Here is a 72,089-nt window from a genome sequence, read left to right on the forward strand (position 1 = left end):
TCAGGACCCTGTGGCCTGAAGTTAATGAATAAGATTGAATCGAACTGAGCTGAACTGAATATGCCTGGACTGGTTTGATGATTTGTGGTTTGGTGTTTTATATTCCATGTTTTTTCCTCTGTTTTTGCTGTTTGTGAGTTTTTTTTTGTGCATTGGGGGTTTGATGTTTTTCTTTGGTTTTCTTTGTTTTGTGGCTGTCTGTGGGAAGATGTTTCACAGGGTTGTATACTGCATATGTACTTTAGTGATAAATGCACTTTGAACCTTGAATCTTTGAATATTTGAAAGCATTCAAATATCTGAATCGTCAATTATGTAATAACAATCTTAGTTCCATTAAAATTCATCAAAGGATCATTTCTCTTTGTGGTTGAACATAAAGAAGTGAAGTTTTAAAAATGCTAAATGTTTCTATAATGCATCTAAAGCCTTCTCCACTGCCTGAAGATTTAGTACAATTCTCACATGTTCACGACCAATGAGATATAATGACATCTTTAATCTCACTGGTATCTCTCTGCTTCAGCAGCTCAGGCATCCATGTTTATTCCATTGTGTGATCTCAGCTGAATCCCATACCTTGCTGTCACTCTACACTGATGCACAGTACACGGTGGCAGAGATTAGACCAGGCAGTCAGTATTCTGTACAAGCATAATATTGAAGTATCATATCCTCATCAACCACTGTTTCTGACACCATGTGACACTATCTTTCTCAATCCTAATTTAAAATATCAGTAAACTAAACTCCAGCTTAGTTGTCTCTGTCACTGAATATCTGTAATATGTTTATAACTTTTATGTTTCATGATTTTGGTTTTGTTTGTGGTTAAGATTTCAGTAAAACATTTTGCTTTCTTTATCAAATGAACAAAATGCTTATGGAGTTCTTAACTTCATTACTTTTACAGTCACAGAAGAGCATGTATTATACAATACTGTCATCAAACAGCAGAGATAAGAGTAATTGGAATTAAAAGAAATGGCTTTAAAATCTGTGCCTGGGGACAATATTTTCCATCAGTTCTTTTTACCATTTTGGTGCATAATCGTAACATTACAAGCAGCAAAATCATCATCTGGAACACCCATAAGTGTAACATTATATATGTTTAACTTCCCAAATCTTCACAGTGGTTGTAAAACATTGAACTAACATAAGTTTTTCTACTAATACTCTTGCTCAGGTGTTTCCAACCTGGACTCCATGGACTCTGTGGCTAATGGTAAGGGTACATGGCATAAAAGAGGTTGGGAATCCCTACTCTAGCTGGTTAGATTGTGAATACTAACATAACTAGGTGACTGTTGAATATAATTTTTTATTGCTAAAGTGCACTTACGCATTCACCTTGGTAATTCTAAAATAGCTGCCCGTGCCTTTAAGAGAAAATGATGATGTCATTTTTCACATGTGGAGTAGAACAAAGAGTTGCCATGTTCTAGAGAGAATGACGTTCGAGTGCTTTTCCCAGGTTTGGTCAGGAAAAGTGAATAATACTTGGTAATATCCATGTAAATTCATTTATACTTGTTTGTAAATCTGGACATGTTTTACACGTGGATCCTTTAGATTTTTGTGAGCAAATTGATCAGCGCTGGATTAGCGCGGTTGTGTGAATTTCCTTATCGGCCTAGTAGGTTAGTTTTTAATAATTTAAACTCCAAGGCCATATATTGTAAAGGTTTATTTTTGTCTTACTTTATTGTTTGATGACTGAATGTGAATGTGATGGAGTAATGTGAATATGTTAATCTCCGTTTACGTAGCATGAGTGAGGAGGGTCTAGCCTATGTGTTTGGAAGTTAAGCATGTGTGTGCCAACGTGAGTATCTCTCTTAAATAAGGTGAGATGTATTTATTCATATTTTTGATGTTGTGTACGAGGTACAGGGTTGGTGGAATTCTAATGTTTGTATTGAATTTTTTTTAAGAATTGCCACTACCATATTGGTTTTGTATATTTTAGTTATCTTTATACTGAATACATAACAAGGATGTGGTCTGAAATTAAGCTGAGATTGTAACAGCAGGAACTGTGCTTTTTTAAAAAATTTATTTTGTCCTTGTTTATTTTGAAACCCTCTTTCTGCATTAAAATATTTAAAATAGATAAAGGAATTAAAGACCCGAAAAAATATTTGTCGTCCTGCGTGTGTATTTTTCCCCAGGCGACAAAACATAAATCTATTAGAATTATAGAATGTACAATCCAGAGGACTAGAGTGCAAAATGGTTGTTGGTGGAGACTTAGCCTTTTCTATATATTCCCTGAGTTTTCTTTTCATTGTTGTCAAAACTCAGGTATGGTTGATTGTTTGGAGCCCAGTCTATGCCCTGCCAAAATGCATTTTCATTCTTTAATTGCTTACAATCATGGAGTTGAAGAATGATAAAGCAAAGAAGGCAATTGAAAACATCACACATATTAACGCTTTGAAACAATTGTCCAAATCGTTTCACAAAAGAAGCAGAGTCTTCCTTGTTTTTTTTTTGTTATATGCACAGGGATTGAAGTTGACCAGGCCATTGTACATACATCTGAAGAGAGTGAACAAGAGCAGAATAATGATGAGAGAAATTTATTGAAGGGTAGTTTATTGATATTCTAACAAAGGAAAGCCTGACAAATGCAATATAAGCATATGAAGAACTCTGCAGTAACCAGAGGGTGCACTTAATGTAACAGAATGATTTGAATAAAAAAGATTTGTCAAAGAACTGGTGTTACAATATTCATGCCATATCTCCAATCCTATTCACTTTCTGTTTCCTATTAAAATTGTAGGATAAATAGAATTAATTAGCAAGGAAAGAAAAATGCAAATTAATTCTCTCAGTAACTGATTTGGCTCATCAGAAGTGAATCAATATTTTCATGGGGAAAGTTATGCTGCAGGGTAAGGTTTAAGCTAATTTGGCAAGGACATCGCTACACAAAAACGGCGCTGAAGCAAAGAGGAGAAAAAATATGCCAAAAATATTGGAAAAAATAGTTTGCACCAAAATAAAACAAAAACTAACCTAAGAGAGAGTGAATGAGAGACAGAAAGACAGACAGGGAAGGAGGGAGGGAGACAGATGGACAGGGATAAAAGGTATAAGGTAGCCTTAGAGTGCATGTGTATAAATGAGGTTCATGAGTTCAGGCATAATGAATCTCTTCCAAGGATTGCAATGTCATTATATTACCCAGAGGACTGGGTAAAAAGGTGGGGAGGATTAGGCTCTAAATATTGCTAGATACAAGATTACTTACACATAAGCAGCAGAAAAAGTTCGTGAGGTTGTGCGAGGGCTTGAGGAACTAAGTTATCGGGAGATGTTGGACAGACTGGGACTTTATTCCTTGGAGTGTAGGAGACTGAGGGGAGATCTTATGGAGATGTATCAAATTATGATAGGGTGAATACATGCAGCCTTCTTCCCAATGTTGCAGAATCAGGAACTAGAGAGTGTACTTTTAAGGCAAAGGAGGGAAAGTAATAGAAAGCTAAAAAGCAACTTTTCCATGGAGAGGGTAGTGTATGGAATAGCCGCTAGATAAAATAATTAAGGCAAGTACAATAACATTTAAAAGATATTTGGACAGATACATGGACAGAAAAGATTTGAAGGAATGTGCAATGATAGTAGTCAAATAGGACCAGCCTAGAAGAGCACCTTGGTGAACATGGATGATTTGGCCTGAAGGGTTGTATGAACTATTACTCAAGGTTTAGAGAGAAAATTGAAAATAAAGGCAAAGCGAGAACAAGAAAACAGTCAGGCAACAAATAAAAGGGGGCCGAGTAATATTGCCTGGGCAAGTGTAAAGGAAAAATGTTTGCAAAGAAGTGGATGATCAGAGAACAAAATTGAATTCCACTTGAGGATGTAGGGGGCACAGCTGAAGTACTCATTGAGTACTTATCCAGGAAGAAGATGCTGCTGGAAATTCAGCTAAGGAAGATACAGTACGGTTGTTAATTTATGGGCTAAAAACTGAAAATGGCAAGGTGCAAAAAGATTAGTTGTACTTGAAGCAGATAAATTACTTGGTCCAGGTGGAATGTATTTTCAATTGTAGAGGGAATTAAAGAAAGAAATTGCCAAAATCCTATCCATAGACTTTTGAACATCTTTAAATTCAAGGGTGGTACCTCAGGACAGGAAAATTGTAGATGGTACTCACTTATTCAAAACAGGTGTAGGGGTAAACCCACTAAACTGATCGGTCAGTTTGGACTCATTGGTGAAGAAGGTTCTAGAGCAATAATCAGAGATAGAATTGACAGTTAAACAAGTATACATTGGTTAGAGAAAATGAGCATGGATTTGTTAATGGAAAATGAACTTCCAGACGTTTCATAAGGTGAGAGGATTGCTATCAAGATTGAAGCCTTCCAAATGAATGGCAATGCAGGATCAAGGAGAGGAATTCTGGTGAGGAACCAAAATCAAATCAAGTTTAGTTATCATTCAAACCATATATAGATACAGCTGAATGAGACAGTATTCCTCTGAGGTCAAAGTGCAAAACGTTCAAAATAGCAAACATTCAAAAATAATAACATAATTCAAAATAATGAGCAAAGAAGCGTATTCACTCACAAAAAAAAAAATCACAATATGGTCCAAGACCTTGAGTGGCAATGTCCAGCAATCGATGGTACAGTCTCGTGGCAGCATACAGTCGCACGCAATCCAGCCTGTCATTTCACCACTTGAACAGCACTGATGTGAGACCCCAGGCCCCAGATGAGCTCAGACATGGCTGTAAATTCTTCCATGTCTCTCAGCTGGTCTGCAGCAGCAGGCAAGCCTGAGGCTTGAGGCCTACTCCTCACTACAACTGAGACTACACAGCTCCCACGTCATCTGTCCCTCCACCAGACAAGAGTAACAGGCCTGTGGCAACTTACATTATCATAGACCAACAGAGTCCTGTGATTGCAAATGAAATGTCCAAGACTGTCTCCCATGGTTATCTTACACTAAATCCGATGTTTCTGAGTAGCGGGGAGCAACACGATCTGCAGCCAGTTCAGCTCCTCTGAACCCAAACCAGCTCCTGCAATATCCTGACCAGCCCCTCCAGTATCCTGGCCAACTCCTTCGACCATCCCAGCTGTCCCCTTCAACACCTTGGCTGGCTCCACTGTCGACACCAGTCCAACTACTTCGGTCAACAAGCAGCTCACTGATGGAGTAGCCCTGCAGTACCCAATGTCCTTGGAGTAGAATTGTAGAATTGTCTTTGGATCGAAAAAAACTTTTGCCAAAAAAAAACCTTTGGTTGGCCAGTGAGAGAGCACTGTATTCGCTTGTGCCAGCATCTTACTGAAGGCAGACAGTTGTGGAGAAAGGCTGTACTTTGGTTAGGAGAGAAGTTTGCAGAGGACTTCCCAACAGTCAATATGTGGACCACTACTTTATCAACATAATAGGATAATTTATTACTATTTCTAAATCTTTCCAAAAACATAGAAACATAGAGAGTGATTACAGCTGTTGGCAGTGGGTCAGTGGAATAGGCTAAGAAACATCAAATATGATATTGTTTAAGTACATGAGAAGTGATAAAAGCCAAGGTGCAATATTGTAATGTTACATGCTCAAGGAGATCTGTTTTTTTTAAGTGAGAATGATGTACTGGTCTTTTGGAGGTCACCTGATGTGATTTTCCCACCAATGTGAGGTCACGTGATGATATGTGCCCCGTGACTACATAAAGGTCAACTCAGGTGATGCAGTAGGGTTTTTAAGTTTGTAGATTTTCAGGTAGAACGTGCTGTGCCTCCGTTTCTGTTGCGTTTGTTTTTGTGACGCAGTCTCATTTTTAAAACAGTTGTGTGTTCTGTTGAAAGATTCCATATTACTTGGACTGGAAATTTGTGGCTGGATGTGCCAATTTACTCAATTCCAACAGTTGAAGGGAGAGTGAAGAATTCATCGAAGGATCGAGAGAAGTCGGCATCGTTTGTCAGTTTAATAAAGGATCGACCTTATTGAGTCTTTGTTGGAGGAGTACCTGCATCGAGATAACTCTTGCCAGAAAGAGCAAGGAGTTCATGCAAAATGGTGCTCTCTCTCTCTAAAGGAACTTAAGGTCAGTTGATTTAAACTGTTTATTTTCGGCATCGTGAATCCTGTGGACAGAACTAGCAGTAAAGGTGCGTCTGTGAAGAAATCCTTCTCCAGAGAAGTCTCTCCCAATTGAATGTGTAAAACTGTTGGACTTTCGAAGTTATCGCTTTAAGAACTGTTTTTGCATTTAACACTTTAAGAACCAGAGCTGAGTGGCGAGTTGGTGAACGGCTGCAGATCTATTAACTTCCGGTTAAAGTTTTAGAAACATACATACATAGAAAATAGGTGCAGGAGTAGGCCATTCGGCCCTTCGAGCCTGCACCGCCATTTATTATGATCATGGTTGATCATCCAACTCAGAACCCCGCCCCAGCCTTCCCTCCATACCCCCTGACCCCCGTAGCCACAAGGGCCATATCTAACTCCCTCTTAAATATAGCCAATGAACTGGCCTCAACTGTTTCCTGTGGCAGAGAATTCCACAGATTCACCACTCTCTGTGTGAAGAAGTTTTTCCTCATCTCGGTCCTAAAAGGCTTCCCCTCTATCCTCAAACTGTGGCCCCTCGTTCTGGACTTCCCCAACATCGGGAACAATCTTCCTGCATCTAGCCTGTCCAATCCCTTTAGGATCTTATACGTTTCAATCAGATCCCCCCTCAATCTTCTAAATTCCAATGAGTACAAGCCCAGTTCATCCAGTCTTTCTTCATATGAAAGTCTAGCCATCCCAGGAATCAATCTGGTGAACCTTCTTTGTACTCCCTCTATGGCAAGGATGTCTTTCCTCAGATTAGGGGACCAAAACTGCACACAATACTCCAGGTGTGGTCTCACCAAGGCCTTGTACAACTTCAGTAGTATCTCCCTGCTCCTGTACTCGAATCCTCTCGCTATAAATGCCAGCATACCATTCGCCTTTTTCACCGCCTGCTGTACCTGCGTGCCCACTTTCAATGACTGGTGTATAATGACACCCAGGTCTCGTTGCACCTCCCCTTTTCCTAATCGGCCACCATTCAGATAATAATCTGTTTTCCTATTTTTGCCACCAAAGTGGATAACTTCACATTTATCCACATTAAATTGCATCTGCCATGAATTTGCCCACTCACCCAACCTATCCAAGTCACCCTGCATCCTCTTAGCATCCTCCTCACAGCTAACACTGCCACCCAGCTTCATGTCATCCGCAAACTTGGAGATGCTGCATTTAATTCCCTCATCCAAGTCATTAATATATATTGTAAACAACTGAGGTCCCAGCACTGAGCCTTGCGGTACCCCACTAGTCACCGCCTGCCATTCTGAAAAGGTCCCGTTTATTCCCACTCTTTGCTTCCTGTCTGCTAACCAATTCTCCACCCACACCAATACCTTACCCCCAATACCGTGTGCTTTAAGTTTGCACACTAATCTCCTGTGTGGGACCTTGTCAAAAGCTTTCTGAAAATCCAAATATACCACATCCATCGGTTCTCCCCTATCCACTGTACTAGTTACATCCTCAAAAAATTCTATGAGATTCGTCAGACATGATTTTCCTTTCACAAATCCATGCTGACTTTGTCCGATCATTTCACCGCTTTCCAAATGTGCTGTTATCACATCCTTGATAACTGACTCCAGCAGTTTCCCCACCACCGACGTTAGGCTAACCGGTCTATAATTCCCCGGTTTCTCTCTCCCTCCTTTTTTAAAAAGTGGAGTTACATTAGTCACCCTCCAATCCTCAGGAACTAGTCCAGAATCTAACGAGTTTTGAAAAATTATCACTAATGCATCCACTATTTCTTGGGCTACTTCCTTAAGCACCCTGGGATGCAGACCATCTGGCCCTGGGGATTTATCTGCCTTCAATCCCTTCAATTTACCTAACACCACTTCCCTACTAACATGTATTTCGCTCAGTTCCTCCATCTCACTGGACCCTCTGTTCCCTACTATTTCTGGAAGATTATTTATGTCCTCCTTAGTGAAGACAGAACCAAAGTAATTATTCAATTGGTCTGCCATGTCCTTGCTCCCCATAATCAATTCACCTGTTTCTGTCTGCAGGGGACCTACATTTGTCTTTACCAGTCTTTTCCTTTTCACATATCTATAAAAGCTTTTACAGTCCATTTTTATGTTTCCTGCCAGTTTTCTCTCATAATCTTTTTTCCCCCTTCCTAATTAAGCCCTTTGTCCTCCTCTGCTGAACTCTGAATTTCTCCCAGTCCTCAGGTGATCCACTTTCTCTGGCTAATTTGTATGCTTCTTCTTTGGAATTGATACTATCCCTAATTTCTCTTGTCAGCCACGGGTGCACTACCTTCCTTGATTTATTCCTTTGCCAAACTGGGATGAACAATTGTAGTTCATCCATGCAACCTTTAAATGCTTGCTATTGCATTTTCTTTTATTTTGTTTTTCCCTTATTGTTTATACGTGTTTAATAAATGTTTGGTTGTTTTTATATAACCTGTCTCGATTGATATTCATTGTTGCCATTTACATAACAGTAAAAGAGTGCAAGAATATAAAAATATCTGGTAGTACAGGATTGAAATAGCTTATTGAATATGGTTATAAAATAGATATATAGGACCCTGGACACTAATTACTAAAGCTAATGAAACTTTGTCAGACACTGTTGGGCCATAGTTAGAATATGTTTGGTCTGTGCACCACATCTTTAGAAAAGATGTGAAGGCTTTAGACAAGATCCAGAAAAGGTTTACAAATATGGTTGAAGGATAATGGGTTTCTGTTATGTGCATTGATGAGAAAACTGTGGTAGTTCTCATGGAACAGAAGAGGCTCCAGATGATCTCTTAAGAGTACTTAAATTTATGAAGGGTACAGAGTAGTGAAGGAGAAACTGCCAATGGTATAAGGGTCACGAACCAAGGAAGGTAAAAGGAAAGAGCATAAATGACCATGGATAACCAGTCTTGCATATGGACAGTTAGGGCCTGGAATACACCAGCAAGGGTTATAGGGATGCCAAATGAACTGCAGCAGTTTGAAGGAACTGGGTTAATGTCCAAAAGGGGACAATTTGCAGAGCTATATTCAAAGTAAGTTTATTATCAAAATACATACGTATATGTTACCATATACTATCATGGTATTCATTGTTTGCAGGCATTTACAGGAAAAAAGAATACAATTTTATAAAAATACTATACATAAACAGACCAAGACTGACAAAGAAAACAACCTATGCAAATAAAAATAATACCAAGAACATGAGTTATAAAGAGTCCTTGGAAGTGAGTCTATAGGTCAGGGAATCAGTTCAGAGTAGTGGTGAAGCAAGTTATCCACACCAATTTGGGAGCCTGATGCTTGCAGGGTATCTGATACTGAACCTGAGTAACATGGGACCTAAGGCTCCTGTACCTCCTGCCTGATGGTAGTAGCAAGAAAAGAGCACGGCCTGGATGGTGAGGACCTTTGATGATGGATGCTGCTTTCTTGTCACAGCGTTCCATGTGAATGTACCCAATGGTGGAGAAAGCTTCATGTGTAATGAACTAGGCTGTATCCACCACCTTCTGTAACCTTTTCCATTTCTAGGCATTGGTGTTTCCATAGTACCAATAAGGGACTGGGTCTAGCTGGACTCTATTTCCTTTCGATCAGCACAAAGATGTCAGGACAAGGAGCCTCCATGCATATTGTGACCTTTCTGTGATTTTATGATTCCAGTCAATTCTCATAATTAAAAAGACCCATTTATCCTCATGGACCTGCTTGTTTACTCAGTAGTATTGACATGGCTTACTTTAGTTAAGCACTTCAGCAATAAATTGACTGACCCTTTTGCTGCATGTGGATCCTACGTGAGGAAAGATTGTGCTGTTATGAGTGTTAAGCACCTTGTTCCCATTTAGATAAATTGATGAAAATGTCATTAGTTTAATTAAAGAACAAACTGCACTCTGACAGATGATGCTGATATCCTATAGCACAGCTTGGAAAAAAGGCCAATTTAAAGTCATTCAAGTCTACAGCGACCTTAATTAGGACTAACATCACTGTGCTAACTGTGTCAACTGGCTACAGGTCTCTTAGTAAAATCAAATCTAACTATCACAGTAAGACATAACCTATCCTTTCCATTCATGCTTTATGAACAGTAGGTTTCTAGGTTTATAAACTCCGTTGAGTGATAAAGTCAAATATTCTAATGCCGTTGGAGTCCAGAACATTTCTCAGCAATAATAGTGTTTGGAAAGTATATACAGTAAAACCACAGTTTCCATAGAACCACACAGGAGGTTCATAAAAAAATTGCTGAAAGAGACTGCCTTTCAATCTTTGCCACACACTGCCCTTGTGTGGTATCAGGAACCGATAATAGAAATGTAAATAGAGGCAAGAATTATGACAGTGTCCCAAACATTCAATGTTCCAACTAGATCAAGGTCTTCTTTTAAAATAAGAACAGGTGTGAATTCAGAATTCAGAGCTATATCAATACTACTAGCCACAAAATGCTGTGTTCTAGTTATTTGCACCAAAGCACATGCCCACGTCACCCTGCCCCAGCAACACACCCACTCCAATTATTTCCAACCTGTATATGTCACGACGTGTGCTGACAATGTCAGACCCCAAGGGCAGAGGAAAGACAGACTCCAATGTGCAGGCAGCGACCGGAGTTTATTCCAACAGAACATCAGTGGCTCGGCCAAGCGACACTGCGAGATGTGACAGTCTCAAAACTAGGACACTGTGATTAGCACTAATCAGGCATCCACTTAGATAATACAAGTAACACAGAATTCATGCGTCTATCAACGTAAACTTAACAAATTTTAACAGAAAATATCAGGAGACTGCATTTCAAAGAGCAAGTCGCTTGAGAAAAGACAAGGAACTGTAAATGATTAACAGCTTTCATTAAACAACAATTAACCAATTCAGGTGCTCTAAAAACCTCCGAGCCCAATGCTGTCCAGTTCCTGCACAAGCCTAAGGAGATCATTACAGTATAATTGCAAATACAATTGGTAACTTCATAGTATCTAAGGCATTCATGAACAATACATATTATGACTGAGTGAGTGCTACCAATTTAACCTAATCATTGCTCTCAGGAAGAAGAAAGGAAGAACTGGTGTAAGAATAAACAGATGAGAAGTTATTTTAAATTGCCATGGTAAGAGCTCAGCGTCTGCATATTGACTTACATAATTGACTATCCAAACTATATAAAAGCATCACACAATATGATGCAACTATACCAGTTGTATGATTGCTTACTATTGCCTTGCAATGCAAGATTGAACTCCTGTCAAATCTGAGCAAGATTGAGCAAAGATAAATTGATTTACCTTCTGCAGAGCAAAGACAAGCAAGCAACATTCCTTCACACAAAATCTTAGGGTGAACACTTGTTCAGATAGTCATATCTTCCCCCAAGAAGAGGTGAAGCCACCAAGGACCAGGAAGTGATTCAGAACCCAATGGCTGGGTATGGAGATTGCAATGATGCTAATCAGGTGTGTGTACTAACAGAATCACTTCATCATTGTTTAATCAGTCCCCTGAAAGATCAGCTGATTTGTATGTTCAGAACATTGATATTTTCACTTACAACTTACTTCCCACTGCATATTCTCTGGAAACATGTGCATCCACGGTCCAAGTAATCAATGTTGGACTTTTTCTTTAATTGGTACTTGGCAGCAGTCTGAGCCGGCTATCTAACACCACCAAGGTCACTGTGGAAAGGATCATCCTCCTAGCAACCAAATACAGAAAGATGTTAATGGCCCAGACGAGATTTTTGTTATAGAGCACCACTACTGTGAGGTACAGATACAATGAAAAACTTCCTTGCAGCAGCATCATAGGCACAGAGGTTCATGCAACACATTGAACATAAGTTATCCATACATTATACTGCTTTCGACCGGACGCAGTATATCACCCCAGCCGACTCACAGGTGAAGTGTCGCCTCACCTGGAAGGACTGTCTGGGGCCCTGAATGGTAGTGAGGGAGGAAGTATAAGGGCATGTGTAGCACTTGTTCTGCTTACAAGGGTAAGTGCTGGGAGGGAGATCAGTGGGGAGATCGGTGCTCCTGATGCGCCTTCTATATATTGGCGAGACCCGACGCAGACTGGGAGACCGTTGCGCTGAACACTTATGCTCTGTCTGCCAGAGAAAGCAGGATCTCCCAGTGGCCACAAATTTTAATTCCACGTCCCATTCCCATTCTGATATGTCTACCCACGGCCTCCTCTACTGTAAAGATGAAGCCACACCCAGGTTGGAGGAACAACACCTTATACTCCATCTGGGTAGCCTCCAACTTAATGGCATGAACATTGACTTTTCTAACTTCCATTAATGCCCCACCTCCCCCTCGTACCCCATCCGTTATTGCCCATTCTCTGAGCTTCCCCCCCTTTCTTTCTCCCAAGGCCTCCCGTCCCATGATCCTCTCATATCCCTTTTGCCAATCACCTGTCCAGCTCTTGGCTCCATCCCTCCCCCTCCTGTCTTCTCCTATCATTTTGGATCTCCCCCTCCCCCTCCCACTTTCAAATCTCTTACTAACTCTTCTTTCAGTTAGTCCTGATGAACGGTCTCGGCCTGAAACGTCGACTGTACCTCTTCCTGTAGATACTACCTGGCCTGCTGCGTTCACTAGCAACTTTTATGTGTGTTGCTTGAAATCCTAGCATCTGCAGACTTCCTCGTGTTTGCGTATTCCTGAATCTGGTGGTATGAGACTTCAGGCTTCTCTCCCTCCTACTTCAGATATTCTCATTCAGGTCTACTACAGCTGAAATCCACAGTAACAGCCATGGGTACTTCAGTAAGCAATGTTTATTAAGATATTTAAAAATTCTATTGATACTCAAAATCAGTGGATCCCGGTATACAGACTCAGGCTGTGTGTTCATTTCCCCTTAAGAAAACAGATACATGGAAGATGAATCAGTCTGCAGGTATGATTGAAACAAACAGCCCTAGGGCCCCAGCTACCAACTACACTCAGATCTCGCATAACACTACCACGCATAGCATTGATTCGTTACAATGTGGTTATTCAATTCTTTATTGAAAATAAATGACAATAATTCATCTAAACAACACATAAAACTTCTCAAGAGTGGTCGTCATTAGAGTAAACATTCAATCAGCCAATGAGAGCTCTTTACATACGCTCCGAGCCACTCACAACCAATCACGTATTAGTTCACGCTCTGCCTCCCCGTGTGTGTAAATGTTCTTGCTCCCTTGCCAATTTATTTCATATTTTTCACTTATTATGTCTGGAAAATGGCCTGCAACTTCCAGTGAGGGTAGTACAACTGAGATGTCTAGGAAAAGATGATATGGATGTGAAACTGCAAGTGGTACAGAGTTTGGAAGCTGGTGAGCATCGGGTTGATGTTAGTGCCTCTTTGAAGTTGGCTACATCGATAATCAGAACAATTATTAAAAAATGCAGACAGGATAAAAGCTTCTGCAATGACTACCTCAAAGTTATCATCAATGAAAGTGACTCATTCAAGGAGCCATTTGCTTAAAAAAATGGAAAATAGACTAAATATATGGGTGGTTGACCAAACACAACAAAACATACCCCTAAATGAGCTAATAATGGAAAAGGCAAGGAACATCTTCAATCATATTTAAGAAGAAGAAGAAGATTCATTGGTAACATTCACAGCCAGCAGAGGTTGGTTTGATAGATTTAAAGAGTGCCGTAACCTCCATAGCATTCGTATCTCTGGTGAAGTAGCTAGTGCAGACAGCAAGAGCCTTAATAACAAAGATCTTCGAGAATTGGTAGAGCAATGCATCCCAGGTGAATCTGAGGAGACGGATGTAAAGAAGAAACAACAGTAAGGAACCTCACCACAAAACTCCTCAGCAGTAGCATCATCACAATCACACAAATCATGGACCAATTCATCGATAATGACCCTGACTGGGAGCAAAGCAATGAGGCAAAGAGAGGTGTTCCCGACATGATTTCCTACTACTGAGAACTGCTTCATGAGAGGAAACTTAAGGCAGTCAAATCTTGACGCCTACTTGAAGGAGAAGCCAGGGTTAGAGGAAGACCCCTAGCCTTGTCCCTCCTCTTAGAGGTAACCACCACCCGCTTCCCTCCACTGCTGCTGCGATGTGTTGCTGCTCCACTGATGTACAAGTCAGGCCTATTTGCATGTTTTTTTAGCCACAAATTACTGTGTACATATAAAATAATATATCTCGGATTTGATTTCTTTTTATCAGGCACATGTGTCCATTTATGTAGTGCTATAATGACCCTGCATAGCACTGATTTACTCTGAGGAACACATCTCAGCATTAAGTGGGTCTGTGTGTACCTTGCTGGTGAATGGAAAATAAAATTGAAGACCTCGGAGTAAGGTTGCAGTACCAGACGTAATACAAGGACTGCTGTGTATTTTGCTTCATGGAAACATGCTCACCTCTGCCATTTCAGGCACAGTGCTTCAGCCTGATGGCTTTACCATTCAACGCAACGACAGGACAACTTCGTCTTTAAAGGTAGAGGAGATGGAGTATGGTTCTGTCTCAATCCTGCTCACCCAGCATCTAAGATCTAGTGGCTAAGTACCATCCATTTTATCTGCCAAGAGTTTTCTGCCGTCGGTCTGGTAGTGATGTACATTCCACCTCAGACCAATGTAGGTAGGCACTGGAGGAGCTGAGCACCGTGCTCAGCGGTCACAGAACTGTGCACCCAGATGCCTTCTCTTTCATTGTGGAGGATTTAAACTAGACCATCTTGTAGAAGTCTCTGAACAACTACCACCAACATATCATTGGTGCAATCAGAGGAGCCAACACACTTGACCAGTGTTAATTACCGGCAAGAATGCATACTGTGCTATCCCGCACCCATACTTTGGAAAATCTGATCACCTGGCCGTACTTCTTCCCAGAGTATTGCTAGAGACTAACGACCGCAGCACTAGTGGTGAGGACCAAGAAGGTATGATCAAGGGAGGTGAAAGAGTGCCCATAGGACTGCTTGAGTCAATGGAGTGGAGAATATTCAGGGATTCATCTTAGAATCTGAATGAATACACCACAGTTGTCATCGATTTCATCAAGATCTGCGTGCATGAGTGTGTGCCTTTGAGAACATACTGAACATACCCAAACCAAAAGCCGTGGATAAACCAGGAGATTCATGGTCTGCCAAGGGCTAGACCTGTGGCATTCAAGATGGGTGATCCAGAATACACAAGAAAGCCAGCTGAGATCAACAGAAGGCTATTTTAAGAGCAAGACAACAATCCCAATTAAAGTTAGAGATAGAATTGGATGCATGCCAGCTCTGGCAGGGTCTGCAGGCTATTAATTCCTACAAGGCAAAACCTAACGTTATGAATGGTAGTGATGCTTCACTCCCAGATGAGCTCAACACCTTTTGAAAGGAAAATAAAGTTACACCTGTCCAAAACATTGCATCATCTAATGACCTTGTAATCTCTGTCTCAGAGGTCAACATCAGAAAACTTTCATGAGAGTGAACCCTTGCAAGGTATCAGGCACTGCTGATGTATCTGGTAGGGCACTGAAAACCAACCATCTGGCAGGAATATTCAAGGACATCTTCAGTCTCTCACTGCTTTAGTTGAGTTTCTCACCTGTTTCAAAAGGACCACAATCATACCAGTGCCAAAGAAGATCAGGGGGAGCTGCCTCAATATCTATCGCCCAGCTGCACTCACACCTACTGTGGTGAAGTGCTTTGAGAGGTTGGTCATGGCCAGAATCAACTCCTGCCTCAGCAAGGACTTGGATTTGCTGAGATTTGTCTATCACTACAGTAGATGTAATTTCAATGGCTCTCCACACAGCTTTGGATGACCTGGACAATAGTCATATCTTCATCAGGCTGCCGTTTATTGATTACAGCTCAACATTCAACACAATCACTCCATCAATTCAAGTCAACAAGCTCCAAAACCTGGGCCTCCATACCTCCCTCTGCAACTAGATCCTTGACTTCATCACGGAGAGACCACAATCATGGTCTCTCAAAGACGCTTGTAAATTTCTACCGATGTTCCACGAAGAGCCTTCTAACCAGTTGCACCACCGTGGTATGGAGGGACGTAATCGGAAAATGGTGCAGAAATTTGTAAACTTAGCCAGCTCCATCATGGGCATGAAACCCCCAACAATGAAGACACCTTCAAAAAGTGATGCCTCAAGAAGGCAACATATATCATGAAGGACCCCCATTACCCAGGACGTGCCCGCTTCTCATTGATACCATCAAGGATGAGGTACAGGAGCCTGAAGACACGTTCAAAGTTCTTCCCCTCACCATCAGAATTCTGAAGGGACAGTAAATTCATGAACACTGCATCACTATTTTTTAACTCTCCTTTGCACTAATTTAATTTAATTGCTCTGGTGGCTCTGATCTTGCACTGCCCATGATGGGCCAGGCTACGTTCACTACACTTTGCAGCCTCTTGTGCTCGTGTGCATTGGAACTGCTGCAACAGACCATATTGCGACCTGCCGGGATACTTTCAACAGAGCCTCTGTTGAAGTTTGTTAGAGTATTTGTTGATATGCCTCTTTAAGCTTATCAGAAAGTAGATCTTCATGGTTTCTTCTTTCTGCTGGACCCAGGATAAGTCTTCCAAGACCTTAACATGCAGGAATTTGAAGCTGCTTACTCCCCTCACCTCCAGCTCATCAGCTGGAACTGCTTTGTGGTCTCTGGACTTCCTGTAGACCACGTTTAGCTGCTTGGCACACCACATTGAGCTTGAGATGGCACACCACTCAACCTGATGTTCTGTCTCCCTCCTATATACTGACTCATCACCACTCAGTGTTAGGTTGTCAAGTGGGAAGGATATTAGGCTATACTACCTGAGAGAAGACTGTTAGGATTTTCAATCTGTCTATTTTTTTGACTTGGTGAAGATGGCACTGGTGAAGCACAGCGACGACTTGAGGGTAGCAAACAAAACAAAAAATTACTGTATTAATCATACTTTTACTCAGATATGAACACTGCAATCAGTAGTCTGTAGGAGCTGAGCTGTTGAAACAGCCATCTGACCTGGCATTTTTATGCTGTGAATTGAAGTCTCGAGGGTGCAGGAGGGTTGTGATGTGGCATGTATAGATCGAGTCGAGGCAGCTTGGCCCAGGCACTGGAGCGGGTAATGAGCCAATATTTTGCCATTGCTGGAGTGGACTTGGAGGTGATTCAATGCGGCAAAGCGAGCAGAGGCAATGCAGAATCAAGGTGGTGAGGCCTAGGCCCAGGCCCAACAGCGAGAAAAGACTGAGGTTGATTGATTTAAGTGCTGAGTCAAATTGGAAAGGACAGATAAGGGCTGAGTTGAGGTAGATGGGCCCAAGAGTATATTGTCCCAGCAGAGCCTGTGTGCGAGAACGAGGAGCGACCCAAGGTTTGGACAATATACGCACAAGGCCTGATTGAAAAGGTCAAGTTGTTGGGCCCAGAGGCGAGGTTCAGCTCGCTGCTCTGCGAGGTTTACTCGACTCTCCGCCTAGCGAAGGCTGTGGCCTGCAACTAATGGTTTCCTGAATCAACTGCAGTGATGACTGGTTTCGTGACTGTGGATTCACTTTCATGTACGTCAGTACTAAACATTATTTGCTTACTTTTATCGTTTGCATGATTTGTTTTTGCTCTGCATACTGGGTGCATGACAATCTTTTTTAATGGGTTCTACTGGGTTTCTTTCTTTTGTAGCTGCCTGTAAGGAGACAAATCTCAAGGTTGTATATTGTATACATACTTTGATAATGAATGTACTTTGAATGTCCAAATATGTTTTTTATTTTACGACAAATAACACGTATCATTGCAGAGACAATGCACCTGATGTGGTAGCTGTTTGTATTGCTGAGATGCCTTATCAAGAAAGCTCACTATTGTCATACTTCTATGTCAACATGCTTGATGAAAGTATTGATTGCCTTCTAAATATTGATTGATACCTTCACATTAAAAATAATAGCTTCGCTGCAGCAGAACATATAATTTTGAAATCGTGCCATGGCTGCTATCTTATTTGATAATTGTTGTGTAGCCTCCAGACTAAAGTCAATTACTGTCTCGGGGATTTTTCTGCTTTCTCTTTGTGCAATGTTTACCATAGCAACCTCTGAGGTGAATTCTTCGAGGAGACAAAATATGAGCAAGGTCTCACGGTGAACTGAAACATCTGCTCAATGTTGCCCTTTCTCTGGGAGCCTTCACAGCAGGAGGAAAAAGTGAAGAAATGTTAATGAAAAGAGATTGCTTATGCAGGATAGCATGTCACAACCAATATCTAGACCTGTTAGGAAGAATGCTTAAACAAAGGGATAGTCATCAGTAAATGCAGAGATGTTTCGGAGATTCATTCACTGATGTGCTTGGATCAATGCAGGAGTACCATCACACGAGACTTGAGAGAACTTTATGGGCCACTTAACTTTTCCCAGCAGATTATTAGTAAATTCTGTCAGTACTCAGGGTTGTGCCGTGAGGAGTCCATTTGGTTTGCTCCAGTGGCTATGATTGTGCAGACTTTTCTCGATGAAAAACCACAGAATAGAGGGTAACTATGGGAATGAAATTAGTTGGTTTCAGACCAGCGCTGCAGTCCCAGGAGTGAACAAAGACAGATTATACTACAAATAAGTGGGCTAATTTTTCAATAAGTCTCTGAAAGTAGAATGAGAACTGACATGATTGATGCACATCATGCTAAGCGCACAATTGTGACATACACTGGGAAATGTCCAGACAAGTTTTTGGAGTCATGTGAAATAACCCAGAAATTGCTATTATCGTGCCTCACTCCAAGCCAAATGTGTTTTCAATCAAATGGAACTGTGCAGTTAATTATGTAGGCCATCCATTTTAAAATTGGAAATGGACCATTTTGAATACTGTTTAACAATAATAAATTGCAGGAAAAAGACATTGAAGTTTTCTGTTTCTAAAGCAGAGATAATTTTATCCTAATTAGAACATAAGACCATAAGATATAGGAGCAGAATTAGACCATTTGACCCATCAAGTCTGCTCTGCCATTTCACCATGGCTGATCCATTTCCCTCTCAACCCCAATCTCCTGCTTTCTCCCTTTACCCCTTCATGTGGTAACTAGGTACATGAAGCCTATAAAAATAGAAGACTAAGGGTAACCCTGGGTAATTTCTAAGTTAAGGACATGTTCGGCACAGCTTTGTGGGCCAAAGGGGTTGTATTATGCTGTAGGTTTTCTATGTTTCTATGTAACTAATCAAGAATCATTCAACCTCTGCCTTAATTATACCCAACAAATTGACCTCTGCAGCTGCCTGTGGCAATAATTTCCACAGATTCAACACTCTCTGGCTGAAGAAATTCCTCCTCATCTCCAACCTAAAAGCACATCCTTCTACACTGAGGCTGCACCCCCTGGTCTTAGACTCCCCCACAATGGGAAGCATCCTTTCCACATCCACTCTATCAAAGGCTTTCAACATTCGATAGGTTTCAATGAGGTCACCCCTTATTCTTTTGAATTGCAGTGAGTACAGGCCCAGAACAATCACTCTTCATATGACAAGCCTTTCAATCCCAGAATCATTTTTGTGAACCTCATTTGAATCTTTTTCAATGTCAGCATATCCTTTCTTAGATAAGAGGCCCAAAACTCATGATACTCCAAGTGATGCCTCACCAGTGCTTTATAAAGCCTCAACATTACATCCTTGCTTTTATATTCTAGTCCTTTTGAAATGAATGCTAACATCACATTTGCCTTTCTCACCACGGACTCAGCCTGTAAATTAACCTTTAGGTAATCCTGCACAAGGACTCTTAGCACCTCAGATTTTTGAAATTTCTCTCCATTCAGAAAATAGTTTACTCTTTTATTCCTTCTACTGAAGTACAAGACCATACACTTCCCCGCGCTGTATTCCATCTACCACTTCTTTGACCAGTCTCTGAATCTGTCCAAGTCCTTCTGTAGCCTCTCTACTTCCTCAAAAATACTGGCCCTTCCACCTATCCTTGTACTGTCTGCAAACTTTGCCACAATGCCACCAATTCCATCATCCATGTCATTAGCAAAAAACATTAAAAGCAGTGGTCCCAACACAGATCCCCATGGAACAACACTAGCCACTGGCAGCCAACAAGAAAAGGCTCCTTTTATTCCCTCTCTTTGCCTCCTGCCCATCAGCCACTGCTTTATCCATGCTAGTATCTTTCCTGTAATGCCATGGGCTCTTAACTTGTTAAGCAGCCTCATGTGTGGCACCTTGTCAGAGGACTTCTGAAAATCCAAGTACACAATATCTGCCAATTCTCCTTTGTCTATCCTGCTTGCTATTTTTTCCAAGAATTCCAACAGATTTGTCAGGCAAGATTTTCCCTTCAGGAAACCACACTGATTCTGACCTATTTTATCACGTGTCTCCAAATACCTTGAAACCGCATCCTTAACAATCGACTCTAACATCTTCCTAACCACTGAGGCCAGACTAACTGGTGGATAGTTTCCTTTCTTCTGCCTCTCTCCCTTCTTGGAGTGAGTTTTGCAGCTTTTCATTTCTCTGGAACCATGATTCTTGAAAGATCATTACTAATGCCTTCACAAACTCTTCAGCTACCTCTTTCAGAACCCTGGGGTGCATACCATCTGGCCCTAGTGACTAATGTACCTTTAGACCTTTCAGTTTCCAAGAACCTTCTCCCTAGTAATGGCAACTTCACACACTTCTGCACCCTAACACTCTCGAACTTCCAGTATACTGTTAATGTCTTCCACAGTGAAGCCTGTTAAAGAAAGTACCTATTCAGTTCATCCACCATTTCCTTGACCCCCATTCCTACCTCTGCAGCATCATTTTCCAGCTGTCTCATATCTATTCTCATCTCTCTTTTACACTTTATGTACCTGAAGAATCTTTTGGTATCTCCTGTAATATTTTTGGCTAGCTTACCTTCGTATTCCATCTTTTCCTAATTAATAACTTTTTAGTTGCCTTCTGTTGGTTTTTTAAAGCTTACCAATCTTCAATCTTCCCACTAATTTTTGCTCTATTATATGACCTCTCTTTGGATTTTATGTTGACATTGACTTCTCTTGTTAGCTATATTTGTGTCATCTTGCCTTTAGAATACTTCTTCCTCTTTGTGCCGTATATATCCTGTGCTTCCAAATTGCTTCCAGAAATTCCAGCCATTGCATCCCTGCCAGTGTTCTTTTCCAATCAACTTCGACCAGCTCCTCTCTCATGCCTCTGCAATTCTCTTCACTCCACTGTAATACTGACACATCTGACTTTAGCTTCTCCTTCTCAAATTGCAGGGTGACTTCGATCATATTATGATCACTTGCTTCGAAGGGTTTCTTTACTTTAAGCTCTCTAATCAATTCCAATTCATTGTACAACACTCAATTCAGAATAACTGATCCCTTAGTGGGCTCAACCATGAACTGCTCTAAAATGCTGTTCATAGGCATTCTAGAAATTCCCCCTCTGGGGATCCAGCACCAACCTGATCTTCCCAATCTATCTGCATATTGAAATCCCTCATGACATTGCCCTTTTGACATGCACTTTTTTTTATCTTCCATTGTAATTTGTTGACCACATCTTTACTATTGTTTGGGGGTCTGGATATAACTCTCATTAAGGTATTTTTAACCTTGCAGTTGCTTAACTCTATCCACAACGATTCAACCCCTTCACTCCGTATGTCACCTTTTCCTAATGATTTGATTCCTTCTTTTACCTACAGAGCCAAGCCACCCCCTCTGCCTACCTATTTCGATACAAATGTACCCTTAGATGTTAAGCTGCCAGCTATAATCTTCTTTCAGCCATGATTCAGTGATGACTACAACATCATACCTGCCAATCTGCAACTGGGCTACAAGTTCATCTACCTTATTCTGTATATTGCTCTCTTTTAAACATAACACTTTCTGTCCTGTATTCACGCTTTTTGACTTCAGTCGGCCTTTTATATCGCAACTCATCCTGCTGACTGCAATCAGCCTCTCCTTGTTAGCAGTGTCAATAAACACTGCCTCTGTTTGTAAACCAACTACCTCACTCTCAGCACTATCACTCCGGTTCCTGTCCCCCTGTCAAATTAGCTTAAACCCTCCTGAACAGCTCTAGCAAATCTGCTCGCTAGGATATTGATCCCCCTCGAGTTCAGGTGTAACCCATCCTTTTTGTACAGGTCATACCTTCCCCAGAACAGCTCCCAATGATCCATAAATCTGAACCCTTGTTCCTTGCCCCAGTTCCTCAACCATGCATTCACCTGCCAAATCATTCTTTTCTTACCCTCACTGTCATGTGGCATATGCAGCAATCCAGTTTACTTGTATGTCCTGTTTGTCAACTTTCTACCTACATCCCTAAAATCTCCCTTCAGGCCCTCCTCACCTTTTCTATGTATGTCATTGGTGCCAATATGTACCAAGACTTCTAGCTGCTCACCGTTCCCCTTTAGAATGCCGTGGACCCGATCCGAGATATCCCTGACCATGACACCTGGAAGACAACATACCATCCGTGCGTCTCTATCGTGCCCACAGAATCTCGTCTCTGTTCCTCTGACCATGGAATATTCTATCACCGCTGCAGTCCACTTCACTTCCCTTCTGAGGTACTTGTTCCAAGGGGATGCGATGGTTAACTATGTCAGTTGTGATACATTAACTTGTTGATTTTATGAATACCTCCATTATATATGTTGTTGATCTGTCCACTTATTAATGGGAGACTCCCTGTCCTCTGCCTTTTGATATCATCAACCCGAGTAAGTTCACAGAAGAACTGCTGAAGAATTATTTCCGTGTGCTTTCTCAACCCATCTGCTGATACCCTTTATAACAGAGAAATAATAACATGTTTTATAAGCTTCTGTAAGGATCAAAGTATTCACACTCTCTGTTGTGATTAGAAATCTACACATCGAAATACTATTCTGAAATCCCTTAAGCATTTAATCTGTGTTGCTCCTCAGGCCATCTGCTCTGCCTTGTACCAAACCTCTACTTAGTTTAAAGGACTTGATACCACAATAATCCATCTGTATTTCAGATCTTAACCTTTGCACGGGCCTTATGGGAACTTTCTTTCGACAAATAGATTGAGAAACTCAGCCCTGAGAAGGGTAATTGAGCCCTGGGGGTTTACAGAATAGCTAAAACGTGCAAAAATGACTGTAATAATTTAGGAATATTATGTAGTATTATATATATATAGACAAAACAGAAGATGAGCTTCATAAACATCTGCTCATTAATTGATAATACATTCAAACTATTGGACAGTACATCAGTGCCGCAATATTGTAAAGCTGATACAGCAAAATACCGCTTCATGGAAAGGAAATGTGCTGGCTGATGAAAGCTCTGGCTAGAGTTTAAAAACTACTGACAGAACATAAGGAGAATCAAGCATGTGTGCAGCTTACAACTCACTGGACTGTGACTCTCCCAATTCTCTATTCACATTTCATTCTGTTCTCTTACGTCCTATGGGCATCAGATGAATTTATATCAGGTATTGAAAAACTAGAACTATCAGCACTAGAGAGGAAATGATTAGAACTCATATTCTACATTATCACTTTGACCTGTTAGTGTATACCAATCTATCTAATGAACTTCAGGAAGATGCAGACTAAATTATCACTTTGTGGTTAAAGAACAAGAAACGACTCATGAATATCCCGATATACAATTCAGAATTAAAAGAGTATAACAGTGCCAGAATATAATATTTTATTCGCATTATCTTTATGGACAGATAACGTGGTAGAAATATATTGTAGATGTCAGTAATGGAACAGAATTTTACTTATTAATTTCAGAGCATATTGTTTTCAAATAAGAGCTTAGAATTTGTGATTAATGTTTAACATTTGCCCTTAGTTTCAGTGCAATGTGAAACAAAAGCAACAATTTATTTGTACGCGCTCAGAGCTCTGTTGTGCTGGGCTTTTCTATATTTAAACTATGCTTTTGATGTAACAGATGCTCTGAAAACATGCAAGTCTAAAAAGTTAGCTTTAATTTGATTTGCACTTTAACAGTAAGTGATATAGAACAACCTCTTCCAAGGCAATGTTTCAAATTATTGCTAACTTTATTGAAGTTACATTAGGATTTTTTCATCTTTGTACCTATAATGTAGGAAGGGAAATGTCCAGTGATATCACAGATTAACATAGGGATTGGAGCACTACCTTCAGATCAAGGACAGGACGACTGTAAGCTCAGCAGAGCCGTGCTCTACCATGCCATCAGGAAAGGAAAGTACTCATAGAAAATTCACAGACATCTTTGTGACACCAGGGACACATGACGCATGTGGCAAGGTATACAAGCCATAAAAGGTTACAAGTTCACCATGTGTTTCAGTGAGAGCGCCGCTTCCTTTCCTGATAGGCTGAATGCCTTTTATGCCCAATGAATGATGTGACATCGAGGAACGCCCCCACTCACCCCGAGGAACAAGCACCCTGACTGTCCGCAGCCAAGGTGAGGAGGATCCTAGCCAGGGTAAACCTGTGTAAAGCTGCAGGAATGGTTAACGTACCTGGTCTGGGATTGTGTGGGCCAGCAAACAGTGGTCGTAACAAACATGTTTAATATTTCTTTGCAGCAGCCCTCTGTCCCTGCAGACTTCAAGGCAGACACAATCATTCTGATGCTCAAGAGAGTGATGCTAGCTGGCTTAAACAATTACCGCCCAGTGGCATTAACTTCAACAATCATGAAGTGCTTTGTGTGGCTGGTAATAGATAGTGTAAAATCCCACCTTCCAGCTGCATTGGACCATCTCCAGTTTCCCTACTACTCAAACCTGTCCACAGATGATGACAGAGCCTTGGCACCCCAAGTAGAAAATAATGCCTCATACACCAAGATGTTATTCATCAACTTCAGCTCAGCATTTAGCGTGATTCTTCCTCAGAGGCTAGTGGGTAAATTGTCCTCGATGGGGCTCGACACTCCTCTCTGTAACTGGATCTTGGATTACTTGACGGAAAGACCCCAGACAGTCTGAGTTGGCAGCAATATCTCAAGCTCCATCACGCTGAGCACTGGTGCCCCCTAAAGCTGTGTGCTCAGTCAATGCAGACACTTGACTGCACTGCCAGACCTAGCTCAAACCGTATCATCAAGTTCACTGACGATACAACAGTGGTTGGCCTCATCAGCAACAATGAGAAGTCAGCATACGGAGAAGAGGTAGAGGGGTTTGTCAAATGGCATCAGAGCAACAACCTGAGTCTCAATGTGGACAAGACAAAAGAGATGATCGTGGTCTTCAGGAAGGCGCAGGTCGACTGCTCCCTATTGCACGTCAATGGCTCACACGTGGAGAGAGTGAAAAGCACAAAGCTCATGGTCTGCACATGATGGATAATCTAACCAGGACCCAAAACACCTTCCCATTAGTCAAGAAGGGTCAACAGCATCTATACTTTCTGAGAAGACTGAGACATGCAAGTTCTTACCCCAATTCTCACACCTTTCTATAGGAGCACCATTGAGAGTGTCCTGTCAGGCTGCATCATTGTGTGATATGAAAGCTGCAAGGCATTGGACTGCAAGACCCTGCAGAGGAAAGAAAAAACAACCGTGAGTATCACTGCAGTCTCACTCCCTCCCCCATTTGTGACATTTACCAGGAGCATTGTAGATGAAAGGTCTGAAACATAGTTGGGGATCCCTGCCGCCCATACCACAATCACTTTGACACACTGCTTTCAAGAAGAAGGTACAGGATCATCAGAATTAGGACTGCAAGACTGGGTAACAGCTTCTTCCCTCAGGCTGGGAAACTAACAACTATCCTGCCACCTCCAAGGTCTTATCACTAGGACAGCGAACTGCTTGCTGTTTACTGTATTGTTTACTGTTTACTGTTTAAGTGTGCTGCACACAACATGCATTTTGAATTATATTTTATTGACTTATTTATGGTAATATTCTGGTTTATCTGCTGTGTGTGATATATGTTTGTGGGTGCACTGTGATTTGGAGGAACATAGTTTCATTTGGTTGTCATTATGTACAGTCAGATGACAATAAACCTGAACTTGAGAATGGACAGATTGGTTCAAGCTGACAGGAAGGCAACAGTAACTTAAATAACTACGCATTACAACAGTGCTGTGCAGAAGAACATCTCTGACTATACAACACACCAGACCTTGAAGTGAATGGTCTATATCAACAGAAGACCATGAATATACACTCTGTGGCCACTTTATTAGGAGGTATCTAATAAAGTGACCACTACATGTATAATTTACCACCACTCAAGAAACTTATGACTTTTCAGTGTTTGGAGCATGGGAAGCTCCCCTTAGTTAGTTCAGTTTCCTCATTTCTACCATATTGCTGCATGTTTCTGCTTTGGACTAGCTACTTTTGTAATCAGTGGTTCTTCCCACAGGCTGAACTGACACAACTTCCTCATCAGTAAATATAGCTAAGAATGTCAATTAAAAAACTGAAAATATAATTAGAAAAACAAACCCCTTCACAAACTTTCAGATTAATTTTCATTCCATGCGCTTGTGACAATATTAAGTAAGCATCTCATTTTATAAGATATGAGATACAAGTCTAAACAAGCATCTCCTCTCAGCTTTTTTGTTTTGTGGTTTTGTTTCTTGCCAATGAAAATAAAATTAGAAACCAGAGTCTTTCAAAACATTTAACGTTTACTCTTTGCAGGGAAAAGCTTGATAATTGACTTTTTTTCAGCAATAAAAGATTATTGCTGCGGAGTTAAAACAAATGGAGAGATTGTGTTAATTGATCTTCGGAAATCACCAATAAATATAACAATTGGTCCTTGGTGGCAGAAAATGAAGGCTGCAACATGAGGTTGCTTAATCGTGCCATTTCTAGCAGTATTGCTTCTAATTGACTTGTTTAGAAACCACCATAAAATTGCAACAACAGCTGTCAGGAGAAATTAAGAAAAAAAGTACACCCAAGGTATTTTACCTAGAATTACTAGTTTTAAAATGCTTCAAAAAAAGACCATTTTGACACTGTTTACTCCATTCCAAAGGAACTTGAAAATGTTATTACATCTGCTGTTGGCACTTATTTTTAGATCATACATTCTCTGTCTCGCATTGTAGTTTAATAACAAATATTCGCTAGAAGGTCACAGACACCCAGAGCTGTATCAACTCTTCTTCTTATATCATGCCTGTTATGAAAATTTTCATTCTCAATATTCTTCTGTAACTGTTATTTTTGATCTATTGATATGTTTTTGTTCATAAGCATCTTTGGATTGTCTTTGTTTTCCTTTAATAATGGCTTCTCTTTTATCGTAGACCAGTGGTCCCCAACCTTTTATGCACTGCGGACCGGTTTAATATTGACAATATTCTCGCGGACCGGCAGTCAAATACGTTGTGTTTACCCAGATAAAGACTGCAATGACCATGAAGCCTTGCGCGGGCACCAGTGCGCATGCGCGCCATGACCTACCGATTTTCTTCCCCCTGCAGATCCTTTTTGGCGATTCTGTACTGGGGGTGGGGGGGGCAGATGTTAATCACGACCAGAATATAGGTGATAAGTGGCTAATACATTCAATTTCATTTCTGAAAGGGTTTATGCGACGAATTTAATATTAAACACAGCGCATATTTTCCTCGCATGAATATAGTGATAGGTTAATTATCAGGGGAGCTTTAAGTAAGTGTTGAACGAACTTCCAGTAGAAGTGGCAGAAGCAGGTTTGATATTATCATTTAAAGTAAAATTCGATAGCTATATGGACAGGAAAGGAATGGATGGTTATGCGCTGAGTGCAGGTTGGTGGGACTAGGTGAGAGTAAGACTTCGGCACGGACTAGAAGGGCCGAGATGGCCTGTTTCTGTGCTGTAGTTGTTATATGGTTATATAAGTAAGTCAGTAGCATCATAACATTTTAAGTAACGTTTGGATATTAAACACACAGCACATATTTTCCCCGTATGAACATATAAAATCATTGCCACACACCAATATCGCTGAATCAGTGGGAGCCCTGGGCTTGTTTTCCTGCAACACGACAGTGCCATCGAGGGGTGATGGAAGACAGCGATACTCGAAGGGGGTTCCTTATGTCCGGTCTATTCCGCAATTTAGTTTTCGTTGCATTCATTGCAGAGATATGTTGGAAATGGAAGCAACGTTTTCAGTGCTTTCGTGGCTACCGCAGGATACTTAGCCTTGACTTTGATCCAGAATGCCGGCAGAGATGTTATGTCAAACATACTTCACAGACAGTCGTCATTTGCAAGCTCGAGGAATTGATATCCTTCCCACGCTGACACGGATGATGCGCAAGTAATGACCTCGCGTGTGTTCAAGCTCAACAGTGGGCGTGACAGGGAATGAGGAAAGGTGCAGCTGATTCATATCGCCAGATCATATTATTTCCTCACGGCCCAGTAGCAAATGTTTTGCAGCCCGGTACCGGTCCACGGTTTGTAGACGACTTACCCCTAGATCGCTGTATTGGAGGGAAATGAGGAATTGCTGTGTTCTGTGTTTCACAGAGAAATGGCTCACTCCATACATGCCAGATATGTTGGTAAGACCCAAAGGCTTCTCAGTACACATGAGAGACTGAATTGCTGATTTGGAGAAGGCAAAAGGTAGGGGTTTGTGTTTCATGATAAACTCTTTGTGGTGCTTCAACATGGTGGTTTTGTTGTATGCTTGTTCCCCTGACCTGGAACATCTAAAATTAAGTGCTGACCATTCAATTTACCAAGAGAGCTCTTCTCTGTGATCCTGACTGCAGTTTACATGCTGTCACTAGCCGGTGTTAACCAGGCACTCGGGATATTGAATACTGCCGTTACCAAACAAAAAACAGCCCACCGTGACACATTTGAAATTATAGTTGGGGACTTCAATCAGGCTTGTTTGAAGGAATCTCTGCCCAATTATCATTAGCATATAACTTGCAGTGCCAGAGTCCCAACACAGTCAACCACTGCTATATTTCAATAAGGTATGCCTATTGTTCCATGCCTGTATTGCATTTCATGAAGTCTGATCAGTTGGCAGCCCTTCTTCTTCCTGCGTACAGGAAAGGATAAAGGGCAAGGCTCCACAGTTAAGTACAACAAAGAGGTGGTCTTGGGAGGCAGACAGCGTCTATGGGATTGCTACAAGTCAGTGGACTGGACTGTGTTTAAAGGCTCATCAGGGGATCCGAATGAATATACTATGATTGCCACAGACTTAATAAAAACTATCGAAAATCAGCGTGTCCCTACAAAATCATTCAAAGTCTTCCCCAACCAGAATCCCTGGATGAACCATGAGTACTGCAATCTACTGAGGACCAGATCAGAAGCATTCAGGTCTGGCGACCAAGAAAGATACGAGAGGTCCAGGAACGATCTCTGGAAAACCATCTCACATGCAAAATGGCAGTTCTGGAAAAAACTTGAATCAACAAAGGATGTTCAACAACTGTGGCAGGGCTTAAATACAATTACTTCTTACAAAGTGAAACCGAGCAACAATGATGACAATAAGGTTTCACTTACAGATGAGTTCAATGTTTTCTATGCTCGCTTTGATCATAAAAAAATGGAGCATCCTTCACGAACTCCCACAGCCTCCGATGACCCTGTGATTTCAGTCCCTGAGGCCAATGTGAGAGCATCCTTCAAGGAGGTGATCTTGCAGAAAGCATCCAGCCCAGATGAGGTTCTTGGTCAAGTACTAAATGTCTGTGCTGATTAACTGACTGGAGTGTTCACTAATGTCTTTAACCTATTGCTTCAAGCAGGCTTCAATTATACTGGAATGTAAGAATAACATGGTAACCTATCTTAAAGATTATGTACAGTAGCACTTACATCCACTATGATGAAGTGTTTAGAGAAGTTGGTGATGAGGTATATCCACTCCTGCCTGAGAAGTGTCCACTCCAACTTGCCTACTGGCACAGCAGGTGTCATTTCATTGTCTCTTCACTCAACCGTGGAACATCTGGGCAGTAAAGATGCATACTTCAGGATACTTTTTATTGACTACAGTTCAGCATTCAACACTATCATCCCATCAAATCTAATTAGTAAGCTTCAAAACCTCAGCTTCAATATCTCCTTGTGCATTTGGATCCTCGATTTCCTCACTTACAGACCACAATCAGTTCTGATTAGTGACGACATCTCCTCCGCAATCTCTATCATCACAGGGGCACCATAAGGCTGTGTGCTTAATCCCCTGCTCTACTAGCTTTGCACTTATGACTGTGAGGCTGAGCACAGCCCCATCTATTTCCTGCACCTTTGAAAGCGGAGCTTAAGGGGCTTAATGGCGCCTAACGGCGTCTCCTTTGCTTTTTCAGAAACAGCTCTATTTCTATCTTCAATATCTCTATTTTTCCCTTTCAGGGTTCTTTTGAAGACTCTGACCTGGAGTTACACGCTGACTATGATTCTTTGCTGGGATGGGACACGCTCTCAGGGTTCCATAACTGACCGTTGTTTGGCAAGCCAAAGCCTCAGGCTACGAGTCCAGCTCGAATTCGGAAGCTTAGGATGTTGGGGCTCCGGAGACGAGCGGATCAAAGGTCAGTCTTATGACAGGAGACCGGAGTGTCATCGGGAGAGTCGGAATATCTGCTGTGTGTCTGGAGACCCTGGATCATTGCGATCTTCAGGCACAGAGCTCATAAAAAGTGACATAACGGACTTTTAACATTGTAAACCAATGAGTTGTTTGCTATGTCTCCCTGCTCGCTGGGAAAATGGAGACATCTCTTTCTCCCTTATTAGGGAGAGAGAGAACCTGCAGTATGTCGAATACCCGGTGAAACACAAAGTCTTTGGGGTAACTGCAAGCCTCTGTCTTTGCTATGGCTTTGCTCATGCTTGAGTTCTTGGTGGCAGTGCCAATGATTGCTCTTTTTTGTCAGTGGGGGCAGGGGCATTGTTGCTCGCTGCCACTTACACGCGGTGGGCAAAGATGGGGGGGAGAATTTGGGGTTCTAACATTTAACTGTTGTTCATTCTTTGGGGCACTTCTCTGTTTTCGTGGATGATTGCAAAGAAAAAGCATTTCAGGATGTATATTGTATACATTTCTCTGACATTAAGTTGTACCTTTGAAACTTTGAACCTGTCATCCATTCTCCTTGCAGTCAGTGCAAGGGTGCATTTAACCTGTCTCCATCTCCATTCCACCATTAATCAAAATTTCCATCATCTTCAGTGAGATTCCAATGCCAGACATCTCTTCTGCCTTTCAGCATTCTTGGTGGATCATTCCATCACCACCCCCCTGATTTGCTTCTCTATCCCCAACATTCTGCACCAAAATTGACAATGCAGCTTACGCTGAGAAATAGGACAATGTAAGCCTGTTAACCCCATTATTAAAGGTCTCAAACCTCATTCAATTTTTGCAAACTGCCTTGGAGTGACACAAGGAACCACTTAATGTCAAGAATATGGAATGGAAAAATCTTTGGAACACATTGTATGTGCATGGGTTGGGTCCTGCACTTACCTGGCACAGACTCCACTGCGCAGCACTCAAAATGTAATGCATCTCTCCAAATTTCATGTGGGTCTTTTAAAACCCATACATTGGTTGGAGATTAGGATGGAGATGGGAGTAGTTTGAAGATCTATGAATCAGTTCCAGAAAACAGTTATGCCAAGATAGCATGAACTGGTTCATTAACCTATGTTTCATGTAACTTGATGCACAATTATATAATAAATACTTCTGTGATAAACCTCATTGTGGCAGAAATTCAAGTTTCTGAAGAAACAACATGTAATTTTATCGTCTACTGTATTAGTGCTCCAGCGCAAAAGTGACTTCTGACACAACAGTAGCGAATGTTTCATTTTCCTGAGTTTAGAATGTTTTATGATGACATCCTCACCAGAAAAAGAAAGTGATTGCATGTGGAAATCTGAAAAACTAACTGCACAGGACTGAGTTCAGAGCAGCCTGTTTCAGGTGGTTGTGGTGATGCAGATCCCAAGATAACTCGTGGGCTCTTAATTGCTACCATCTCTACACTTTAAATTCGTATTTATAAAGACAAATCAATGTACTTAAAAGGATCCATTTGTACAAAGCCTGACCCATGCCTGATTCCAGAAACTGTTCCACACTATAGTTTTGGCTTTGAGTGGCATTGTGAGGTGAGGCCTCCGTCAGTCAGAGTTGACCATGGATATTGCATCCTAGCTGTCTCAATGTGCAAGCTTGGCAGTATGATGTGGTGAGCAGGCTGTTGTCCATGTAGCAAGCTTCCCCTCTCCATGCATCTGATGAACCCAAAGGAACGGCAGAGACCGATACAGTTTGGCACCAGCAGCATCGCAGGAGTTGCCTGTCAGCGTTGAACTCAATGTAGGACTGCCTTAGGGACTCCAGCTCCAGATTTTTCCCTGGGGGTCCCTTCCCCATGGGTGGGTATAGCCGCAAGGCAGCGGAGGTTTGAGATCAGAGTTCTCCTTCTCCTAGATGAACTGCCAACCACTTCTAACGAGCTCCATCTAGCACTGTAGTTCACTCTATTTCTGAAAGTTGATTAAAAATTGAAAACTTTATAGGCACAGTGTAAAGAACAGTAATAGCAGTTTTCCCTATGTAAAGCCATGCTGAAATTAACATTGTTGGCATTAGTGCACCTTTCCTTGTTAATAATGCTGCAAATTCTCTCCGTTCTGAGCACAACCCCTGTGATCGTTACAACCAACTTTCAATATCATAATGCAAACAGACTCGATGTGTTACAGTGAGTATTGGTACAAAATGAATGAGTGGTGCCGTAGTGACAAGAGGATAGGAGACTGCTCCCAGGAGAGGTGAGCTCTGGTTGTTTTATTTCCATCATATTGAACAACCTGGGAAGATGTACCTCAACACTTGAGCTCTTCCTGTACGCCTGCTCATTAATGCTAATATCTAATCACCCAATCATGTGGCAGCAACTCAATGCATAAAAGTATGCAGACATGGTTAAGAAGTTCAGTTGTTATTGACACCAAATATCAGATCTAAGTGACTTCGGCCTTCAAATAATTTGTTGGTGCCAGATGGGCTGGTTTGATATCTCAGAAACTGCTGATCTCCTGGGATTTTCATGCACAAGAGTTTAGCGTTTACAGAAAACATACAGTGAGCAGTAGTTCTGTGGGCAAAAACACCTTGTCAATGAGAGAGGTCAGAGGAGAATGTCCAGATTGGTTGAAGCTGACAGGAAAGCAACAGTAACTCAAATAGCTATGCATTACAATAGTGGTGTGCAAGAGAGCATCTCTGAATACACAACATACCAAAACTTGAAGTGGATGGGCTCCTGCAGCCAAAGATACGCAAACATTATTGAGCAGGTTTACAGGTGTACATAATAAAGTGGCCACTGTGTGTAAGCTTTCATTGCACCTGTGCATAGACGTACTTGTGCATATGATGATAAATTCAACTTTGGCCATGGTTATATAAATATGCCTTCCATTCCCTGAGTTCATAGATCCTCACAGTAATCAACATAGTGAGGAAGCTGGCTATCACTGTTACCAGTATTGGTATTTCTGTGTTTATTGGTATGTATACAAGTATACAAATGTCACCTTGAGTTTCAAAGAGTAATGATGGAAAATGTTCACAGTTTGTACCTTGTTCAGATTCCAACAGAGTGGTGCAGCTTACAAAACTGGCAAAGCTGCTGCCTTACAACTGTAGTAGCTTGGGTTCAGTCCTGACCTCTGTTGTTTTCTGTGTGGAGTTTGCATATTCTCCTTGTTGCATGTGAATTGATCCAGGCTTTCTAGTTCCCTCCATCATCACAAAGATATGCAGGCTGGTGGGTTAAATGCCAACTGTAAATGTGTAGGTAAGTGACAGAATCTTGGGGGTGGAAGGGAATTGATGGGAATATGAGAAAAATAAAATGGGATGGGACTGGAGTGATTGGTGGCTGGTGCAGAACTGGAGGATAAAGAGTCTTGATGCCACGTCTCTATCATAGCTATTATGTTTTGTGCTCTCAGACAGCATTAATCATTGAGAGGAGCTGCTTTTAAACTCATACTGTACTGATTATAAAACCACACAATTGATGGCGTGTGAATAAAACTGGCAAGTGCACTCTTTCATGAATAAAGAACCAACATGCCTGCAAGAAATTAAACAAAACACTTTGGGTCCTGTAGCGGCAAAACATTGCTGTTTACATTTTGGATCCATTCATATGTGATTGTGAAGTGCATTGGAGTTAAAGTCACTTTGTGCTAGTCTCTACTGTTGTGTAATTATCAACCATTGGGAAATTAGTCCCAGCACTTATATCATGGCTGACATTCGCCCTATTTTAATTGACAGCTAACATTGAGAGAGATCACACAGCACTTCCTCCTTCAGGCAACCTATGACTTTCATTGCTAAGAATACCAGGAGCATTGGGAATGATATGGCAAGTTGGGGTCACCATGAGGAGCAGAACACCCTGTCGCCCTGAGGCACTCAGCTTTATTTTCCAATGGACAGCTTTATGCTTGATAATTCACTGGAGGTCCCTTCACTGGGGACAGGCTTTCTTTTCAAGAATCAGTTCTGGGCAGTGTGATGTGATCATTGAGGCTTTTGTTTTCAGTGTATAGCCCAGATTGTCCCGGGGCCTTACAATCACAGTGTGGACCGGCCCGGTTAATCTCATGGGGGGAGGGAGGGGGATACACCATTCTCCTGTGCACAAAGTGACTGGAGAATGGCTAATCCTCTTCCTTCCCCATGTTTTACTTCACTCAATGGCAGGCTTCCCATTGGTCAGAATGTGGCAGCTGCAAAATTCTGCATAAGGACTTCAAAGGGAAGCACAGAGGTGCCACCTCAATGCGAGTTGTTACTTAAAATGTGACAGTAAGGGCCTCACGTTTGTCCCCCTTCGCAACCTCCCCCCTCTGATCCCAGCTCTCATCCGTGCCGGGTCTCTACCATCCCCTCCGACCTTCAACTGTCCAAGGCAGAATGCTCTGTTCTCAGTAAGGGCCTCACGTTTGTCCCCCTTCGCAAAAAATCTCTCAGTCTCCTTTTTCTCCCTCTGTCCCTCTGAATATGCCTCTTGCCCATCCTCTGGGTCCCCCCCCCCCGTCTTTCTTCCCGGACCTCCTGTCCCATGATCCTCTCGTATCCCCATTTGCCTATCATCTGTCCAGCTCTTGGCTCCATCCCTCCCCGTCTTGTCTTCTCCTATCATTTTGGATCTCCCCCTCCCCTTCCAACTTTCAAATCCCTTACTCACTCTTCCTTCAGTTAGTCCTGACGAAGGGTCTCGGCCTGAAACGTCGACTGCACCTCTTCCTACAGATGCTGCCTGGCCTGCTGCGTTCACCAGCAACTTTGATGTGTGTTGCTTGAAAATGTGACAGTGTTACTTTTCATGTACTTTGGCCTAATTTGGCAAATATTTTCAAGAAAAGGCAGTGGGCATTATCAGCATAGGCAGTAAGTGTTGAATGAACCATTTTCTAGAGATGCAAAGATTTTGTTGTGGTATAACTTTGATGGATATTCATTGCAGTGCATTAAGCTCTCTCACCTCAAGCTGTACTTAATGTTCTTTTTCAATGCTTGGTGATTAATCAAATTACAATTATTATCAAAGCACGTATGCAATATACAACCCTAAGATTTGTCGTCTCCACAGATAGCCACAAAACAATGAAAAGCATGGAACCCGGTCAAAGAGAAACATCAAAAATCCACCCCCCCCCCCATTGCTAAAACTAATCGTGCAAACAGCAACAAGATAGAACAAACATAAACACAGGATATAAAAACAAAATCCAAAGAATCCATATTCAGTCAGCTCAGTGTTAATTATTTGCAGGCCGTCCCAATTCAAAGTTACCCAAAATAGAAAAATAGCAACAGATAAAGGAGTGTCTGGGAACTACAGTGCAATCCTCAAACAGCAGATGCAGAACTTCGGTACCATCCTCCGACAGCATTGAGGGAGAAAGAAACCATTCAAATGCAGGGGGATTCTCTCAGAAGCAGTCAGTGTGTGAGAGAGAGAGAGAGAGCATCACATGCCAACACCTTTCACCAACAGCAGTGAGGGAGAGGCTGGTAGACGGTGCTGAACATTTGCTCACCTTCCGCACTCACCTCAATGTTTTCAATCTTCCTTGGCACTTAGATTGGCGAGAAATGGAGTTGATCATGGGCTCAAGCCCTGTCCCAACGTTTCTTGGTCTTGAGGCCACTCACCTCTCTGAACCTTCTCTGAAACTGCAAAGCACCAGATCGATCAATCACATGAAAGCAGACCGTCAAGCTATTGGTCACAGGCTCCTGCAGTACCAGAACAACATATAAAAGGAAAAGAAGTGAAAGAACCAGTTTCATGGATCACCTGGAGAATGTCGTCAGTGGTAGCATTGATCACTGGCACCATCTTATTCCAGAACCAAATTACAGTGCTGCCCTTTCCTAGTAAATGTGTTGGATGACATATTAAATGTTTATTGCATTAAACGTCATATTAATACAATGATCCCTTGAAAATTAATCTAATGAAAAAGGAAGACAGGAGAAACTGCAGGTGCTGGAAATCTAGAGCAATGCGTAAAATGCTGGAGGTGATCAGCAGATCTGGCAGTATTACGCAGGGAAAGTCAATATTTCGGGTTGAGACCCTTCACCGGTTTTAATGATTAGTCTTTACCTCAATGTTCAAAATTCAATGTAAATTTATTAAAGTACATATATATTACCTTGAAATACATTTTCTTGCAGGCATTTATTGGAAAATAAAAAAATACAATAGAATTTATGAGGAACTAATTATAAACAAAGACTGACAAATAACCAATGTGCAAAAGTAAACAAATTATGAAAATAAAAGAATGATACTGAGAACATGAGGTATTGAGGCCCAGGTGTTAGAGCTAAGTGATGAGTTTTGAGGGGATGATAGTGCTGAGTGCTGAGTTGCCATTAATGAAGAGCCTCCTGATACCTGCACCTTCACTGTTCAGGTATTGCAGAGCTGAGTGAGGGGTCAATGAAATGACACCTGTTGTTGACCATTTGTGGCGGCAGGCAAATTGGAAAGCACCAGGTCACTCCTTAGGCTGGAATTGATGTGCTTCATGACAAACCTCTCAAAGCACTTCCTCACAGCGAATGTACTGAATGAGAGTAATTGAGGTAGGTTACCACATTCTTCTTGGGCACCAGTATAATTGAGGCTTGCTTAAATCTGGGGGATCGCTCAGTGTGCCAAAGTGAAGAGTTGAAGATGTCTGTCAACGTTCCAGTCAGTTGTTAGCCCAGGTCTTCAGGACTTCAGCCAGGAATTCTATCTGAGCTTGACACTTTCCATTGTTTCAGCTTCCCAAAGGATGCTCTCATGTTGGTCATCGGGAGCTGTGGTTGTTCATGAAGATACCTTCCTGTTCTGTGGGTCAAAGTGAGCATAAAATACACTGAGCTCATCTGGGAGTGAAACTTTGTTGTCATTTATGTTGCTTGGTTCCACTTTGTAGGAGGTGATAGCATGCAAGCCCTCTCACAGTTGTCGAGCATCCCTCTGTGATGCTGTAATTCCAAAGCTAAACACACTGCCTTTCTGAGATACTACTCCTTAATACTTGATGCTACGGAGGCTAGTACCCAAGAGGGAGCTGACTAATTTTACAACTTTCTGTAACTTCTTTCGATCCTGTGCAGTAGTCCCCCCATACCGGATAGTGTTGCAGCCTGTCAGAGTGCTCTCTGGAGTACATCTGTAGAACTTTTCAAGTGTTTTAGCTGTCAAACCAAATTTCCACAAACTCCTAATGAAGTATGGTCACTGTCTTCCCTTCTTTATAGTGGCATCAATATGTTGAGACCAGGTTAGATCTCCAAAGATCTTGTCACCCAGGAACTTGAAATTGCTCACTCTCCACTGTTCAGAAAGGGTAGGGCAAGGATCACCAACCAGTCCTTTAAGGAATGGTTCATAATCCCTCGTCCTACCTTTTCTGAAGTCCACAATCAGTTCTTTGGTCTTACTGACGTTGAGTACAAGATTGTTGCTGCAACACCACTCAGCTAGCTGGTATATCTCACTCCTGTACGCCTTCTCATCTCCATCTAAGATTCTGCCAACAATGTCTGTATCATCAGCAAATTTATAGATGGCAATTGAGGTATATAGCTATTCACAGAGTCATGGGAATAGAGGGAGTAGAGCAGTGGACTAAGCACACATCCCTGAGGTGCACCAGTGCTGGTCATCAGTGAGGAGGAGATATTATCAACAATCCACACAGATTGTGGTCTTCCAGTTAGGAAGTCAGGGATCCCAATGCAGAGGGAGGTACAAAAGCTCAGGTTTTGTAGCTTATCGATCAGGACTGTGGGAATGACGGTGTTATATCTGTTAAATGAGGGGTATAAATAAAGGGTCATAACTGTTCCTGAACCTGGTGGTATGGGTGCTAAGGCTCCTGTACCATTGTTTATAGGATTTTCTGTTCAAGGGCATTGCTGTTTCCATACCAAGCCATGACACAGCCTGTCAATACTCTTCACCACACATCTACAGAAGTTTGTCAAAGTTTTAGATGACATGCTGAATCTTCACAAACTTTCTAAGGATGTAGAAGCACTGGCATGCTCTCTTCATAATGGCACTTACATGTTGGGCTCAAGACAGATTCTCCAAAATAATAATACAGAGGAATTTAAAGTTGCTGACCATCTCCACTTCTAATTTCTCTGATGAGGACTGGCTTGTGGACATCTGATTTCCTTCTCCTGAAATCAATAATTAGCTCCTTTGTCTTGTTGGCATTGAGTAAGAAGTTGTTGCGCACCACTTAGCCAGATTTTCAGTCTTCCTTCTATATGCTCAAAATTGAAAGTTCAAGGTAAATTTATTATCAAAATACATATGGTTACCATATAGATCCCTAAACACAAAATAATCTGCAGATGCTGGGGTCAAAGCAACACTCACAACACGCTGGAGGAACTCAGCAGATCGGGCAGCATCCATGGAAACGAACAGTCAACGTTTCGGGCCGAGACCCTTCGTCAGGACTGTAGAGGGAAGGGGCAGGGGCCCTATAAAGAAGGTGGGGGAGGGTGGGAAGGAGAAGGCTGGTAGCTGCCAGGTGAAAATCCAGTAAGGGGGGAGATAAAGGGGTAGGGGAGGGGAAGCAGGGAGGGGATAGGCAGGAAAGGTGAAGAAGAAATAGAGAAAAGCGCAATGGGTAGTAGAAGGAGGCGGAACCATGAGGGAGATGATAGGCAGCTGGGGGAGGGGGCAGAGTGACATAAGAATAAAGGAAGGGAGGGGGAGGGAATTACCGGAAGTTGGAGAATTCTATGTTCATACCAAGGGGCTGGAGACTACCTAGACAGTTTATGAGGTGTTGCTCCTCCAACCTGAGTTTAGCCTCATCATGGCAGTAGAGGAGGCCATGTATGGACATATGTGAATGGGAGTGGGAAGCAGAATTGAAGTGGGTGGCTACCGGGAGATCCTGTCTGTTGTGGCGGACGGAGCAGAGGTGCTCGACGAAGCGGTCCCCCAAGCTGCGTCGGGTTTCACTGATGTAGAGGAGGCCGCACCGGGAGCACCGGATGCAATAGATGACCCCAACAGACTCACAAGTGAAGTGTTGCCTCACTTGGAAGGACTGTTTGGGGCCCTGAATGGTGGCAAGAGAGGAGGTGTAAGGACAGGTGTAGCACTTGCGCTTACAGGGATAAGTGCTGGGTGGGAGATCCATGGGGAGGGACATGTGGATCAGGGAGTCACGGAGGGACCGTTCCCTGTGGAAAGCGGTGAGGGGTGCAGAGGGAAAGATGTGCTTAGTGGTGGGGTCCTGTTGAAGGTGGTGGAAGTTGCAGAGGATCATGTGCTGGATCTGGAGGCTGGTGGGGTGGTAGGTGAGGACAAGGGGAACTCTGTCCCTGTTGTGGTGGCGGGAGGATGGGGTGAAGGCTGAAGTGCGGGAAATGGAGGAGATGCGGGTGAGGGCATCATTGATGACGGCAGAAGGGAAACCACGATCCTTAAAGATAGAGGACATTTGAGATGTCCTGGAATGGAAAATCTCATCCTCGGAGCAGATGCAGCGGAGACGGAGGAACTGGGAATAGGGAATGGCATTTTTGCATGTGGCACAATGGGAAGAGGTATAGTCGAGGTAGTTATCAGAGTCAGTGGGCTTGTAGAAGATGTCAGTGGACAGTCTATCTCCAGAGATGGAGACCAAGAGATCGAGAAAGGGGAGAGAAGTGTCAGAGATAGACCACGTAAATTTGAAGGCTGGGTAGGAGTTAGAAGTAAAGTCGATGAAATTGACGAGCTCAGCATGGGTGCAGGAAGCAGCCTAAGATTCAGATTCCTGTGGCATGCTCTATAAATCCATAGAAAAATATCCACAACGGATTCAATGAAAGACCGCACCAACTTGGGCAATCAATCAGTGTGTAAAAGACAACAAACTGTGCAAGTACAGAAAAAGAGAAATAATAATAATAAATAAATAAGCAATAACTTTTCGAGAACATGAGTTGAAGAGTCATTGAAAGTAAGATTGTAGGAACATTTCAATGATGGGGCAAGTGATATTGTGTGAAGTTCTCCCCTTTGGTTCAAGAACCTGATGGTTGAGGGGTAGTAACTCTTCCTGAACCTGGTGGTGTGATTCCTGAGGCTCCTGCACCTTCTTCCTGATGGTAGCAGTGAGCAAAAAGCATGACCTAGGTGGTGGAGGTCCTTAATGATGGACCCTACAACAGTGTTTCATGTAGATGTGCTCAGTGGTGGGGAGAGCTTTACCACGGTGGACTGGGCTTCATCCACTACTTTTTGTAGGATTTCCATTCAAGTGCACTGGGGTTTCCATGGCAGGCTGTGATAAACCCAGTCAGGATACACTCCACTACACATCAGTGGAAGTCTGTCAAAGCTGCTGATTCACCACAACCTTAGATTCGGCCAGCTACAGCAGTGTCATCAGCAAACTTGAATATGGCATTGGAGCTGTGCTTAGTCTCACAGTCATAGGTGTAAAGTGGGTAGAGCAGGAGCTAAATGCCTGCGGTGCACTGGTGCAGATGGAGGTTGTGGGGGAGATGTTACCAATCTGAACTGACTGGGGTCTGCTAGTGAGGAAATTGATGATCCAATTGCGGAAGTAAGTATTGAGACCACAGTCTTAAAGCCTATTGATTAGTTTTGAGGGGATGATAGTTTTAAATGCCAAACTGTAGTCGATAAAGGGAATCCTGATGTTTGCATACAAACACCTCAATAAGTTTATAATGAAAGATATGCTGCCACCTTTGCCCTTTCCTGATGCAGTCATCTGGTCCATCCGGTGGTTTGGGAAAACCTTGGGCTAGAGCGTTGTGTCCAGACTAAAGGGTGAGGGGGTAGTTGTGTGCAGTGAACCATGTCTCAGTGAAAAAGAATGCAGCAATTTATTATTTCCCTCTGATACAAAAATCTTGGTCTTAAGTCCTCTATCTTGCTCTTCAATGACTGCCATTGGCTAGGTGGATGTGGGGAGCAGTGCTCGTGTTCTCTGTCGCTTTAGCCTGGCCTGAAGTCCCCACTAATGACCACACGTTCTGGAACTATGGCAGCCATCTGATCGCTTCCAGAGGCCGTACCTGCATTCCAGAGAGTCAAATCCATTGAGACTCAGCAGGAGATTGTAAGATCGCTAGTGCGTTTAGAAAAAATAAAAAATGCTTTTCTTAAAGGGAAATTCCAGGCTGCAGATTGCAGCAATAACTGTTCAGAAGACCTATTTCCAGTAGGAATCTGACCTTGGGTAATACCTGTGTGATAATAGCACGCTCTCACTGTGACTGTATGGATTTTCCCTGGGTTCTCAAGTCTATAGTGCTGGCAGGTTAAATGCTTACACCAGGTGAGTGGCAGGAGTATCAGAAGAGTGGGCAAGCTTTGTAGGAGGTTACAATGAAAAAGGTGGAGGGATGGAACGAATGGAAAAGTTCTGAGTATTGGTGTAGGTTCGATATGCCATATGAAAGTCCGAAATTTAAAAAGACAGAGTTTACTTACACTTATTGGTCGTGAATTGCACACCATTCTGGTGATGTGGTAGTGCACACGTTAAAAACATCAGTAAAGATTAAATCAAAGGATATGCCATAATTATTGTTATTGGCAAGACTGATATTTTTTATATAGCCTCTAACTGATGGTTTATATCAGCCCATAGGAGGGATGGCCCCCTCTAGACTGGTGAGGTACTGTAATCCCTCCAGCTCATCACTCTTTTAGCCTTAATGGAAGTGATGATGAATATTTAGTCATCTTTCCCTTAGCCTAATTTGGAGGTTTGAACTCTGTTTGGGAATTGGAGAGGGCAGAACGTCAGCTGAGGAGTGCAGACTGGAGTTGGTGCAGGACTCAGTGTGTGAGCTGTATGGTTAAAATGACCGTGTGTGTGTGTGTGTGTGTGTGTGTGTGTGTGTGTGTGTGTGTGTGTGTGTGTGTGTGTGTTCCATTATACACCACCCTCCAGGTTTCCATGGTGGCAGTGAAGTGTTTCCAGAAACCTGGAAACTCAGGCTCTCCCCCCCATCCTCCTCTATTTGTGATTCATCAGGATGTCAGAGAGGTGAGAATGATGATAAAGAAGGACACTAAACAGAGCAGCTTTCCATCCTCTGCAGTCTCTCTCTGCTCCGTGTCAGGCCCCTAATGTGCTGTTGCTGTACGTCTCCCATGGTACCTTTCTCTGGTTAGCAGCAGTTGTACCCAGCTTGGCTATTTTCTCTCTATCTTAATTGTCTCATTAATTGTTCTGTGTCGAATTAAAAACAAGTTAAGGCCAGAAACTTCTAAACTACTATATGGGTTTATTGAGGATAGAGGAACTAGGAATGCAATTTTCATATGATGAATGCTTTCAGAAAGGGCAATTGCATATCAAAATGATGTCTTTTTATGTTTTATTGATTTCACTAAAGCATTCGACAAAGTGCAACATGAAAAATTATTTCAAATTCTTGCTAAACTAAACATTCATGGAAGGGACCAACAACAGCTGCAAAATTTATATTGGAACCAAATGGCAGTGGTAAAAATTGATGATAATATAAGCAGTTGGACTAAAATTCAAAGAGGAATTAGAAAAGGATGCGTTGCCTCACCGGAATTGTCTAATATCTATAGTGAAATGATTCTCAGAGAAATAGAAGACCTATTTGGGATAAAAATTGGAGGTGTTAACATCAATAATATAAGATATGCAGATATGCAGACGATACCACCCTAATAGCAAGTGCTGCAGAAGACCTACAAATCCTTCTAGATAAAGTAGTACAAACAAGTGCAGATTTTGGTCTAACCGTCAACTGTAAAAAAACAAAATGTATGGTAATATCAAAACAGTAGGATACTCCCAACTGCCAATTATACATCTGTAACTAAGAGATTGAACAAAAGACCAGCTTTAATTACCTTGCCAGCTTTATATCACAAGATGCTAGAAGTGAAGTAGAAATAAAAAGAAGAATTGCCATTGCCAAAACCAACTTCCAAAAAATGAAACCCATTTTTACCAACAGACACATTTCTGTGACAACAAAGCTTAGGCTACTAAAATGTTACATCTGGTCACTCTTGCTGTATGCTTCTGAAACATGGACTAAAACACCAGAACTCCAAAGAAACTTAGAAGCAACAGAAATGTGGTTTCTTAGAAGAATGCTGGAAATATCATACGGAGATAGGGTAACTAATGAGACAGTACACCTACGTGCCCATACAAAAAGATCTTTAATGAGAACATTAAATGAGAGGAAACTTAAATTCCTTGGCCATGTCATCGAAAGAGAGAAACAGAATACCTTACATTACAAGGCTGTATGCCTGGGAAATGTGGAAGAGGAAGGCAAAGAAGAAAATATATGGACGCTGTGAAAGAACTAACAGATCTAAGTGTGCGAGATATCATTGACGCTGCATGGGGATTGTTCGAAGTGGAAAGCCATGATCGCCCAAGCATGTAACATGCAAGGCACATGAAGAAGAAGAATTGTCTCATTATTTCTATTTTCAATCTTGCACATTCATGGTGATGCCCAATTTTCCAAACATTGTCTTATTTCCTGAACACACATTATTCATACCTCCTCATTAGTATCAACACTGGAGTGATTCAAAATCCAACTTCTATCAGCCAAACTGAAAAAGTATGACTTCCTATCTATGGAGAAATTAATTTTTCTACAATTTTTTATGACTGGGAAGCTTTGGGGCACAATATCTATGGAAATTATAATTTTGAAAATGTATTCCAATAATCACATTATGCAGCTAATCAATACAATACAAATGTAATGCCCTGGGAAAGGTTTCACTGTTCATGTAATGGTTTCTCTGTAGTAGTAACGTGTTTGGGTCATGACTCGAGATAACCACAAGACAAAGGAGCAGAAGTCGGCCATTCGGCCCATCGAGTCTACTCCGCCATTTTATCATGAGCTGATCCACTCTCCCATTTAGTCCCACTCCCCCGCCAACGGAGGTTTGGAATGTGCAGCATCCCATGAGGGGAGTGGTTTTCTTTCTTGTACGCTCGAGAAGGAGGAATTCGCGGGCTTTTGTTCGGAAGAAGATGGAGAGAGAAGATGCCAGAATGGTGAAGTCATAGACTGCAGGACTGAGCAGACTTGGAATAGTGTCAGGAGTCATCGACGCCCAGGGGAAATTGATGGGGAATGAACAGACCTCGGGAAAACATTTCGCAATAGGCTGTTGCATGAAAATGTACCCTTTTTCTTCTTGTTTTCTTTACTAACCCTGCAGTCAAATTAAGAATTATAAAGCTCAATATTGTTTAATTGCATATTGTGTACTATTTGTTATTCTGTGGTACTGATTCGTAAGAGGGAAACACTTCACGCAGCATCCACCCAAACAAGATTTCTCAAGTTTGGCCGGGGCAGAGGCTGTCTCTCCCTAGATTAACACAACTGGCTGAACCTGAAGGTTACACAGTTATTATAAAGATATGCACAGTTTTAGATATCTAATAGCACATGCAAGCCCCCTATCTTTGGAACAACAAAAAAAAAGGAAGATGAGGTGCAGAAAGTTGAACAGCTGTAATTCTATTTCAGTTATCAGTGACTTTCCTGAAATATTAAGGAATTTGATGCAGCACATCTAATAGACCTCATTTCACCAAGTTCCACCTAATATCAACAGTCTGACAAATATTTTAACAGTAGAATACCACAATATATATTTTTGCAGTTTTCAGAATAAAATTTCACTTCTGATATGTGGTTAATGTGAAGGAACTAAAGATTAATTCTTGCAAATCATCAGTTCGTAGTTCACATAAATCCTGTCTGAAGTCTTTAAAATAGAAAATTCAAATTGGATTGAGAGAAAATAGAAAATTACAAACGAAAGATAGAATTTTTGCCTATATTGCATTGATTAGACAAATATTTCACACACACACACACACACACACACACACACACACACACACACACACACAGAAGCAGTAGCGTTCTCATGCATTTAAATTCAGCTGTGAAATAGAACTGTTATGAAATAGTACTGGGCTCCATTATTATTAGATCTGATAATCTATTACAGCTCAGCGTGCCGGAGTTCTGAGTTCAATTCTGATGTCATCTACTGTATAAGGAATCTGTACGTCCTTCCCTTGAATGCATGGGTTTTCTCTGGGTGCTCCGGTTTCCTCCCACAGTCCAAAAATGCACCGGTTAGTAGGTTAAAACTGGTCATTGTAAATTTTCCCATGATTAGGCTAAGGTTAAACTGGGGGTTGCTGAGCCACACGGTTCAAAGGGGCGGAAGAGCTGATTCTGCACTGTTTCTCAGTAAAAACAAACACAAAAAAATAAAACCAGTAGGAGGAGCCATTTTACATGTCAAGTCATTTTGTAAGCCGAGACAGATTAGATAGATGTTCTTAAGGTTTATATTATTGCTTTTAAATTTTTCATTAGGTGGCTGTTACTATTTCTGGGAAGTCTGATCACCTGGCTGTATTTCTACTCCCCGAGTATAGGCAGAGACTGAAGACTGCAGTGCAGTACCAGACTGCAGTGAGGGCCTAGAAGGTTTGGACAAGGGAAGCACAGGAGTGCTTACAGGGCTGCTTTGAATCGGTGGTCTGGACTGTATTCAGGGATTCATCTTCAAACCTGGATGAGTATGCTGCAGCTGTTACCGACTTCATTAAAACCTGTGTGGATGAGTGCATGCCCACAGAGACTTACTGTACATTTCCAAACCAAAAGCTGTGGATGAACCAGGAGGTATGTCGTCTGCTGAGGGCTAGATCTGTGGCATTCAAGTCTGGTGACCCAGGCTTGTACCAGAAAACCAGATATGACTTGCAGAGGGCTACTTCAAGGGCAAACAGACAATTTAGAATGAGGTTGGAGGTGAAATCGAATGCATGACAACTCTGGCAGAGTTTGTAAGGTATTACTTCCTACAAAGCGAAACCCAATAGCATGAATGGCAGCGATGCTTCACTACCAGATGAAATCAATGCCTTCTATGCACGCTTTGAAAGGGAAAATGTAACTGCAGCTGTGAAGATCCCTGCTGCACCTGATGACCCCGTGATCTCTGTCTCGGAGGCCGAAGTTAGGCAGTCTTTAAAGAGGGTGAACCCTCGCAAGGCGGAAGGTCCCAATGGAGTACCTGGTAAGGCTCTGAAAACCTGTGCCAACCAGCTGGCAGGAGTATTCATTTTCAACCTCCCACTGCTACAGGAGGAAGTTCCCATTTGCTTCAAAAAGGTGACAATTATACCAGTGCCGAAGAAGAGTAATGTGAGCTGCCTTAATAATTATTGCCTAGTAGCACTCGCATCTACAGTGATAAAATGCTTTGAGAGGTTGGTCATGACTAGACTGAACTCCTGCCTCAGCAAGGACCTGGACCCGTTGCAATTTGCCTATGGCACAATAGGTCAACAGCAGATGACATCTCAATGGCTCTCCACACAACTTTAGACCACCTGGACAATGCAAACACATATGTGTGTTGCTTGAATTTCCAGCATCTGCAGAGTTCCTGTTGTTTACATATGTCAGGATGTTGTTCACCGACTATAGCTCAGCATTTAATACCATCATTCCCACAATCCTGCCTGAGAAGCTACAGAACCTGGGCCTCTGTACCTTCCTCTGTAATTGGATCCTCAGCTTCCTAATTGGAAGACCATAATCTGTGCGATTGGTGATAACATCTCCTCGCTGATGATCAACACTGGCATACCTCAGGGGTGTGTGCTTAGCCCACTGCTCTACTCTCTATATACACATGACTGCGTGGCTAGGCATAGCTCGAATACCATCTATAAATTTGCTAATGATACAATCATTGTTGGTAGAATCTCAGATGGAGATGGGAGGGCATACAGGAGTGATATATGCCAACTAGTGGAGTGGTGCCGCAGCAACAACCTGGCACTCAACGTCAGTAAGATGAATAGCTGATTGTGAACTTCAGGAAGGGTAAGGTGAAGGATCACATGCCAATCCTCTTAGAGGGATCAGAAGTGGAGAGGGTGAGCAGTTTCAAGTTCCTGGGTGTCAAGATCTCTGAGGACCTAACCTGGTCCCAATATATCGATGCAGTTATAAAGAATGCAAGACAGTGACTATACTTCATTAGGAGTTTGAAGAGATTTGGTATGATAACAGAAAACACTCAAAAACTTCTGTAGTTGTACCATGGAGAGCATTCTGACAGACTGCATCACTGTCTGGTATGGAGGGGCTACTGAACAGGACTGAAGGAAGCTGCAGAGGGTTGTAAATTTAGTCGGCTCCATCTTGGGTACTAGTTACAAAGTACCCAGGACTTCTTCAAGGAGCAGTGTCTCAGAAAGGCAGCGTCCATTATTAAGGACCTCCAGCACCCAGGGCATGCCCTTTTCTCACTGTTACCATCAGGTAGGAGATACGGAAGCCTGAAGGCACACAGTCAGTGATTCAGAAACAGCGTTTTCCCCTCTGCCATCCGATTCCTATACGGACATAGAACCCATGAACGCTACTTCACTTTTTTTATATTATTTTTGTTTTCACATGATTTTTAATCTATTCAATATACATATACTGTAATTGATTTACTTATTTATTTATTATTTATTTACTTTTTTTCTTCTATGTTATGTATTATATTGAAATGCTCCTGCTAAGCTAACAAATTTTAGGACACATGCCAGTGATAATAAACCTGATTCTGATTCTGTTAGTTCATTTGGAAAGTTTGTTAGTTAGGAGCTTCAGGGATCAGTGGCACAAAGACAGACATTTTCTTCTTGATTTGGACCATCTGAACCCATTCAGAATCATCATTTGCAGCATTCAGCAGATCATGCTTTGTTACATTTGCAAGCCTTTTTGGAGTCTTAACTTCTCTTTTTGCTTTTCCTACAACAAGAGATATAGCCATTCCCTTGGGCTTTCTTGGCGAAGTATCTTTGATCTGGGTTGCAGATCTTGACCTGTTTTGCCTTGGCTAGTATAGATATCGGTGTCATGGGACACTTTACAATCACATTAAGGATCAGTTCCTGGACATGGGTATGTTTAAAAATGCTATCTGATAACCTCAGTGTTAGATGCAACCCAGTGCTACACAGAGGGCAGTGGGAAAGAGAAAAATTGCTTCACTCACAATCTAGTAGTGACATAGTTTCAAAAAACACACACTAATGACTGATAAGCAAAGAAATCAGAGACAATTTTAAACACGTTGAAGTGCTAATTGTTGTTTTGTAACTCCAAAACATAAAACTAATTGAAAGAAAAACAAAGAAGCACAAAAATGTGTGTAAACTTTTTTTTTGCAAGATGCACACATATGACATGGTGTGGTGGTATAATGACATAAGCCATTCACATACTTTTACATATAAATCGCAACACATTTTGTAAGCAACAAAGAATGCTTAATAAAACAGAGTATTTACAATATCATTCAAATATTAAATACACAACTCTCTTCTCTGCTTAGCTACTGTATCAAATCCCACTCAATATAGAATGCATCTGAACTATATACATAGTATATACTATATACTATATATAATATATACATAGTACACCGGATTGATTCCTGGGATGGCAGGACTTTCATATGAAGAAAGACTGGATGAACTGGGCTTGTACTCGTTGGAATTTAGAAGATTGAGGGGGGATCTGATTGAAACGTATAAAATCCTAAAGGGATTGGACAGGCTAGATGCAGGAAGATTGTTCCCGATGTTGGGGAAGTCCAGAACGAGGGGTCACAGTTTGAGGATAAAGGGGAAGCCTTTTAGGACTGAGATTAGGAAAAACTTCTTCACACAGAGAGTGGTGAATCTGTGGAATTCTCTGCCACAGGAAACAGTTGAGACCAGTTCATTGGCTATATTTAAGAGGGAGTTAGATATGGCCCTTGTGGCTTCGGGGATTAGGGGGTATGGAGGGAAGGCTGGGGCGGGGTTCTGAGTTGGATGATCAGCCATGATCATAATAAATGGCGGTGCAGGCTCGAAGGGCCGAATGGCCTACTCCTGCACCTATTTTCTATGTTTCTATGTTTCTAATACAGCTAAATGCAGGCATCCACAGCATAATCAATTTTAAGTTGTCCCATTCAGGCCTAATGTTTTCATTGCTGTGGAGACTTTCTTAATTTTGTGGGATATTGTCTTTCCTTACAAGGAGGAATCATTCTGCTTGTGGCTGTTAAATAATCTCAGGTTCTGGGGCTTCTTCCAGACTCAAGGCCCCTCTGTCAACCTGTGCAAGTTTTTCTCTGCAGCGGTAAGGAAACATGATGCAAAGGCTATAGGATGTTCACTTGCATCACTCATAACATGTGATATGATTGCACCTATACCATAAGGCAAGGCATCACGGGCAAGCTTCACTGGTTGATGTTGATTATAGCATGTGAGAACAGTGTCTGACATCACCATTTCCTTTGTCTTTTGGAAAGCCACCTCACACTGCTTTGTCCATTGCCATTTCTTCCTGATCTGCAGTAATGAATTCAGGGAGAGGAGAACAGTAGCCAGGTTTGGCAGGAACCTGTTATAGTAATTGACAATTCCTAAAAAGGACAACAACTATGATACATCCTTTAGCCTTGGGGCATCCACCAACACACTTGTATAAATCATGTGACCACAGTAAGTAACCATTTGTTTAAAAATTCACACTTATTGCATTATTCTCTGAGCACTTAATCTCCTAATCTTTTCACTACTGTTTTGAGATATTTGTAGATGTTCCTCGTCATCCTCACTAGTTACAATGATGTCATCCAGGTAACACTGAGTTCCTGGGCAGCCTTGCAGCTCCTGGTCCATAGCTTTCTGCCGGAGTGTGGCTGCAAATACTACTCCAAAAAATAGCCTATTATAGCGATAAAGCCCTTTCTGAGTGTTTATGGTGAGAAGTATTTTAGACCCTTCCTCCATCTCCATCTGTAGGTGAGCCTCAGCTAAGTCCACTTTGCTGAAGTGTTTTCCTCCGGAAGGGTCTGCAAAGGTATCTCTATCCTGGGCAGAGGGTATTGATTTACTTTCAGTACTGTGTTGATGGTGACCTTAAAATCAGCACAGATCCTGACAGACCCATTCACTGGCATTGTCATTGGGCTCCACTCAACCTTGCAAAGAATTCTTTCAGCCTCCAAGCAAGCTAGTTCACTGGCTACTTTATTACGTTTGGTGTAGGTAATTGAATGGGCTTTGTAAGACTTGGGTGTGGCATTTTCATTTAACGCTATTTTACGCTTGATATATGTGCATCACTACGTTCAGATATGGCCTGAGTGCAGAGTGAAAGACACTGAAGATAGTTCACAAACTTTAATGTGAACAGTTAGAGGGAAAAGCAAAAAATAAATGCTAGGCCAAACAGAGCCATTAACTAAAACTCTCAAATAGAAAATGAAGCCAACACTGCGGCTGAAAGGAATAACTAAATATAAAACGAATACCGCTAGTCTTTAGAGTCAGTTGACTCGACAGTCCTATTTCTCAGACAAGAGCGAATGCAAGCAGGCAGCGAAACGTTGCTGTGCTTTGCTCAAGTCTTGACAAGTGTTATGACAAGAAGAATGGAGTTAGATACTGTCACAATGATATAATAATTAGCTGACAAGTGCATATTCATGAGCACAATTGCTGTATCTGTTGTGCTACCAAATCTGTGGTTGTGATAATATGACTTTTCCATTGCCATCCCTGAACACTGCTGTGGCATCATCCAGTACCTTTCATAATTTGCTTTTAGTTGACACTTTTGCAGGGAATGTGACTTGCAAATGGTGAATAGATCTCCAATCAAGTTGTAGCTGTCTCAGCCACCCATGACCGCACAATTCTGGCCCTCCTGTTTTTACCACACACAAGTCCAATGTTGCTTGTTGGTTAATGTATTTCACTGTTACAAATGTCATTCCCACAACAGCTATCTTTTCTCCAGTATAAATTCTGAGTTGGATATCTGCAGGTGTCAGTGCTAAATCTTTGAAATGCTATTCCAACTCATTTTGTAGAGTAACTAAAACAGCCAAGCCAGAGTACAATTCTATTTTAATTAATTTGCCATTCACTTTGGTGTAAGCCATATTGCTTGTCTATTGTTAGTTTTCACATTTTAAAGCTTAAGGCTGTACAATCCTGTGTCACTCTCATCATTATCAGATCTTTCATCCACAGCATGCAGATCAGTATTCTTTTTGCAACTGCAACTGACTTTTTAGCTTTTTCTCTTCCCTGTGCAGTCCATTTATGTTTGTCTGCCCAACATGCTCGTTGTACGCGTCCTACTTTGTTGCATTTTCTGCAAATTTCACCCTTAAATGTGCATTGGTCAGGTGTATGCGAGCCCCTACCACAACGGTAACACAATTTATTCAGCCAGGTAGGTTTCTGTTTAGAGGCTGCAATTTTCTTCACATTCATTTTCATTCCTGTCCGTGGTTTCCATTGATGCAGTGATTTCAACTGCTCTTTTAAGTGTGAGTTAAGCTTCAGTTATGAGCTATTTTGAATGCTCTCTTGCAATATTCCACAAACTAAATTGTCCCTCATTGCCAAACTAAGCCCACCACTGAACTGACAACACTCAGTCAGCTGCTTCAATTTAGCCATGTACACTGAAATGGACTCCCCCATCCTTTTGATTCTGCTTATGAAACCTAAAACATTCTCCATTCAGCAATGGTTTCAGATCTAATTGTTACTGCATTACTTCCATGAGATTTCGGCTGGTTTGGTTGGAACAGTTAAATTTCTAAGCAATCTGTATGCTTTTCCACCTGTTACACTCAGCAAAACTGGCACTTGCTCTGCATTGGCTATTTTATTTGCTTCAAAATACTGCTCAATTCACTCAGTATATATATATTCCAGTTATCTTTTGTACAATCAAACACATCTATCTTTCTGATGCTACTTCTGTTCTTTTTTTATTTATTATTATTATCACTTGGTACTCACCGTTTATGAACCTGTTAATTTGTCCATTTTCTGCTTTATTTTAACATGAATGTCTTTCTCCTCTTGTGAAGAAAAAAGCATTTTGCTGTGATTTATTTTAAACTCAAATGTCTCGCTGCATTTCAACAGGTAGGCAGTCACCTCAGGTTTGTTTACAATTTCCTCATTGCCACAGTTATGTTTTGCAATTCCAAAACATAAAACTCATTGAAATAAAAACAAGGGAGCCCAAGGGATAAATGTATTTTTTTTTTTTTACTTTTGCAAGGTAAAACATATTACATGGTTATATAATGACACACACATATGATGTGGTGACATAATGATGTATGCCATTCACTTACTTTTACATACACCCCACAATGTATTTTGTAAACAACAAATAATATTTAATCAAACAATATATTCACAATATCACTCAAATATTACTGAAGTATTAAATACACATCATTGATGTAATTCATTATTCACTGTTGCCTCTTGCACTCACCTTCAATTATTTCTACCCTGCTTTCCAAAGACAGCTGTCTTTTAAAATCAATTTTTGGGATCTGCGCATCACTGGCCAGGCCATGAGTTATTGCCCATCCCTAAATACATTTGAAAAGCCAACTCTTGACTGCTGTTGATGAAGGGCTACTCATGAAGGATCGCAAGACACCTCTAGACCCTTTGGAATCTCACCCTTGCCATTGCTGCTTAAAAGTGGATCCAGTAGTGAGTGTCTAAGTGGCAAGAGAAAATTTTCAGCAGACCTTTTAGAAAGTGTCACGAAGTTAGATTTCTCTGAGTGCCATGACAAATCACATACTTCTTCCTAATTAAGATTATTAACCTTTTAGGAAACTTGAGGAAAGTCACCTTTTGAATTCCTGTAAGATGGCAGCATGTTTGGACACAATGGCCTCTTGGGGGCAAACCAAAGGTGTTTGTGTCTTTTTGAAGTGTATTTTTTTTTAAATGATTGGAAGACAACGCTGGACATAAGAATTTCAAGAACTGCAGGTCTACCACAGCAGTGAGCTGCTCATTGGTGGAGGGGCCTACCACAAAAAGGGTTTGGTGTCAATGCGCGAAGGCAGTAAGACAGACAGCAAAGGGAGCTGCATTACCTCGGTTGTAGGGGGGGACTAGGACTCAAGCCGCAGGCTTGTCTGTTTGCAGTAGTCCAAGAGAGGAGATGCAGCACAGTGCCCATATGAGATTGGGGTCTAGCCCCTCCCATTGATGCTGCATCCAGTGTTCACTTGGTGGAAGACAAGCTGGATTGAGTGTGTAGGGCATATATTCATCTGCAGACTGCTAAGAGCTGTTTGTTCAGGCTGATAACACCCATTCACCATCAATTTGCAGGACAGCTCACTCAGGAATTTGGGCTACATATTTTTTTTTGTGTATGACTGTATGTTTCCTGCCATCTTATATTTGCTATTTGTGCCTCGTGCTATGTATGACTGTGGGTACTGTGTTTAGCACCTTGGCCCTGGAGGAATGTGGTTTCATATAGCTATATTCGTGGATATTTATGAATGGTTAAACTGAAACTTAAGCTCAGTATAGAAAACAGATTAGATCTATGAACTTCTTTGTCCAGGTATTCAAATTTTCACAGAACTGACAAGAGGGAGTCTATGATTTTTTTCTAACCTTGTCACAATCGGATTTTTAGGAGAAAGGTTGAGGGCTGATGGGAGATTCGGAAACAAAAGTTACTGCAGCTACAGAGATCAGACATGAAACGGGTGCAGTTTCCTGTCCATCCACTTGCAATGATGCTCAAAAGAAAACAACTCAAAAGAAAACAGTCTAGGATTTAAAACTGGATAAACTGCTGGAATTTGACTTTCGGTATATCATTCCATTGTAAATCTCTATCTCCTTGGTATGAAAAAAGAAGTTAACATTGAAACAGGAGGATTTTTTGGGATGAAGTCAGCCAACAGTTTGGTAAAACTTTGCAAGTATTGTTTGCAAAAAAAAAAATTGAGAAAGAGCAAATTGGAGCTGAAGGCTGTGTTGCATATCAGTGAATCAGCACATGGTATCTCAAAAGAAGGGTTGCGTTTTGAATTAACAATGACAATAAAGGATTTGTCTCTTTGACATAAAGGGACTAATGAGAACACGGTTTGGGTTTATGGAATTTCAGTGCTGAGCACTGGTGTGTTCACCAGCAAGAACTGTGCACATGCTTAGTGTGTTGTGAGTCAGCGAGTGGAGCAAAAAAGATTTACGAGAATGCTACTGAGACTCAGGGTTCAAATTATGGAGAGAGGTTGAGCAGGCTAATCATTTGAACTGAGAGGTGACCTTATAGAGAATGTATAAAATCATGAGGTCATAGATAGGGTGAATGCACAGAGTATTTTCTTAGGGAATGGGAATCAAAAACAGAAAAGAGGTACAGAAAACTGAAGGCATACTCAAATGACTCAGGAACAGCTTTTTTGCTGCACTTGCTGACTCACAGCAGGAACAGCTCCTTCCCCACTGCCATCCAATTTCTGAATGGCCATTGAACCCATGAACACTACCTCATTTTTTTAATATATATTATTTCTGTTATTTGTACGAGTTTTAAAATCTCTCTTTCTGCACTACTTAATTAATTTAACTATCTATCTATCTATATGTGTGTGTGTGTGTGTGTGTGTGTGTGTGTGTGTGTGTATGTGTGTGTGTGTGTGTGTGTGTGTGTGTCTGTGTGTGTGTGTGTGTGTGTGTGTGTGTGTGTGTAATTCACAGTTGCTTCTATTATTATGTATTGCATAGTGCTGCTGGCACAAAGTAAACAAATTTCACAACATTTGTTAGTGATATTAAACATGATTCTGATTAAACCTACTTCTGATTCTGTCTAATTCTGAAAAATTGGAGGGCATACGTTTAATGTGCGAGGGAAAAGATTTAAAGAAGTTGACACTGCATATGTGGAATGAGCTGTCAGGAAAAGTGGTTCAGGCCTGTGCAAATAGTATTTAAAAGTCATTTGGCCAGGTGCTTGGATCAGAAAGGTTGAAAGGGATGTAGCCAAATGCAAGCACATGGGACAGACATCTTGGTCAGCATGCATGAGTTGGGGAAAGGGCCTGTTTCTGGGCTGACTTGCTCGATGATTCTAAATCTCGTATTAGAATGGTAGCAAAGAATCAAAGCAGATAGCAAAACTTACAAAAAATAATCCATGAATATAGCTGTGAGTTTGAGAAATAGATATGCAAATCAATGTAAAATCTGGTCAAGTGATTAGACCAGGATAATTAAATGACTGTCTATCATGAGTTCTCCAGCATCATTTGGACAGTGAATTATCATTGTCAGAGAAACGTCAATATTTAAAATTTCTAATAGCACACAGTTCAGAGACAGCTTCGGACATGTGGACATTTTGAGAGAGCAAGCTGCTGGGCTATTGCAAGAATCAGCAGATTAGATGAAGGACGACGGGCCAAGCACAGGCAGCTGCTAAAGGAGAAGAACAATTGAAATGCAAACAGAAATGGTGGAAGTATTCAGACTGAGTGAAGGATAAGCAAATCCTGCTTCACCTGGAAGGGGAGTTTATTTTTCTGTAGGGTAGGAAGGGGAGAAGAACAACGGCAGGTTTTCAAGCTGCGGCTGGTCAGGCTGCACTTGGAGAATGGTGTACAGTTCTGGTCACTACACTGCAGGTGAGATGAGGTAGCATTGGAAAGATTGCAGAAGAGATTTATCAGGATTTGCCTGGAATGGAGGCACAGGTGTCCCCCGCTTTTCGAACGTTCACTTTACGAAACCTGTTACAAAAGACCACATTAGTACCCTGTTTTCGCTTTCAGAAGGTGTTTTCACTGTTATGAAAAAAAAGCAGCGCGCAATAAAATCAGCGCGTGGTAAAAGGCAGCGCGCGCCCCGAGCAGCCGCTCTCCCCGGATTCGGAACGGCATTCTCACCGGCATTGCTTAAACACATGCCTGTGAGCAGTCGTTTGCAAGACGAATTCTATGGTATTGGAAAAGCATAAAAGAGCTTGTAAGGGTGTTACACTTAGCGTAAAACTAGACATAATTAAGCATTTCGATCATGGTGAACGAAGTAAGGACAAAGTGAGTTTGGCTTGTGGAAGCTGACAAACACGATGTTGAAGAGGTTTTGGCATCCCATGACCAAGATCTGATCGATGAAGAGCTGACGCAATTGGAAGAAAAAGGATAACAATCGAAACCGAATGAGTAATGATAAAGTACGACTTTAATTTTGAAAGGGTACATCGGTTTAGGGGATATTTGCAGGATGGTTTGAGTCCTTACAAAGAACTGTGTGATAGGAAAACGCGCGAGGCTGAACAGTCAAGCAAGCCTTCCACATCAGCCACAGCAGACGACGAACCTCGACCTTCGACATTGAGGCAGGCAGAGATAGAAGATGACCTGCCTGCCCTAATGGAAACAGACGACGAGATGACACCCCAGTGTCCCACCACCTCATCCCCCAGGCCACAGACAGATACTGATTCGCGGAGAATGCAACAGTAGCCGGGAGGCACACAGCACATCTTTAAGAAAAAAGCCGAAATAAACATGCTAATTAATTAGGTGCCACCGACACGTAATTGTCGGCCCAGATCAGAGACACGCAATCGGCACTGATCTGGGCCGACAATTACTTGCCGCGCGGCACCTAATTAATCAGCATGTTTATTTCTGCTTTTTTCTCAAAGATGTGCTGTGTGCCTCCCAGCTACTGCTGGACCCCTGCATGCTTCGCGGTTCGGTATCACTCGGTGGCCTGGAGGGTGGGGGCCATTGCACCACCCAACCTGCAACGACTCAGATTAAACACACCATCATCAGTGTGCTCCACGCTGTCTTCCCGATTCCGGTAAGTGATACTACACTATACATACATTATTTCTACTTTATATAGGCTGTGTATTTTTACGTGTTATTGGTATGATTTGGCAGCTTCATAGCTTAAAGGTTACTGGAGAGCGCTTGCGCCGTGTTTTTGCCAACAGCGCTTGCGTGAGATTTTCGCTATGGAGAACAGTGCAGTAATGATTGTGGAAAAATATTTCTACTTTATATAGGCTGTGTATTTATCATATCATTCTTGCTTTTACTATATGTTACTGTTATTTTAGGTTTTATGTGCTATTTGGCATGATTTGGTAGGTTATTTTTGGGTGTGCGAACACTCACAAATTTTTCCCATATAAATAAATGGTAATTGCTTCTTCGCTTTACGACATTCCGGCTTACGAACCGTTTCATAGGAACGCTCTACCTTCGGATAGTGGGAGAAACCTGCATTTGATTTGATTAAAAGAAGAGAATACTTAGCTGGGTTTACTCACCGAACTTAGAAGGGTGAAAAGTAACCTTATTGAGCCTTATAAAATTATGAGGGGTATAGACAGAGTAGATAGTCACAGTCTTTTTCCTAAGGTGGGGGAGTCTAAGACTAGTGGGCATGCTAAAGAGACCAGAACTGCATACAGTACTCAGGATGCAGCCTCACCAGTACCCTGTACAGTTGCAGCATCACCTCCCTGCTCTTAAATTCAATCCCTCGAACAACGGAGGCCAACATTCCATTTGCCTTCTTGACAACCTGCTGCACCCGCAAACCAACCTTTTGTGATTCATGTACAATCACTCCCAAGTCCCTCTGCACAGCAGCATGCTGCAATTCTTTACCATTTAAATAATAATCTGCTCTTCCATTTTCCCTTCCAAAGTGCATAACCTCACATTTACCAGCATTGTATTCCATCTGTCAGAACCTTGCCCACACATTTAACCTATCTATATCACAGAAGCAGAATCAGGTTTATCATCACTGCATGTGTCGTGAAATTTGTTAACTTAGCAGCAGCAGTTCAATGCAATACATAACAGAAGAATCAAATAATAAAATAATAATAATAAATAAATATGTAATTCAATTACAATATATGGATATTAAATAGATTAAAAATCATGCAAATAACAGAAATAATATATATTAAAAAAGTGAGGTAGTGTTCACGAGTTCAATGTCCATTTAGAAATCGGATGGCAGAGGGGAGGAAGCTGTTCCTGAATCGCTGAGTGTGTGCCTTCAGGCTTCTGTACGTCCTACCTGATGGTAACAGTGAGAAAAGGGCATGCCCTGGGTGCCAGAGGTCCTTAATAATGGACGCTGCCTTTCTGAGACACTGCTCCTTGAAGAAGTCCTGGGTACTTTGCAGGTTAGTACCCAATATGGAGCCAACTAAATTTACAACCCTCGGCAGCTTCTTTCAGTCCAGTGCAGTATTCACCCCATACCAGACAGTTATGCAGCCTATCAGAATGCACTCCATGGTACATCTATAGAAGTTTTTGAGTGGTTTTTGTTAAGGTACCAAATCTCTTCAAATTCCTGATGAAGTATAGTCGCTGTCTTGTCTTTATAACTGCATCGATATGTTGAGACCAGTTTAGTTCCTCAGAGATCTTGACAGCCAGGAACTTGAAGCTGCTCACTCTCTCCACTTCTGATCCCTCTATGAGGATTGGTATGTGTTCCTTCGTCTTACCCTTCCTGAAGTCCACTATCAGCTCATTTGTCTTACTGATGCTGAGTGCAAGGTTGTTGCTGTGACACCACTCCACTAGTTGACATATCTCGCTCCTGTACACCCTCTCGTCTCCATCTGAGATTCTACCAACAATGGTTGTATCATCAGCACATTTATAGATGGTATTTGAGCTATACCTAGTTCTACAGTCCTGGGTATAGAGAGAGTAGAGCAGTGGGCTAAGAACACACCCCTGAGGTGCACCAGTATTGATTGTCAATGAAGAGGATATGTTATCACCAATCCACATAGATTGTGGTCTTCCAGTTAGGAAGTTGAGGATCCAACTGCAGATGGAGGTACAGAGGCCCAGGTTCTGTAACTTATCAATCAGGATTGTGGGAATGATGGTGTTAAATGCTGAGCTATAGCCGATGAACAGCATCCTGACATAGGTGTTTGTGTTGTCCACGTGGTCTAAGGCAGTGTGAAGAGCCATTGAGATTGCATCTGCTGTTGACCTATTGTGGCGATAAGCAAATTGCAGTGGATCCAGGTCCTTGCTAAGGCAGGAGTTCAGTTTAGTCATGACCAACCTCTCATAGCATTTCATCACTGCAGATGTGAGTGCTACTGGGTGATAGTCATTAAGGCAGCTCACATTATTCTTCTTAGGCACTGGTATAATTGTTGCCTTTTTGAAGCAAGTGGGAACTTCCACCGTAGTGTATCTCTCTGCAGACCCTCCATATATTCTGCACAATTTGCCTTTCGACTCAATTTAGTATCATCAGCAAAATTAGATCCACTACACTCGATCCCCTCTTCCAGATCGTTAATGTATACCGTGAACAGCTGCGGGACCAGCACCCCTGTGGCACACCACTCACCACTGATTGCCAAGCAGAGTAACACCCATGTATCCCAATTCTGCATTCTATTAGCTGAGCAATCCTCTATCCATGCTGATACATTACCCCCAACTCCATGCATCCTTATCTTATGGCTAAGTCTTTTATGTGCCAACTTATTGAACACCTTCTGTAAATCCAAATAAATAACATTCACTATCTTCCAGACTGCCAGGACCTTCCTGGAGTCCAGAGAATTTTGGTAAATTATCACCAAAGCCTCTACTATAACTTCTGCTATTTCTTTCAGTACCCTGAGATGCATTCCATCAGGACCAGGGGACTTATCTACTTTCAGGCCCACAGGTTTGCTCAGCACTACCCCTTTAGTGATAACTATTGTATTGAGGTCCTCACCTCCCATTGTATCCATAACATCTCTCTTTGGCATATTAGCTGTCTCTACCACCGTGAAGACCGACACAAGGTAGTCATTCAAAGCCTTGGCCATTTCCTCATTACCCAATATCATTTCCCCTTTCTCATCCTCCAAGAGACCTATATTCACTTTAGCCACCCTTTTCTGCTTTATACAACTATACATTTTTTACTACCCGTTTTTATATTTCACGCCAGTTTATTTTCATAATCTATCTTCCCTTGCTTTATTGTTCACATAGTGGTTCTTTGTTGCTTTTTAAAGTTTTCCCAATCTTCCAGTTTCCCACTATTCTTGGCAACTTTGTATGCACAAGCTTTTACTTTGATGCCTTCTTTTATTGTTATCCAAGACTAACACTCCCCACCCTCACTGTTCTTGTTTTGAACTGGAATATACTTTCGTTGAGCACCGTGAAAAATCTCTTTGAAAGTCTTCCACTATTCCTCAACCATCTCACCATATAGCCTGTGTTCCCAGTCTACACTAGCCAAATCCTCCCTCATCCCATTGTAGCCTCCATTGTTTAGGCAATGAAATGCACAGCCACATGTTATAAGCCTTCATTTACTGCACATCCACTTGAAATCTATTGCTTCAGCGCAAGCTGCTGATTTTTCATAACCAAGAATAGTAAATTTTCCAGCTTTTAATGCAGCTTTTTGAACAGAGACAGATGGGTGATAAGCGCAAACAAAAAAGGAAATAAAGTGGGCAGATGAAGCTAGAAGAGGGGAGGAGAGGGATATGTTAAAGACAGAATCTGGAAGGTGATAAATCGAATCAAGTAAGGAAAGGATGGTGAGCAGCCATCCAACTAGATGGAGGAGAGGAAATCCAGGGGTGTGTGTGTGTGTGTGTGTGTGTGTGTGTGTGTGTGTGTGTGTGTGTGTGTGTGTGTGTGTGTGTGTGTGTGTGTGTGTGTGTGTTAAAGTTGAACAAAGGGTGAAAGACCTTGGCTGGACTGACAGGAGTTGGAAGGAACACAGGGGTGTGGATTACATGAAAATGGAAAATACATATTCATGCCATTTGGCTTTGGGCTGCAAAAGTGGAATATGAGATGCTATTCTTTTAGTTTCTGTTTGGCCCTGGCAGCGGAGGAGGCTAAACACAGACAGGTCAGTGTGCATTTGGGAATGGGAACTGAAGGGACAAAACAGGCTCTTTAGACGGCTGTTTCAAACAGAACACAATTACTGCACGAAGTGATAGCCTAGTCTACATTTAGTCTCACTGATGTAGAGGAGGCCATATCAAAATGATCTTCAAAAATGTCATAATATATTAATGTTCCATAAGGAAGAATAAGTATAATAACAATTGATAAATTCTACCCTCCTCATTCCTACTTTCATAACAACCTGGGATAAAGATATGTGAGGAGGGAGAGAGAAAACACACATCTGTAGACCAGGCATCAGTAATGGACAAAATGCTGGAACTTACTACTGAAGTGGTATCAAGGCACTTGTAATATATTGGTAGGACTGGAGAGAGCTAACAAGGATTTATTAATGGGAAATCATGATTGATAAGTCATGTTTCGGTGCCACGGTAGTGTAGTGGTTAGCATGACAGTATTACAGCTTGGAGCATTTCAGAGTTCAGAATCCAATCTCAGCACCATTCTGTAAGTAGCCTTTTGTATGTCCTCCCCGTGGAGTGCACGGGATTTCCCCAGTGCTCTGGTTTCCACCCATACTCCAAAGATGTACCAGGAAGGTTAATCGGTCATTGTAAATTATCCTGTGATTAGGTTAGGGTTAATTGGGGTTTTGGAATTAGTGGGACGGTGTGGCATGGAAAGTATTGATAAAATAAATAAATACATAAATCCCCATACATTCCACTTGTGCTTAAACCTTGTGCTTTACAGTTGAGGTGACAAGAATAAAGTCACCCACTATGTCAAATACTAGAGGGCATGCATTGAAGGTGAGATAGGGAAAGTTTATGGGTGATTTTGCATACAGCGAGTGACAGCTGCCTGGAACGGGCTGCCAGGAATATTGATGGAAGCAGATATAACAGTGGCATTTGAGAAGTTTTAGATAGTCGTGTGAATATGCAGGGGCAGAAGGATATGGATCATGATTGGGAAGAAGAGATTTAGTTTAACTTGGCATCATATTCAACACAATTATCATGGCTGAAGGGCCAGTTCCTGAGCTGTAATGTTCCATGTTTTATGCTGCAGAATACTCTGCTTCTTTCCTATTCTTACTTAAAGGGTTTCTATATGGTTAGATTAGATTAGATTAGATTAGATTAGATTATGAGGACACGCAGTCCTCTTTTGCTGTCATTTAGTAATGCATGCATTAAGAAATGATACAACGTTCCTGCAGTGTGATATCACAGAAACACAAGACAGACCAAGACTGAAGCACTGACAAAAACCAAATAAATATAACATATAGTTACAACAGTGCAAGCAATACTGTAACTTCATGAAGATCAGGCCATGGGCATGGTAAAAAAAAGTCTCAAAGTCTCTTGAAAGTCCCAACATCTCACACAGACGGTTGAAGGAAGAAAACTCTCCCTGTCATGACCTTCCAGCGCTGCAAACTTACCAATGGAGCATCCTGGAAGCACCCAACCACAGCCAACTCTGAGTCCGTCTGAAAACTTCAAGCCTCCAACCAGCCTTCTGACACCGAGCACCGAGCACCATCTCTGCCAAGCGCTTCGACCCCAGTCTCGGCTGCCAGCAACAGGCAAAGCCGAGGATTTGGGGACTTTCCCTTCGGAGATTCTCGATCACACAGTAGCAGCGGCAGCAAACCGGGCATTTCAGAAGTTTCTCCAGATGTTCCTCCATGCTTCTCACGTCTGTCTCCATCAAATCAGAATTGTGCATGGCATCCTACTTACAAATACGATATCATTCACTGGAGAGGCCGCGTGCACTACGTCGCACCGCCATCTTCTCCTCCCTCCTAGAGGTCTTTAGTTCCTTGTCAATTGAGATATTGAAGGTGAGGACTCAAAAACAGAATGCCATAGTATTTCAACGGCAAACTCCTTTTTGGACATAATTATTGCCTGGTGGAATATCGGTTGATAATGTTTGATGACGGCAATGCTCTGAGGAACTCCTTTAGTGATGTCCTGGGGCTGGGATGATTGACTTCCAAAGGTCACAACCACCTTCCTTTGAGAGAAAAATGACTTCAACAATGGAAGGGTTGTCCCTTTGCTGAACTTTGACCTCAGTTTTACCAGAGCTCTTGTCACGTAACTTCCTTTCTCTTAGCACCACTCTGGTAAGCCCTCTCATTTGGACTTTGGCTGTGTGATATGCAACTCAATCAGGAATCCCTTGAATTCAAAGTATTTGTTCAATAAAAATTATGTTTGTGCCCATGATTCAACACAAGCCAAATCACTTTAAAGAGAACAATAGATTCTTTGTCTCATTGCTAATTGCAAGACTTAGTTGTGAATAATTGATTGCTGATTTCATTACAAAATAACAATGAATACTCCTCTAGTGTGCTTCATTGGCTAAGATATGGCACTCTGTGATTATAAAAGTACCTTTATAAGTAGGTAAGTGGTAACAGGTCCAGTAGCAATTATGTCTGATCTGGTAGCCCAAACTTCTGTAGCCCTCTGCTGCCAATGAAGGGTAAATATCCCAAGCTCCTTCAGTTAAAGATTGATGCTATTATGCTTTCCCTATGTTCTTCCGGTGCCTTCATCCTCCTAGTGAACCAGATTGTCCGCAGCCCCAGGATCATATCAGATCCTGATATGGGCTTCCAATGACCTTTCCTTGAAACTTGATTCTATATATTTCTGATGTCCATTGGAGCTATGTTTAACTGTAATGTTCAACTGGGCCTCTGTAAAAGAAAACATTAATTTTGCTAAAATCCAGCCAGAAACACTCACTAAAGCTGGACTTACACAGCCTTCAGTTGTTGAAAGGACACTCCCTATGACAGCCACAGCAGCTGCATGCACTTAAAAAAAATATATTTCACCTAATTGCCATAAACCATATAGCATTTGCAAGGGAGAAGGAGAAAGCTCCATTTTCAGTCAAAATATGTGCAAGAACTGGTCAGTCAGACATAAGCCAGGAGGAATCTCCTGTGTGCCAAAGAAGACCAGGAGCTTTGCCAAGTCCATCATAAGGCCTTGACAGGAGATGACTACAGTAGTCTCCTTGAGAAGTGAGAATCCCCAGACATTGGAACGATGAATGAAGAAATCTTATGACTTTGTAAAATATGGCAAGATTTTTTGTAATTTGAGCGGGGATCTTTTTGCTCACAGGTTCAGACACTGTAAGATGTGAAAGAATTTCATCCATTACATGAGCTCTATTGGTTGACTACCAGTGCACTATAAAGGAGCTTCAGGAGGGGTATGGAGAGAATCACGTAGCTTGAATAAGGTAATTGTATTTTGTGGTTCTTTGTGAAAAGCATTTCTAATAGGCACTCCTCCTTCCCTTTTCTGTCGTCTCTCCTATAGATTCCTTTTTCATCAGCTCTTTATCTCTTCCTTCTCTTCACACCCAGCTTCTTACTTTATCCCCCCTCCCCTCCCCTGGTTTAACCCATCACCTGCCAGCTTGTACTCCTCCCACTTCCCTCCACCTTCTTATTCTGGCCGCTGTGCTTTTCCTTTCCAGCAGTCCTGATGAAGGGTCTCGTCCAAAACATTGACTGTTTATTCCCCTCCATATATGCTGCCTGACTTGTGACTTCTGGACTTCCAGTATTTTGTGTGTGTTTGTCCTTGTCCGAGATCATTTTATTTGTTTGACCAGGGCTTATTTCCTCTACTCATTTGGGAGATGATACAGTAGGTTCTGATCAGGACTCAATAAGCAGGGACCCTGATTCTCAAAAGCTTCACCTCATGGTCCCAGGCTTTGATATGGGTCTCTTAGTTTTGCTTCCCTCAGCACTCAGTCTCCAGATCATTCAATGCATTTAAAACGAGGAAGGGTAAGTATTTGAAAGATTGAGAAACTGAGGGTTGTGGGGAATTGGCACAGATGAGGATTTGAGATTTGGGGTAGATCAGCCATGATCATATTGACCAGCAGGGCAGGCTCGAGGAGGGTGTGGTTTACTATTTTTCTTGTGTTCACTTGGTAATCTTGTGCAAAGTATTGCAGATGACATTGAAGTCTTCACACCCACTTGGTGGGGACTGCTGGGCACTGTTGGACTGAATGAGGAGACAATCAGCACTCCTATAATGCCTTCCATTTCATACAAGATAAATATCTCTCCAGTTCTAGCATGGCTATTCAGTGCTAACACAGGTTTTAGTGAAACTTAGTGCAGATGTACGAACAGAATCACAAGTAAGGCCTGGACAAATAAACTAATTTTATGTGTTTAACTCTGGACTGCTCAGCAGTTACTTTCCAAAGGCAAAACAGGTTTGTGCAAATGAAATGGACTATTACTCAGAGTTGGATGTGTAAGGCACCATGCCTATAATCAAAGCTTTAACTGGTGAAAATTGGTAGGTATCTCTTGTTTAGTTTAATACTTTAGATGAGGGAAGAAAATAAATATTTTGGTATAGATAGATAGATAGATAGATATACTTTATTGATCCTGAGGGAAATTGGGTTTCGTTACAGCCGCACCAACCAAAAATAGAGCATACATATAGCAATACAAAAACCACAAATGATCAAACAACAAAATGCAAACCATGCCAGATGGAAAATAAGTCTAGGACCATTCTATTGGCTCAGGGTGTCTGACCCTCTATGGGAGGAGCTGCAAGTTCGATGGCCACAGGCAGGAACAGCCTCCCGTGCCTCCCAGTGTTGTATCTTGGTGGAATATGGCCGAAGACCAACAGTAAAAAATTCAATATCCGGTCTACAAACACGTTCCTTGATCGTAATATGACCCGGATTGCACCATTTGTTCTTAACCAGAACAGTAAGCACCCAACTCCTTCATGCTTATCGCTCTCAGTGCACTTCTGGTCAGCCCGAACGGTCTGGAAGTCATCCATGGAAAAGTTTTGATTGGGTATATCCTCGTGCAGCCCCGTTTCAGTGAAACACATAACACTGCTCTCCCGAAATGTTCTCTGACTCCTGGCTAGCGCCGTGAACCCGTCCATTTTATTACCCACCAAACTCCTCTTCTCCATAAGTCTCTGTTGTCTCGACCCCGTCCTCTTTCCTCGACTTTGTGATTCCCCCTCTGCATCCTCTGTGTGTTTTCCTCCAGATTTCAGCAGGGGTGTCCGCCACTCTGCTCGCTAAACCGGCTGGCATAAGTGCAAGCAGCCGGTCCCTGGAATAGACAATGCGACCATGCTTCTGTCCCGCTAATGAGACGTGTCGGAATGTAACTATTTCCAGCGCTAAAACCCCAAATAAAACTCTCTCTACCAGCATGTTAGAAAGGGTGCAGCTTCAACGTGTTACCGTGAAAAAAAATACAAAAAATAACGTAAGTTAAAAAGTAAGAATACTGATCAGAATGGCTGTAACAGGCTGCATGCACAACCGGCTCATGCGCACTGGAGTATGGAGTATGTCACTGATATTAAGGAGTATGTCACTGATACTACTGAGACTATTTATTCATGATGCAAGGAAGACGATTAATATAACAGTCAAACAACTGAAGAAACCAGAACTAAACAAAAATCAACAAATTCTCTCCCTGTCGGTCGCATTAACACACTGTACAGTTGTGACAATGTGCCTTCTTAATCCGAACAGAGGAGGTAGAGTACAACATGCTGTCACTGTTATATAGCACACTAACAGTAGTGTGGAAACAAAGTAGAGAGGAGATAGAATATCAAGTAGATCAAGTGATAAAGAAGGCTTGGGGCACGCTTGCCTTCATTGATAGAGTATAAGAGCCAGGAAGTCATGAAACAGTTGAATGAATTTTGGTTGAGCTACACCTGGTGTATTGCATGCATATCTGGTAACCCCATTATAGGAGTGACGTGGAGGCTTAGGAGCAGGTGCAGAAGATGATTTCCAGGATCCTGCCTGGATTAGAAGGGATTAGTTTTAAGGAGAAGTTGGACAAACTTGGATTGTTTCCTCCAGAGCATCGAATGCTAAGGGGAGAACTGATAGAAGTTAATAAAATACGAGAGGCCCAGATAGAGTAGACGGTCAGGATTTTATTTTCCAAGTGTGGAAATGTCACTCACAAGCTTTAAAATGAAAGAGGAAAAGTTTATCAGGGATGTGCAGACTAAGTTTTTTTTAATACGGTGAGTGGTAGACGCCTAGAAAACACCACAACGAGAGGTAGTGGAAGCAGTTCCGGTAATGGTATTAAAAAGGGTCAGGAATGTGCAGGACATGAAGGAATATGGATCATGTGTAGGCAGAATAGATTAGCTTAAATTAGCATCATGCTCAGCACTGACATCCTGGGCCAAATGATTTGTTCCAGTTCTGTACTGTCCTATTTTTTGAAGTACAATGCACTGTTGTGATTTATCATGCATTTTTTTTTAGATTATGAAGACACGTAGTCCTCTTTTCTTGTCATTTAGTAATGCATGCATTAAGAAGTGATACATTATTTCCTCCGGTGTGATATCACAAAACACAGGACAGACCAAGACTGAAAAAACTGACAAAACCACATTATTATAACATATAGTTACAAACAGTGCAACTATACCATAACTTGATGAAGAAGTCCATGAGCATAGTAAAGTTCAAAGTTTCTCAAATGTCCCACATCTCATGCAGATGGGAGAAGGCAGAAAAACTTTCCCTGCCATGCTGACCACAATCCAACTCTGAGTCATCCGAAAACTTTGAGCTCTGATTGGCTCTCTGACACCGAGTACTGAGCACCATCTCTGTCTGAACAATTCAACCTCCTTCTCGGTCGCCAAAAGCAGGCAAGGCCGAGGATTTTGAGGCCTACCCTTTGAAAGATTCCCGACCGCACAGTAACGACAGCAGCAAACGGGCGTTTCAGAAATTTCTCCAGATGTTCCTCTGTGCTTTCACGTCCATTCACCATCAAATCAGAATTGTCCACAGCCCCTACTTAACAGATACAATATCATTTTTCACCGGACGGCTGCGCACATGCAGGCGCGCCGCCATCTTCTGCTTCCGCATTTAGCTACATCATCAAGAGATATCTTTATGGGTACTGTAGTCTCTGTGAAATCCTGTTTTAATTTTAAATAAGGCAGTGTAGGTATCGATGATCTCTATTGACATATTTTCTTGGTTCCATTATATTACATATTAAGCACTGCATTTTCCACTGAAATGCAGGTTCATTGGATGATCAAAAAGTACTTTCCTTGTCCATTTTTGCATTAAAGCTAATGTGCTGACATTACAAATATTCAGTGCTCATGTAATCAAGTACACTCTTAAAACAATGAATGACTTACTTGCTTTATTGTTTCAGGAAACCTTGGCAACTTCTGTTAAGAACATGCAGGGGACATTGAGACACAAGTAAACATATATCATTTAACCTTCTCCTTTCGTAGTCCAGTTTGATATATCTGCCTTCAGCAAACATGGAGGGATTCTATTCTGGCTGAAAACATCAAGTGATCAAGAAAGCCTCAAAATGTGCAGCATCACATTATGGTAGATATCTCTGAAAACAAAATGGAAAACCATGAAAGATGATAATAAAAGGCAGCCATTAAATTCCATGGCATATACTTATTCATCATACAATAATAACAAATGTTGATGAAGCTAATGTGTTTAATTTGATAATTGTGAATAATGGAAACTGGTAATTGAACTCCAAGGTAATAATGCAATCAAAACCCATGGATGATGACATAAATTGCAAGAGCAAAGTTTGATTACGATCCGTTTTTGTCTGAAAACAGGATTGAATTGCGCCTGAAATTCACTTCTGGCTATTAGTTATCACTTGCACGTCATGACCTGCAATCTCCTTTCGTAACAACAGACAATTTATTTGTGAGAGAGATTTTCTGGTATCACCTACATTTCAATTTATTGTGCATTGTACATTGTAAGAAAATTTTCATCGAGTGCAAAACTGTACCGCTAAAGAATGCTAAATTTCATGATAGGATACATTGCAGTGCAAATAAAATAACTAATTCTATTCTATTTAGAAATTTTAACACCACCAATTATTATTAAAATGTAACCAAGTCTTGACAACAGTCCATGAGGTCTAAATCATTCCAGGGTGCAGTTTGTAATTTGCCCGCCACTGAAACAGGTCTACGCTGGATGCCATTTCCCTGGCCCTACAACCACCTCCGGAGTGTCTAGACAGTAATATACCAAAGTTAGATTATTGTTTATTGACTACAGTTTTTCTTCACTAGCGGTATTCCAAGCAAACTCATCTCCAATCTGTGGTCCATGGGAGTTAATACCTCCCTCTGTAACTGGATCTGTGGTCAGTTAGGATAGGTAACAACATCTCAGCCATGATTATTCCAGAGGCTGGTGCTCCACAGGATTGTGTTCTTAGTGCCCTACTCTACTCTTTGTACACTCATGACTGCGTGGCCAGATTCCGCTGTAACTCCATCTACAAGTCTGCAGATGATGCCACTGTAGTTCGCTACTTCTCAAATACTGATGAGTCAGAGTACAGGAAGGAGATAGAGAGCTTAGTGACATGACGTCATGATAACAACCTCTCCCCAATGTCAATGAAAGAAAAGAGCTGAACGCAAACTCAAGAAAATCTGCAGATGCTGGAAATCCAACGCGACACACCCAAAATGCTGAAGGAACTCATCAGGCCAGGCTGCATCTATGGATAAGAGATTTCAGGCTGAGACCCTTCATCAGGTTGATAAAGCTGGTAATTGACTTCAGGAAGAGGGGTGGGTACACGTGCTCCTGCCCACATCAATGGTTGACAGCTTCAAGTCCCTAGGTTTAAACATCACCAATATTCTGTCCTGTTCTAACCACACTGATGTCATGAACAAGAAAGCTCGGCAACACCTCTACTTACTCAGGAGGTTAAAAATTTCAGCATGTCCCATTGGCTGTTACCAATTTTTATCAATGCACCATAGAAATATTCTCTCTGGATGCATAACGGCTTGGTATGGCAACTGCTCTGCAAGTGACCATAAGAAACTGCAGAGTTGTGGACACAGTGCAGAACATCACAGGAAATATCGTCCCCTCCATGGACTTTGTCTATAGTTCTCACCGCCTCAGTAAAACATGCAGCATAATCAAGCACCTCACTCACCCCAAGCATTCTCTCTTCTCCCCTCACCCACCAGGCAGAAGATACAAAAGCCTAAAACCATGTACCACCAGACTCAAGGACAATTTCCATCCCACTGTAATTCTTAAATAGACCTCTGGTATGATAAGATGCATTTTAGGCCTCACAATCTACCTCATTATGATCTTACACTTTATCACTGACCTGCACCACACTTCTTCAGGAGCTTTTGTACTTTATTCTGCATTGTTACCTTATTCTAGCTCAATGCATTGTGTAATGATTTGATTTGTGTGAGGAGTATGCAGGGTGCTTTTCTCTATATCTTGGTACATGTGACAATAATAAATAATTCCAATATATTGTAAAACTTAACAAGTTAAAATAGGTGTTAGTAGGTTAATTGCCCATGATGCTGCCGCAAACAAGATGTATTAAATTATTATCACTCTACCCCACCCACTTGATCATCTGACACTAAACTTCAAGAGGTGGTGCCTCAGGAAGGCAGCATCCATCATTAAAGACCCTCACCATCGAGGTCATACCCTCTTCTCATTACTACTATTTGGGAGGCGGGTACAGGAGTCTGAATGCACACACCCAATGGTTTAGGAACAGCTGCTTCTCCAACACCATCAGATGTGTGAACAGGCCTTGAACCCACTGTTTTGAACACAACCTCATTATTTTGGTCTCTTTTGCACTAATGATTTACTCTTTTTATGTTTCTTATTGTAACTTACAGTAATCTTTACGTACTGCTCTGTTCTGTTGCTGCAAAATAACAAATTTCGCGGCATATGCCTGTGATAGCATATCTGATTCTGAAAGTCAACTTGTTGAAATCAAAGTCAACCTAAAGTAAATGATATATCTTCAAAAATGGCTAGTTTTTAAAGCATGTATTTTTATGTTAGTATAGATAATATATTCCTAGTTTAATTAAATTGTGTATTTATTCAAGAAGTCACCAGATTGCAAGAAACATTTTATGATTCCAAAACGGTTCTAACTTCCTAAATATGAAGCTTCTGACCTGACACAGAAAACCTTACAAGATGCATGAAAGGTTATGGGAAAGGTCATTATGATCTATTACTGTCATCTGTTGGGTCTGTCTCTGTCAACTCACTGCTTTCAATTTGGAACATCAGCATTGTGTTCCCTCTCTAGCTCAAGGCCACTGTGTACATCTTTACAGATGTGACCTCTAATCTCTTCACCACTGGCGTGCCGATTGTAACCATATTGGCTTGAACATTTTATTTCATCCACATGACTCACAGCAAGATAGATTTCTTTACTTAAAATACACTTTTGAGACATAACAACATTTCCAGTTTCTTTATTGGCCTTTGGATTTTGATTTGTGGGTTGTGGTTTGTTCATTTGTTTACTTGCAATGCTGACAAAATATTG

Source organism: Mobula birostris, chromosome 7 (assembly GCF_030028105.1).
Source record: "Mobula birostris isolate sMobBir1 chromosome 7, sMobBir1.hap1, whole genome shotgun sequence".
Lineage (NCBI taxonomy): Eukaryota > Metazoa > Chordata > Chondrichthyes > Myliobatiformes > Myliobatidae > Mobula > Mobula birostris.